We start from the raw sequence: 72,089 nt of genomic DNA, 5'->3' as shown, positions 1-72,089 counted from the left end.
ATCATCTATGTCAGTGTGGAATTGTCCCCTGAACCTTGCATTGCTCTTGGTTTTGCCTCTCGAATGTGCCAATGATGCTTTATGTCCTTTTAACATTTATGCGTTACAAGCATTAGGTCAATGACAGTGGGTTGGCAGGTTGTTCTTTCATGCTTATTATAAATTCCCCTGAGGTGATAACTACTTGAGTGTATTGCTGCTTATTTCTTTTATTCACCCAAGAAATGGAAAAATGCATGCCCATCATACCCATAATATTTGCATGTATTCCACAGATGTTACTACAAATACTTGGCTTACAGTGAAAGTTTTGGAAATCAGTTCTAAATGATAGGGTAGGGTCTAAAGAAGTTTCACAATGAAGGCATTTTAAAATAAAAATGTAGATGAATGTATGAATATGCCTCAGACTGAGGCATGTAACCTTTCCAAAATGAATGGCAAAAATAAGGACTGAAATAATTTCTCAGGCTCTTACTGGTAAATTATAGTGAAGTGAAAGCATTTAGATGGGGGGAGGTTATGGGCATCACATCGTTAATTACAGTGGCTGCCTTTGCCTTTGTTTCTGTGCATTGTAATTAATGAAGATCTACAGCTCTATGCTTTGTCTTGGGAAACACACACTGTTTTCATAGGCATCAAGATAGTTCTGCTATTCTTCACTTATTTCCCATGAGTGACTCTTGGTAGCACAGGGGAGCCTATTGTTGAGGAAACAACGTGAAAATCACTGCAAGATCTGAGCTTTGGTGGATCAGAGAGCAACCGGCTCTATTCATGTGCCCTAACCTTGTCTTGACATCCCACAAACGTAGGCTATAATGACATATGGGACATTGTTTAGACTAGCCCAGTAATGACTGAATAATCATAGACTTGAAAAACAGTTTCAAGCTCCCAAAATGACTTCAGGGTACAAGCGAGGAAAAGTAATAGCAATGGGCATACATTAAAATGTATATCCAAGACCTAAATCTTGGTGTGGCATCTGTGATTATATAGGCTTGCCAATTTGAGTTGAAGAATATAGAAAAGTTTGGAGGGAAGGGAAGGGGAAAGTGGGTAACAAACAGGACCCCCCAACCTTAGACACATCAATGTCTTGTGTGCAGTGAAATGGGGAAGCAACAATAAGAGAGGTGGGGGTTCGATCGCCAGTGCCTGGTGGATGCGTTCTATAAATGTAAAATGTCACCAGGAAGACCATTTCTGTATTTTCCCTTCTGTCTGATTCTGTGTGCTAAAATCCTTTCTCCAAAGGGCGTTAGTGCTAAGAGAAGAGGTGATGATGATTGAACTTGTGGCCCAGGGGAAGCCTGCCAGTTATCTGTCTCCTTGTGGAATTCATGGACATCAGGGGCTTTGCACGGCTGATCTTTTTAAATACTCAGTGTGCACACAAGATTGAACATACAAATTGTGCTGTGTGATCTTTCCTTTCTGCTCTGCAGGGACCAACAGGGTATCCTGTGGAGAAATGGATGGGAGAAAACTCTTCCTTCTCGCCTTTCCAAATTTCCTGCTGGAGCCGGCATCTAGCCTGGTGGGTGTTGGGATTGTTGACTAGTGGCCAGAGCCTTTTTACAGGGAGATAAGCTGAGGTGTGATGCCTGGGTGGTACTTTACACCTTGGAGATTCCCAAGGATGCAGATGATGGGCCCCATGGGCTACCAGTGGCAGAAAAATGGGCAGCTCCTTCAGCACAAGGGGGAAGCTGAGTCCTCTTTGCCTTAGGAAGGCAGAGCCAATTTTACTCTCTTGGAAAAATCCATAGAGAGCTGCAAGCGATGAGCTTCTGAGAGTTTCATTTCCTTTCTAAGTGTTGAAAAATTGGGCTGATTTTGATATTTTGAAAAGGAGTTTTAGAATTTTGTTATAAGTACCACTCAGGGTTTTTTTTTAAGAAGCACTTTCCTGTTTATAGAGGAAAACACTCTGAACATCATATGAAGAAAAAAATCTCTCAAATCTGGAAACAGTTAATTGACTTTCGATTGTCTTATCAGAATATGAGCTAGTATCATAGGACTCCAGCAGCTTTATCCACTACAGATCTTTTACTTTAATTTATTGGTTACTTCACAGAATTGCCAAGCACATTATGGTCCTGTGTGTAGTGGGGAAGCACTATCGTCCAACTCTCGAGCAGATGTGCTACAAGAGTCTTTTCATTTCCTTTCTTCAACCCAAAGAATAATGGCACTGCAATATCATGTTGTGAAAAGAGCAATAATTTGATAAACATTGTCTTTCCATTAGATTAGAGCAATTAATCTGATTCTAATTTGGCTGAAACATTATCCTACTGGAGTCCCCAGAGCCCTGTGAATAATCTCTAAACACATTGGCAACGCAGTAGACAAACATTATCTCTGCTCGCACTGTTCTTCCATATGGTCTCTTCCCATGGTGATGGAGAGCACCCTGCTGTTTCAATCAAATAAATGTCAATTATCTGAGATAGATTTTTTTGTTCTCAAGCCCGGGCTTGCAGTGCAGCCAGAGTGACTTCGTAGACTAGTCTGCAGCTCTCTTCTGCAAATGTAGCTTGCGTTTTAGAAAGGAGTCACATCTCACCACATCGTGCAGCAAGCACTCCAGGGACGATAAAGAAAATGGTCCGTCTCAGAAGCGCGCTGGTATGCGTGAGCGTGCAAGTGTGTATATGTGTGTGTGTGCGTATGCATGGGTGAGAGAGAGTCAGAGATAATGACAGAGACATAGAGAGACAAAGCGAGGGAGACAGAAAGACTGTTTACTTTCTATTTTCGAATATTTTTATTTTGCTTGTTCTGGCAGTGAGTAATAAAAAAAATATAAATAGGGAGGGATATTTCTTTACCGCTATGGTCTAAGCTAGGTTACTATTCAGACTATTCCCTTGCCCCTGTGACCTCATGGGCACTTCTCAATTTGCAGCATCCTTCTTTGTTCCTGGGGACAAGTTGGAGACGCATGCCAAAGCCAAGAGCTGCACCTGCTTGTTGGCTTATCTCACAGGCCTTTCCCTAGGCCTTTGGGAGGAAGCTGTGCAGGTATGGGGCTGGTTAGTGACAGCTCTGGACTCCAGAAGGAAGTCTAGGAAGGAGAAAAGGGCACATTTTCTTCATGGCTGGGACAGGACCCTGCTAGGTGCCAGAGAAAACACAGACTTAAAAAAAATGTATATGAGAGAGCACTTGGTAGGAAGCAGGTAAAGCGGACAGGGTGAGATGCCTTCGCTTCCCATCCCTCTGCAGTGCTCTGTATCTTTAGGGTGTCAATTACAGGGTGTTGGTTTTGTTATCAGACAGACCCTTGTCTCAAAAGCTTGTAAATTTGCCCAGAGCCCCAAGGGCCTCTGATGACTGTATGTCTAGACTAAAAGTACTGGGTCACCCTCCTTGCTGCTGCTACAGTGACAAGCTGGCTCAGAAAGAAAGGCAGTCCATGGGGATCTGGACTAATTCACTGTGGCAATCTAGCAAATGTTGTCAGAAAGGATTTCAGCTTCCGCACTGGCTCTGATCCTGAATCAAGGAGGGAAGCCATGAATGCTCAGGGCAAAAAAACTGCAGTGGCCTCAAACTCCGTCTGTTTCTGACATGGCTTAATTGGAGACTGTCAGCCACTGACTTCAAATGTCAAGCCCTGGGTCACCTACTGCATTTAGAGGGCAGGAAGTTCCTGGCTCCAGGGGTGGCCTCTGTGTGCCTGCCTTTTCAGTTGGGAAATGAGGATGGGTATTTTGGAATAGGTGGATCACCTGCTGAAGAGAGGGAACAAGCATTATTTCAGGTGGACATGAGATGAGATGCATGAAGACAAGAAGTACACTGAGGTAACAGGAAACTTAATATTCAGCTTAGGAGGGAGGTGGCTTGGGTTCAAATCCAAACACCACTTAGTGTATGATGGTGGGTAAATTACTTACTTTATAAAATTCTAAGTCTCTTTATCTACAAGCTGAGGATTCATAATAGCTCTTATACCCTGTGTTTGCTGTGGAGACTTAATAACGTAGCCTAATGCTGGCAGGTAGTATATGCTCAGTAAACGTTTGCTTCTACAAGAGTGAAGGAGTCAATTGAGTTGTCTTTGAATTGGGTGGCTTCCGTTTGTTTTTGAGTAGGAGAACGTGTCTTACATGATGCATGTTTCACATGGTTGTTTTGAGGCTCAAGCAAAAAAAAAACTGTGATATTATAATGAGGACACACCAAAATGTTTGTGATATGTGTTGCAGAAATAGCTATATGTCCCTATTGTGCATACCAGGCATGGGCCCTCTTCAGTGTCCTACCTAGAAGCCCCATTTTGAGTTAATTATCTCTTAAGACCTAATTTCCAAGTAAAGAAGAGAGTGAATTTGTACCCTAAGGAGGATTTGGGGGAATTACACTGAAATGTCTTTTTTAAAAAACTCATTTTCTTTGATGTCTTTTTTCACACTTATTTATTTATGGTGGTGGTAGTGTGTGTGTGTGTGTGTGTGTGTGTGTGTGTGTGTGTGTGTTTATGTATGTTGGTGTATGTATACGTTTATATATGTTGGTATATGTATATCATACACGTACATACAGAGGTCAAAAGACAACTTGCGAGGGTCAGTTCTTTCTTTCCACCGTGTAAGTCAAGTCACCGGGCTTGGTGGCAAGTGCCTTTATCAGCTGAGCCACCTCACGGGCCCTGATGTATTTTATTTATTTATTTTTTGCCTGCAATGAGAGGGATGCTACATTATTGTCTCTGCTATGTGCATGGTTTTTTTTTTTCATGCAAAATGACATTTCTTACTTTTGGAAATTACTGATTAAATTCTGTATTATATAACACTAGCTAATAGAACAAATGAGCCCCCTCACCCCAGTTCAGGATTATCACATCATACAACCTTCCTTTTCAGATCAAGTCTCAAGCCTCTTGTGTAGGTATGTCTGACCAGTGAAGAACCTTTGGTCAGAGGTGAATGAAGAATCCTGAGCTGAGGCTTCCTCAGTCCTTTGGCCTTGCCATTCATGTTAGCTCCACAAAGCTGTTGTGGAAAAGTACCCCAGGCTTGGCTGGTAAACAGAAGTGCTTTGCTTTGTAGTTCCAGGGGCCAGAAGTCAGAGATGAGGGTGTCAGCAGGGTTTGGATGGTCCTGAGGGTCCAGGAGGGAAGGGTCTGCTCTAGCCTTCCTTCCTAGATCTCTTTGCTCTGTCATCTTCTGCTTTTGTCTTGGTCTGCTTCCTCTTAATTTAACATGAGCCATAGTAGATGAAGGACTCACTTGATTCCAATATGACTTCATCTAAACTAACTATATCCATGAAAATCCTATTTTCAAACAAGGTCACATTCTGAGATCTTGTGGATTAGAATTTAGACATATCTAAAAGAATTTAGACTTCTGTACTTTATGTGTGTTAAGGTTTTGCCCATAGAAGTCAGATGAGAACTTTGGATCCCCTGGAACTGGAGTTATGGATGGTTGTGAGCCACTGTGTATGTGCTGGGAGTTGAACCTGGGTCCTCTGGAAGATCAGCAAGTACTTTTATCCATTTAGCAACATCTCCAGCCTTCGTCATACTAAGTTTTTAGGTGATACTTGGCCCATAAGTTTGATAACTGGATTGTATTGAAATAGGGATACTCTCAGCTCTGTATGATTTGAACAGCAATAAGGTAGGGGAAAGAGTACTGAATCAGGTGCCTTTGGACCTGGTAAGCATTCACACACATGGATTGAATGACCATGTGTTCCATGGTTCTCAACCTGTGGGTTGTGACCCTCTTGAGGGGGGTCAAATGACCCTTTCATGAGGGTCACATATCAGATATCTTGCATATCAGATATTTACATTGTGATTCATAACAGTAGCAAAATTACAATTAGGAAGTAGCAATGAGGATAATTTTATGGTTGGGGTCAGCACAACCCAAGGAACTGTAATAAAAGGTCGCTTCATTAGGAAGGTTGAGAAGCACTGACCTAGACAATGTCTCCATTTCTTTTCAATGTCTTCTTTCTAATGTTCATTCTAGCATTACCATCTTCAAATGTCTTAAATGCTATCTACCCATCTGATCCTCTCTCTATCCTATCATCCATCCATCCACCATCCATCCATTTTTCAACCCACCTATTTTCTCATTCAGTCAATAAGTGTTTGTTGAGTATCTATATCATTTCGAGCACAAAGCCAATGTCTGAGAATACAATGATGGATGAGACACAGTCCTTCCCCCAGGGCACTTACTAGTCTAATGGAAGAGGCAGACAAGTAGCAAGCATGCAGACTGCTTTCCCTTCTGCAGGACAACTCCAATATGTGAGGAAAGCTCACTCTTTCCATTTGTACTTTTTAGCATCTTCTTTTTAGATTCAGCATGCTCTGATTTTCAAAAAACTTCTTCTTACTCCCTTTTCATTGTTGTTAAATTAATTTTTGTGGTATTTTCTAACTGTCATTCTTTAAACAATTAATGGGTAAAGAAGAACTGTGTGACCATTAGGAAGCAGACTACCATGAGATTTTGCTGGGCCTGGGACTCCACTCTGATTTAATTTGGATCAAGATAGGATGTTAGAAATCATGCTGGCATCTGGGATTACATTTAGCTCCCATTTTTATTTTCAAGTTACTCAAGCACATGTACTGAACTCTCATTTATCCTGAGCATTGTGTTGGCAAGGTTACCAGATACCTTTTAGCCAAATGCAAAAATGAAGAGCAGACTCTCCCGCACCCAGCCAATAGTCACGTGCTAGGCACTTAGTGAACTTATCTCATTTGGTGATTATACAAACATTCTGAGCCATTCAGCATTTTGTGCTTGGGATGCTGAGTGCTGGAGGTCACAGGACTCATCTGGGGTCACACAGATGGTAGGGGAGCCAGGATTTGTTCTGGATCTCTTTGATTCTAAAGTTCTGCCTTATATTTTCCATGCATCAGGGTCTCTTTCAAGGCCCTTTCTTCAAATGAAAGAACAGGGATTGTGAGAGATTTTGCATTAGGCTGCTTCTGCATCAGCGTTCCATTGAGGGGAAATCAGCTGGCAGATCTGGGACGGCCCCGTGGGGAGTGTACCTTGATGGAGATGTTATAGTCCTGTCTAGGCCCCAGCTTTTCCCTTTCACCATCTCACTTTTATTATTTTGTCAAGGCAAACAGGCTTTGAAGGATAGAATCTCTCTAACAAAATACAAAAGAGAATGATTTATAAACCACAGCACCATTTTACCATGGGAAATAGAACAGATTTTTAAATCAGGAGCCTTTCTTCAACCAGGCATTCCCTTGCTGTGGGGTCAGTCATTCAGAAGAACAAATAATAATTCAGAAGGTTGCTTGGTGAGCATAGAATTTACAACAAAGAGATTAGGTGTTGCCCAAGGGAAGTCTCCTCAGGCTAATATACCATGGACTTAATCCTTCTCTGCCCTACAGTTATTTCTGCCTAAATTACTGGAATCCATCTTCTGGAATCACAATGTAATTTTCCTTGGTCACTGCTACACTCAGCCACACCGACAGTCTGACCTCCCAATTCTCTTTGGGCAATATTTATCTTTTGGAAGTATCTATTATCTAGCATCCCTTGTGACATTGTTTCATGCGGTAACATCCTAAATTATTGTTTATCTTTATTAGTTCACCCTGTAGGTTGCCTGCTCCTTAATGAAGCTTGGACTTTACCTTGTAGCCCACACAGAGGCTTGAGTCACCCATGTCAGAGGAGCAGCTGCATGTTTGGAGCCTTGGCCTCAGCTGGAAGGATGGACTCTAATTTAAAATTTCTCAGTAAAGTCTCATTCATAAGCCAGTTCCAGGCTCTGATTTTGGGAACCAGGCCTGAATTGTCACTCCATTTCTATAACTAGAGAGATTAATCCTGAAATCTGCTCAATTCTGATCTGAATAAATGAGACCTGGAGGCAAATTTAGAAGAGAACACTTGTGGTGTGTGTGTGTGTGTGTGTGTGTGTGTGTGTGTGTGTGTGTGTGTGTGTACACATTTGTGTACATGCACACAGAAGCTGGTGGCTCATGTTGGTGTCTTCCTCAACTGCTTTACATCTTGTTTTTTAAAACAAGGGCTTTCTTTTTCTTTTTTTTTTTCATTTTTCTTTATTAAGAAATTTTCTACTCACTCTACATACCACCCACAGATCCCCTTCCTCCCTTCTCCCACCCTCTAGCCCTCCCTCCCAAGCCACTCCACATCCCCCAAATCAAGGTCTCCCATGGGGAGTCAGCAGAGTCTGGAACCCCGAGCCTACGCAGGTCCACGGCCCTCTCTACTGCACCAAGGCTGCGCAAGGCGTCACACCACAGGCACCAGGCTCCCAGAAGCCTGCCCATGCACCAGGGATGGATCCTGATCCCCCTGCCTGGGTGCCCCCCAAACAGTTCAAGCCAAACAACTGTCTTCCATATCCCAAGAGCCTAGTCCAGTCCCATAGGGGCTCCACAGCCACTAGTCTACAGTTCATGTCCACTAGTATGGCCGGTCATCTCTGCATGTCTACCCATCATGATCTTGATGTCCCCCACCTGTAGAATCCCCTCCTCTCTCTCATCAATTGGATTTCCAGAGCTCAACCTGGTGCCTGGCCATGGATCTCTGCATCTGCCTCCATCAGTCACTGGATAAGGGCTCTATGATGATGGTTCGGGTGTTCACTAGACTGGTCATCAGAGTAGACCAGTCCAGGCACCCTCTAGACCACTGCCAGCACTCCAAGGGGGGGGGTGTCATCCTTGTGGATTCCTGGCACCCTGCCTCTTCCTATTCCCATGATGTTCTCATCTATCATGGTATCTCCCTTCCTGCCCTCCCACTCTCCCCCAGAAACAGGGGCTTTCAATGAACCTCGAGCTCACCAATTCAGCTAGACTGGCTGGCTAGTGAGTCCTAGGAATCCTCCTGTCTCTGCCTCTTCAGGACAGAGATTAGAGATACATACCACCATTCCTTTTTACATGAGTGCTGTGCATAGAACTCAGGTCCTCACGCTTGTGTGGCAAGCACTTTACCAACTGAGCCATGTACCAAGCCCCCAAACATCTGCTTTTAAGAGGGAGACATGGAAAGAGTAGAGAACCAAATACAGAAGTTTTGGAGGAACTATTCTTCCACTGTGAGGCTACATCCCATGACCAATGGAAGAATCAGTAGAGATGCATGGACTGGAATCACTCACTGTACTAGGCCAAAACCCATCCTACCTTTAGACTTTAACTTATGCAGCAAAATGAAGTCCTTTGTTCAGTCCAATTAAATTTGGCCTTCTAATATAAGTACATGAAAAAATACAAACCAAAGGTTGACTTCTCAAATTAATTTCATATTCAGAACCTATCAGAAAAGTTCTTTAGATAGTCAAGTATATCTATTATATCTATTTTTTGATATTCAATGTGATGGTTTGAATAGGAATGACTCCCATAGACTCATGTGTTTGGCCCATAGGGAGTGACAATATTAGGAGGTGTGGCCTTGTTGGAATAGGTGTGGTCTTGTTGGAGGAAGTGTGTTACTGTGCCAGTGGGCTTTGAGATCTCATATATGCTCAAGCCAGGCCCAGTATGGCAGTCCTGCAGATCAAGATGTAGAACTCTCAGCTCCTTTTCCAGCACCATGTCTGCCAGTGTGCTGCCATGTTTCTTGCCATGATTATAATGGACTAAACCTCTGAACTGCAAGCCAGCTTCAATTAAATGTTTTCCTTTATAAGAGTTGCTGTGGTTGTGGTGTCTCTTCACAGCAATAGAAACCCTCATTAAGACACTCATTTTAGTGAGTGAGATTTTTCCTTTATTCATTTTATTTATTCTCTCATACAATAATCCTGACCACAGTTTCCCCCTCCCTCTACTTCTCCTAGTTTCTCTACTTACCTCTACTCTCCCCATATCAACTCTTCCTCTATTTTCCTTCAGAAAATAGCAGGTTTCCCAGGGATATCAACATAACACAGCATAACAAGATGCAATAAGACTAGATGCAACAATTTATTTATCCATTTTTCAGTTGAAGGGCATCTAGGTTGTTTCCAGGTTTTGGCTATTACAAACAATGTTGATATGAACATAGCTGAGCAAGTGCTCTTGTGGTATGATTAAGCATTTCTTGGGTATATGCCCAGGAGTGGTATAGCTGGATCTTGGGGGAGATTGATTCCCAATTTTCTAAGAAAGCGCCATATTGATTTCCAAAGTTGTTGTACAAGCTTGCATTCCTACCAGCAGTGGAGGAGAGTTCCCCTAGTTCCACATCCTCTCCAGCATAAAGTGTCTTCAGTGTTTTTGATCTTAGCCATTCTGACAGGTGTAAGGTGGTATCTCAGAGTTGTTTTGATTTGCATTTCCCTGATGATTAGGGATGTTGAGCAATTCCTTAAATGTCTTTCAGCCATTTGAGTTTCCTCTGTTGAGAATTCTCTGTTTAGTTCTAAAGCCCATTTCTCAATTGGACTGTTGGTCATATACACAATGGAATACTACTCAGCAAAGAAAAACAATGACATCATGAGGTTTGCAGGCAAATGGATGGATCTAGAAAAAGTCATCCTGAGTGAGGTAACCCAGACTCAGAAAGACAAATATGGTATGTTCTCACTCATAGGAGGATGCTAGATGTGGAATAAGGATGACTGGACTGCTACTCACATCACCAGTGAGGCTACCTGGAAAACAGGACCCCAAGAAAGACATGGAGAAATGGATGAGATCTACATGAACAGCCTGGACATGAGTGGGAACAATGAAGGGTGAGGGTCGAGGGAAAGAGAGCGGGAGATCCTAGCTGGATCAAGAAAAGAGAGGGAGAACAAGGAATAGGAGACGATGGTAAATGAAGACCACATGAGAAAAGGAAGAAACAAAGAGCTAAAGAGGCCCACAGAAATCCACAAAGATACCCCCACAAAAGACTGCTGGCAATGGTCGAGAGACAGCCGGGACTGACCTACTCTGGTGATGGGATGGCCAAACACCCTAATAGTTGTGCCATAAACCCCATCCAAGGACTGAGGAATCTGGATGCAGACATCCATGGCTAGGCCCCTGGTGGAGCACTGGGAGTCTAATTAGTGAGAAAGAGGAGGGTTTATATGAGCGAGAATTTTTGAAACCAAGGTTGGATAAAGCACAGGGACAAATAACCAAATGAATGGAAACACATGAACTATGAGCCAAAGGCTGAGGGGCCCCCAACTGGATCAGGCCCTCTGAATAGGTGAGACAGTCGATTGGCTTGATCTGTTTGGGAGGCATCTAGGCAGTGGTACCAGGTCCTGGGCTCGTTGCATGAGTTAGCTGTTTGAAACCTGGGACTTATGCAGGGACGCTTGGCTCAATCTGGGAGGAGGGGACTGGACCTGCCTGGACTGAGTCTATCAGGTCGAGCCCAGTCCTTGGGGGAGACCTTGATCTGGAGGAGGTGGGAACGGGGGGTGGGGTGGGCTGGGGGGAAGGGGAGGGGGTAGGAAGGGAGAGAACAAGGGAATCTGTGGCTATTATGTAGAACTGAATAGTATTGTAAAATAAAAAAAATATATAAAAAAAAAGACTAGATGCAAAATCCTTCTATTGAGGCAGGACGAGGCAACTCAGTAGGGGAAAAGGGTCTAGAGAGCAGACAAAAGAGTCAGAGACACCCCTACAGTGAGTGAGACTTTTTAAAACAGCCATTAGATGGTGAGGCCCAATTAACCTTCCATGAAATCACTGCAGTTACCATTAATCCAATCTTTGGTCCCAGAAATACCAGCATAGCCATTTCTCGGAGTTTAAGGCCGGGACTGACCTGCATGCACGTCGATGTATCAGTGAAATGCATCATCCCCCAAATTCATCAGTTTATAAGCTCCAAAGATGAACCTAGACCTCATTCTGGCATTAATAGCATCCTCAGCCCAACCAGACTCCCATACACTCTCAAAGTATTGGTTTGTAATGAAGTGTAGAGGTCATGCCAAAATGCATTAACATACTGCATCTTTCATAGAAACAATAATGAAAAGGCTCTACTAAACAGTATCCTTTGTGACCTAATTAAGTTTTTGGAGCAAGCTTCTTGTGTTGCTGACTCAGGGCACTGGGGATGGAACCTGGGGCCTGTACAAGTTAGCCAAGCACTCTTCACCAAGCTACAACTCAGCCTTTCTCATCTTGCTGTAGATAAAATATTTATCCACTGGTTATCTGATATTTAGGCTTCACCTTGGCTTCTTAAAAATTAATATTTTAAAATAGGATACAAAGCAATGGGGTTCATTATGCTATTTTCATAATAACCCATTTTTCTTCATTTTCTCGGCTTTCCTTTGAATATAGGCTTCAGTTCAGGTAGCAATGAACACACTTCTAAAAGGTTCTTTTACTCATTGATTGAATATTTGCCAAATTAATGTAGAAGTAAAGCAGGTATACATTTGTAAGTTATTTAAGACATCTACTTTACTCTTTGTATTTAATCAGATCTCAAACTTTTCTTTAAATTCCCATGCTATCAAAAATTTTAATAGAGAAATCTCATAACTTAATGACACACCTGAAAGCTCTAGAAAAATAGGAAGAAATAACACCCCCAAAGAGCAAATGGCAAGAAAGAATCAAACTCATGGCTGAAATCAATGAAACAAAAACAAACAAATACAAAGATCAATGAAACAAAGATTCAACCAAAAGTTAAATCAAGATAAAAAAAGCAATTCAAACAGACCTATAACTCTAATGAAATAGAAGCAGTACTTGAAAGTCTCCAAGCAAACAATGCCCAGAGCCAGATGGATTCAGTGTATAATTCTACAAGACCTTTAAACAAGAATTAGCACTAATACTCCTCAAATTATTCCACGAAATGGAAATTAAAGGAATAAAATTATTTTTAGGAGGCTACTATTACCTTGGTATGAAAATCACACAAATACCCAACAAAAAGAAAATTATAGAACAATATTCCTTATGAACATAGATGCAAACATTATCAATAAAATACTTGCAAACCAAATCTAAGAATATACCATAAATGTTTTCCACCATGATAGTGTTGGCTTCTTCCTGGGGATACAGAGGTGATTCAACACAAATAAATCAATAAATGTAATCCACCACATAAAGAGACTGAAAGACAAAAACCACACAATCATTTCATTAGGTGCAGAAAAGGCCTTTGATGAAATCCAACACCCCTTTGTGATAAAAAAAAAATCCTGGAAAAATTAGGGATACAGGGGATATGACAACATAATAAAGGAAATTTACAGTAAGCCTACAACCAGCATCAATGTAAATGGAGATAAACATAAGCAATTCCATAAAATTCAGGAACAACACAAGGTTCTACATTCTCTCCATACTTATTCAGTATAGCACTTAAAATCATATCTAGAGCATAAGACAGCTGAATACTCATAAAAATCAGTAGCCCTCCTATACAAATGACAAACATATGGAGAAAGAAATCAGTTAAATAGTGCCTTTCACAATACTGTCAAAAAACATCAAATATCTTGGGATAATTCTAACTAAGCAAGTGAGAGACTTTTATAACAAAAACTTTAACACAATGAAGAAAAATATTGAAGAAATCACCAGATATGGAACGATCTACCAATGCTCATGGATCAGTAGGATCAATATAGTGAAAATGGCCACCTTACCAAAAGCAATTTACAGACTCAGTGCAATCACTATCAAAATTCCAACAAAAATCACAGATATTGAAAAAAAAAAATTTCAACTTCAAACAGAAACAAACAAGCAAAACCCCAAGATTAGCTAAAACAATCTTTAATAATAAAAGACCTGGTGGAGGTATCAACATTGGAGATTTTAAGTTGTACTGTACTACAGAGCTATACAAACAGCACACGATATTGGCATTAAGAATAGACAAATTGATCAATGGAATCAAATTGAAACCAGCCATAATTTTACACAACTATAGATACCTGGTTTTCGACAAAGAAGCCAAAAATACACACTGGGGAGTAGACTGCAACTTTAAAAAATAGTTCTGGTAAAACTGGATGTCTGCATGTAGATGAATACAAATAGCTTCATATTTATCACCCTGAATAAAACTCAACTCCAAATAGATCAGGAACATCAATATAAGATCAGACACACTGAATCTGATAGAGAAAGTGGGGAATAGGCTTGAACTCATTGGCACAGGAAAGCACTTACTGAACTAGACACCGATAGAGCAGTCATTAAGACCAACAATTAATAAATGGAACTTTATGAAATTGAAAAGCTGCTGTCTCTGAGACGGCACCATCATTTAGGATAGAATATAGCCTACAGATTGGGGAAAGTTCTTTACCGTGTGTGTGTGTGTGTGTGTGTGTGTGTGTGTGTGTGTGTGTGATTGAGGGTTGGTTTCTGTTTTAGTTAGGGTTTCTATTGCTGTGAAGAGACATCATGACCACGACAACTCTTATAAAGGAAAACATTTAACTGGGGTTGGCTTACAGTTTCAGAAGTTTAGTCCATTATCATCACAGCAGGAAACATAGCAGCATGCAGGCAGACATGGTACTGGAGGAGGAGCTGAGAGTCCTACATCTTGACTTGAAGACAGCAGAAGTAAATGCCACACTAGGCTTGGTTTGAGCATTTGAGATCTCAAAGCCCACCTTAAGAATGACACACTTCCTCCAACAAGGCCACACCTACTCCAACAAGGCCACATCTCCTAATAGTGACATTCCCTATGGGCCAAACATTTAAACACATGAGTCTATGGGGGCCACTCCTATTCAAACCACCACAGTACCTAAAACATTTAAAGAACTAAAAAAAATTGAACATCAAGAAAAAAAAATAACCCAATTAAAAATGGAGTGTAGAACTAAGCAGACAGTTCTCAAAAGAGGAAGCACAAATGCCTACGATATACTTAAAGAAATGTTCAATATCTTTAGCCATCAGGCAAATGCAAATTAAAACTTCTTTGAGATTTCATCTTGCCCAAGTCAGAATAGCCAAGATCAATAAAACAATGACAGCATATGCTGGTGACACTGCTTAAGTGTCCAAGAACTGGAAACTAGGTAGGTCATGGACTTAGTGGAAAACCTAATACTGTTATTTTGATGAAGGAACATAACAATAAAATGACTCCTAACAACATTCTGCTTTGCCTGTAGGTCAGTGCCTAGCTTAGACCTCATCAGAGAAACCTCCTCTTGTAGTAAAAGGGTCCTAACACAGAGACCTACAAGTGGACAATGTGCAAAGAGTGTGGGACTTTGGAGCACTGTCCCAAATGGGATGCCTTCATCCCTCCCCTCAATGCCCAGGGATATATGCAGAAGAAGAGGTGAGAAGATTGAAAGAGCTAGAGGGGATGGATGATTCGAAGGAAACAGTGTCTTTCCGACACAACAGAGTTGGCACACAGATGAACTCACAAAGACCGTGCAACATGCACAAGTCCTGTGCAGGTTCAAGCCAGACAGTGCCTCAACACTGAGATGGGGAGGTAGACAGGGGCCTCTCACCCCTACCCAAGAAGCTATCTGCAATTGGTACCTGGTGGCAAAGAAAAAATTAGTTTTCTTCAACGGAGTCGCATTTGGTATATCAACCACACTTCAGGTCAGGCCCCATACTCAAATATAGTTGGCTAACATAAAACAAACTAGTGTACTTTTGTAGACTTTTTAATCTCATTTTTTGTTTGAGCGTTGTTGTCTTACTGATATTTTGATGCATATTTTAATTTCTTTTTTTGTTGTTTGTTTTTGTGTATGTGTTTCCTTTTTGTTTTTAAAGAGTGGGAAAGAAAATGAACATAAAATTTGGTGGGTAGTGAGGTGATGAGAATTTGGAGAAATTAGGGGAAGGAAATAATGATCAAATACAATGAATGAAAAAAAATTTAATAAAATGTTTTTATTTATTCTTTGAGAATTTCATATATTTTGATCATATTCATTTCTTCTGCTCCAACTTCTCCATAATCCTCACTTCTGTACCCACCCAACTTTATGCTCTTGGTTTCCCTCTATCAAAATAAAACCCGTGGAGTCCAGTTTGTGTTAGCTGGAGTGCTCAGCACTACATGAGATGCCTCTATATTACATCCCTCCCATCAAGGCTCAGGGTTTTATGTAAAAAAGGAGCCAAAAGATTAGAACAGCCAGAGATGGTGGATGACTCCAAGGAAACAGTGTTTCCCAGACACAACAGGGCAGATGCACTCATGGACTCCCAGAGAACGCACCTGCTGCCACTAGCCTTATTTGGGTTTTGCTTTCTTTCAGAAGTGCTGTCCCATTTGTCCTCTGTAGGTCAGAACATGCTATTAAAACAAATATTTCCATTTTCTAGATATTTCTACCTTGGTGTCAAGAGAAGTTACTTATGGTAGGTATCTACCATATCATGCTAGTGCCTGATGGCATGAATGCTCTTATATAATGAGACTTCTACTATGATGTCTTGAGATGAATGTGTTCTTCAATTTGTAGCTTTCTTGGAAGTGTCCATTTATGATATTATGTACTGGAGAATATTTTGGATTTATAATCAGTGTAAAGGACAATGCTCATCCTGTGTGTGGCAGAGACAAAAGGGGATACTTGTTGGATGTTATAATCTGAATTATGTAGTAGTTTAAGCACTTTAGGAAGTGATTTGGATAAATACGCCAAAAAGTATTGTGAGTAGATGTTATCTGAAATCCCAAAGGGTACCATAGTTATTGTAACTCATAAGGACAGCTGACTCCTGTATAAATGGTAGTGGAGTTGCCAGGCTTTAATTTCAGGTGCTTTGCTGGGAAAGAAGCACAGTGGTGTGCTTGTGGGAACCTTTAACTTCATCTCTCTCAAAATGTGCTTTACTAACTCCTGAATTGAAGAACTGAAACTTTACTTTGTCATTTTACACAAACATCACTGAAATTTATTGCATTATTTTGTTTCTGGTAGTATTGCTAATCACACTTCTCACAGTGGCTTTTTATTCATCATTATGTATGTTAAGTATATCTCATTTTTCTCTCAGGTAGAAATAAAATTTTTGGTAGTTAAGTTAGTTGGTAGTGTTTCAGCTCTACATAATCTTTACTTATGAAACTGGCTTATACAAGTTTAGATCAGCAAGAATACTGGAAGGAGATTGTCCCTACAAGTGCTTTAAGTGCTACATTTAAAAATATTGTTTATTTTTATGTTTATTGATCAATTCTGTTCTTTGACAACTTATTAAAATAACAATATATTATTAAATTATTTAATATTATTAAAATATATAATAATATCTTATACACAGATAATATATTCTGATTAGACTCTCTCACACTCTGTTATCCCCCATCTCATCTCTTTGGCTTCCCCTATTCCTAACAGTTTCTTTCTAAGATTCATGACTTTGGTTTGATTTGGTTTTAGCTTAGCCAGTGCTATCTTTGTGGCCACTGGATTGGAATTGTTCACTGGAGCCTGGTAGGGTCACTTGTGGCTACACTACTGAAGATCACAGTTCCTCTCCCTGAATCTATTAGTAGCGAATAGTTAGCAGTGAGAGGCCTCCGGAACTCCTTGTCCATCTATGGCTGACTGTTGGCAGGGCTGTTCTTGTACAGACTCAGTACAGACATCTGCAGCTAGAGTGAGATTTTGATCACCATGGCTATGTCTTGTTCAGATGTTAGCATTTCATGGCCCTACTCTCCATTTTCTAGGTCTTACAGTCTTTATACTCTCTCTTCTAAAATGCTCTCTGTGCCTTGGATGGTATAAATAAATATCTTGTTTAAGGCTGAGCATGCACCCCTCCCCTATTCTCAGCACTTTGTATAGTCAAAAGTCTTCATGTATTTACCACCATTCACTACAAGGAGAGCATCTCTGGTTAAGGCTGACAGTAACATTTTTCCATGGATATAAATAAATATTTGAAGGCAATTTAATACTAAAGAACTATATCATGTTTTTTATCTTTTCCTCTAGCAATTTCAAAAGTCTTGATCCATTTTGAGGTAATTTTTGTGCAGAACGAGAAATACAGATCAAATTTCATTTTTTTACATGTGGTTAATCAGATAGCCTGCCTTTTTTCCAACGTATGTTTTTGACACTTTTTTAAAAAAATCAGTAAGTCATAACTGTGTCTATTTATTGCTCTTATCTTCCATTCCATTGGGCTGCCTCTTTATGTTTGATTATGCTGTTTTGGAGTATATTTTATCGTCTAGACACCACTGGTGTTACTCTTTCTGCTTGAGGTTACTTTGACTATTCTTGGGCTTTTGTGCTTCCTTATAAACATTAGGAATTTTTCTCTAGTGATGGAAAATGACATTGGAGTTTTGATGGGAGAAATATTTAAAATATAGACACAGGCAAAGACTTTTAAAGAAAGAATATGAACCCCAGAAAACGATAGCAAGAATTGGCAAATGGCATTGCTTGAATTTAAAAGCATCTGATGATCAGGGGAAACAATGAATGAAATAAAGAGGCAGCCACAAAATGAGAGAAAACTCCTTGCCAGCCATACATCTGTCAGGAGATTAATAACCTTAACAAACAACTCAAAAACTCATAAATACCAAAATACCACAAGTCCCCCAACCAAAAATTGATCAAGGTAAGTGGAGAGTTTTTAAAGATGATGCACAAATAAATATATGAAAAATGTTCAATATCCTTAGCCATTAGAGAAATGCAAATCAGAAGAGTATTGAGATTCTGTCTCACCCCAGGCAGAATGGCTATTATGAAAAGAGCAACATGAACAATCGCCACCACCCACGGCTGCTGAGAAGGACCTGGGAAACAGAATTATTATACAATGCTGGTAAGAACGTAATATAGTACAGCCACTATGGAAATCAGTATGGAAGTGCCTCAAAAAGGTAAAAGTAAAACTACTGGGTGATTAACTAGACAACTCCTGGTATATACCCAAAGGAATGAAAGTCAGCATTCCACAGAGATACAAGAACATTCACTTTTGTGGTATTATTTACAATAGCCTAGATGGAGAACCAGTCTAGGGGACCACCAACAGATATATTGATATATATGCACAATGGGATTTTATTCAGCCATAAAATGGAATGAAATCATGTTATTTTCAGGAAAATGAATGGGATTGGAGATGAACATATTAAGAGAACCAAGCCACATTCAGTAAGGCAAATATTGTTTTTTTCCCTATTGTATGTAGATCATATGTATGTGTGCATCTCTCTCTCTCTCTCTCTCTCTCTCTCTCTCTCTCTCTCTCTCTCTGATAATATAGATGGGAAAACTTAGAGAAAAGTTCAGGAGAGGGTAATGAGGAGTGAACATGGTCAAAGTATATGATCTACTTGAATGGAAAATGTCCTTATGGATCCCATCATGATGTATGATATAATGAATATACATTAATAAAAATCTATAGCACTCAAAATGTTTTTATGATATAGAAATTGAGTATATACTCCAATCATTTATTTTACTGTAGCTAAGTATTTGATTACTTAAATGATTACTTCTAGGGACTTCAAATTCGTCAGGAAAAGACAAATTATTCTTAAATGATGCTGGAAAATTGTCTAGTCTGTAATAGACTCCCACACAGATTTAAAGTGCTAGGAGATGAATATTTATATGATACTGAGATGGCAAAGGCTTTTGAATAAACATATTATAGAAGTAAAGATAAAGATTGATGATATACATAAATGTTTTTCAGGCTTTGAATTTTATACATACTCCAACCCCATAATATAAAAGACAAATGAAATCTTAGTCATTAGGATGGCTGCTATTTTTTTAAAGGGCAAAAAAAAAGTGTTGTTGAAGATGTAAGTGTAGAAGTTGGAACCCTTGTGCCCTCTTTGTAGGAATGTAGAATGTTATAACCACTGTAGAAAACAGTGGAGGCTCCTTAGAACATGAAAATAAGACCTTCCATATGATGCAACAGTTCCTCCCATTCTGGGTATATATGCAGAAGGACTGAAAGCAAAGACTTGAAGTGGCATCTGTAAACTACATTCTTAGTAACATTATGTATGATAGCTATGGGCTGAGCAACCCAAATGTCTATCAACAAATGACCAAACAAACTAGGTGTGGTGTATAAGTGCCATGGACAATGAACAAAAGAAACTCTGACATATGCTACATCATGGAAAAACACTTAGGATACCATAGTAGGTGAAATAAACCAGTTGTAAAATGCATACTTTAGAGGAGGTATGTAGTGTACTAAAATTTATAGAGGCAAATGATAGAATGGTGATCGCTAGGGGCTGAGAGAAAGGGAAATGGGCAGTGATTCTCAATAAACACTGAGTTTCAATTTAGCAAGATGAAAAGAGATTTATGGTGGAGATGCCTGCACTATAATGTGAGTGTGCTTAATGCTGTTAACCTGTTTAACTGTACATTTAAAGATGATGTGATGGTTAGTTTTAATTGTCAACTTGATCTGATCTAGAATCACCTGGGAACCAGGGTGGGTGGGGGTCTCAATGAAGGATTGTCCGCATTAGATTGGCCTATAGGAGATTATTTTGATCAATTGAGATAGGAAGAACTGTCTACTGTGGGTGGCACCATTCCTTAGAAAGGAGATTCTGACATGCAGAAGAATAGAGAAATCTAACTGAGCACAAGTACACATGCACTAATTCGTTGCTCTCTACTCTTGACTGTGGATGTGAGGTGACCAGTTTCTTCAAGTTCCTGGCACTTTGACTTCTCCATAATGAGGAACTGCAATCTGGAATTGTGATCCAATAAGCCTCTTCAACCCTACATTGCATTTGTCAAGGTATTTTATCACAAAAACTGGAAAGAGAACTAACAGTTAAGATGACAACTGTTGTATTTTGTGTCTTACAATAATCACAAAATAATAACAAAAGAATAGGGTGCTTGTAGTCAAGAACACTATCCAGAGCCAGACTCACTGGAGTTATGCCCACTTCTCCATTGCTATTTGCTAAATGAACTTTGGCAAATTTGTTTAGGTATCTTTAGTTGGAAGTTTCTCTCCTGCCTGCCTGTTCTCAAATACCTGGCAGCTGCTTCTTAAATAATTGACTCTGAGGCTTAATATTACTTATAAATGTCCAGCTGGTAGCTCTGGCTTATTACTAACTAGCTCTTACACTTAAATTAACCCATAATTCTTATTTACATTTAGTCACATGGCTTGGTACCTTGGTAGATACTGGGAATTGAACCTGGAGCCCCATGCCTCAGCTTTCTTAATGCTCAGATTACAGGCATACTCCACAATACCTCACTTAAAATCTTGTCCTTATTTTTTTGTTATTTATAGTGTATTCTTATATCCAGGTTGCAGGGATGGAAATTAGGGCCTTGCTCAGGTTAGGAAAGTGCTCTACCACTGAGCCTACCCTACCAGCTACGCTAAATATTTCTAATTTCTAAAGGGGAAGACGTTTGGGAGACAGCTTGAACCACTGAAGAATTTTTGAAAGGTAAATTAAAGAAGTAAGTTCTTAGGGAAGCTAAGAGCTGAGAGGATGGAGCCTCGGGAAGGCTCGCAGTAGCCTCTCCATGTCAGCCTCCTTTATTAATGTGACCGTCTCTTCTTGTTTAGTATCCTTCTCATTTCTTCACATCTGATAACTCACTGCCCCTTTCCTTAACTTGTTTTATCTACATTACAGCTTTTTCTAACTCCAGGTTTGTGCTTCCTTGTAGTGGCAGTGTGCCCATCACTACAGTTTGCTGTAGGGCCTAATGAATCGTACTCAGAATCTCTCGGATTCGGTTTTCACATATGACTGTCTGCTTTTTCTTCGTTTACCCAAATCAGATTATTAAAGGTAGACTCTGATGGGAACTTACCTATTTCTTGGCAAGAATTGCATTTGTCTTTGTGTTTAGTAGAGCTTTTGGTGTTTACCATCTCGATGCTCATAGGTCATGTGTTTTTTGTCATGTGACAGCTGCATGCCAATTAACTGTGACATGGGTGTTATTTTCTGGGTGATACAAAATAGGATTACCTGGGGCTCCCTCTTTATAGGGTCTGTTTGTACTTTTAGAATATTCATTATTAATCACCACTGTAATCGCCCAATTATTGTGTTTTTCCCATTAAAGGTCTGTTAATACTACCTTTTAGATCTGCTTTGCATAGTTCATTCCTAACTCTTCATATTACTTTGTTCACCAACTGCTAATCACTTATTGGGCTTTAGTCTGTAAAACAGCATAAGATAAAGGTCTAAGGAGATGTTAAGTAGAAAACACAGTAGAAAACCACACTACCAACCTTGATTGACAGAAGGTTGGTGAGCTCTGCAGTGAGGTAACCTGGTGTTTTTTTGTCCAACTTTTTAATGAAATATATGGTCTTAGCTCGGAGGCTGTTGGAGTATCTATGTTTGTGTCTGAATTCTAAGGTGAGGTGGCTGAGTCCCACGTCAGGTAGAGTCAGTCTCTTGCTCATCTGAGCCCCTGCAGCAACTTCGTTGACAGTCTGTCATACTGCTTTATGTATCACTGCCCCCCCCACCCCCGTGCCTTCCCCTGTAATGTTTCTTTTCCAGTAGAAAAATAAACCGCGTTTGCTTGTTATCTTTTGGCTAACACGGGGCCATCTTTCAGGGAAAACAATTAAAAGCAGAATAAAGCCACAGCGTCGAAGTAAGATGATCTTTTTATGCAAATAACTACTTTGCAGTTTTTAGCCATCTGCTTTTAATTGAGCTTGTAGGCTATTAGCCTCATTGTCTCAGAGAAGACTGGTTAGGTACCTGCCAGAGAGCTCAAAAAAGCGGGGATCGACACCATGTATGTCAAAAGAAATTACTCCTATGAAAAATTGTACTCCAGCTTTTGCATGCAAGATGAGACCCAAATCAAAAGCAGCTGCTGGCGGCTTCAGCGGCAGTGAATGGCGAAGCCACAGGTGTTCACGCAGGAAGGCATGGTGCTTTCACACCAACGTGCTGTTTCTGCTAATCCTTACTTATCGTGAATTGAACTTTGATGAAAGACCACACAAAAGATCAATAAAGTATTCTTCATCTCACCTTTTTTTCCGGGGGAAGCCATGACTTGCAAAGGAGGATTCTTCCTGAGAATGTCTTGAATGAGTTTTGGATTTCATATGCTGGCCCATGGTGAGAGGCTGGGACAAGGCAGCATTCAGAAAAGCAAGGGCAGAGTCGGGAAGAGACTGTGGTACTAGGTGCTGCTTGGGCCCTGTGACTTACGCACAGCCTGACAGTTGCACAGGTTGATGGAAGTGGGGCTATTGGTCTGGTTGCAGAGAAGCAGCATGGATGAATCTCTGTCCAAGTGGGAATTTGTTCCGCTAAGTTCTCTCCTCTCTGCCCACCACAAACAACATGAGACCCAGAGAGCTGGAAGGACTTGGAAAGCACAAGGTCTGCGTTTTAGAAAGGAACAGGTGGCACTCAGAGAGATGAACACGTTCACTGAGGCAGCCATCGAGTGGGTGGTCAGCTAAGGACCAGAAACCACACCTCATTTCATTGCACTGCTCCAAGCTATTCATACGAAGTAGCTGTCAAGCTAGAACTTATTTTTACAGTGCGTTACTGAAATAACTCTTTCAAAATTTGTTACTATTTTTCAAGATAAAATAAGTGGTTTATTTTTAAAATCTGTCTTTCCTTTCTTTCCCCTCCTTTTCTCTCTTAGTCAGACGTGATGGTTCGTTTCATACATGGGCATAGGATTCTGAGAGAGCCTGTACATTCTGTAAATTGGCCAGAGGTTATATACAGCCCTGTTGTTGGACTAGAGACTTCCTTGTGTCGGGTGAAAAGAAATGTGATTTTGTATTCGTTGTGTATTAATGACCCAAAGCTGTGACTAAAACATCTGGACTATGGTCCCACTTCTGTATTAATTAGCGCTGTGCTCTGGGTCTTAATCTTCTCATCAGACCAAAGTAAGTTTCGGTTAAATAATCTCTAAGGTCCCCACAAGTTTAAATATTATCATATTCTAGATCAAAAAAAGTTATAAAAACTTTGTACTCATTACAAGGCTGTAATGGGCTTTTTATTTTTTATTTTTTAATACTTGTCTACTTTGCCACAACTCACAAAGCAAGTATTTGATTCTTTATTTCATACGGCTTTTATGTTTTATTTGAACTGTCAACAGGAAGGAGGACACTGAGGCTGGGGAAATGGCTCAATCATAAAGTACCTGCTGTGCAAGCATGGGGGTCTGAGTCTGGTTCCCCAGAACTCATGTAAAACCCAGGCTAGGTGGCCATAACCCAAGATGTAGCTGGGCTCAGGTATCTGGAGCTCACTGGCCAGCAAGTCTAGCCAAGCCGAGTCAGTGAGCTCCAGGTTGAGTGAGAAGACTTAGCTCAAAAACTAAAGTGAATGGGCTTGGGGAGAAGGCTCAATGATTAAAAGCACTGAGTGCTCTTCTAGAAGACCCAGGTTCAAATCCCAGCACCTCATAGTGGCTTAGGACTATCTGTAATTCCAGTACTAGAGGATCTGATACCCTCTTCTTCTGAGGGCACTGCACACCCATGGCACAGGAAGTAGAATAGAGCTAAGTGCTGTGTTCAAGGATAAACAGATTAAGAAATGGGATAAACAAAATGGTGACCTCAGAAAACCCAGCTAAGTTTCCCACTTGTGAAAAGGAATTAAAAAAAAGCTTAGAGCCAGGTGTGGTGGCGTGCACCTTTAATCCCAGCACTCAGAAGGCAGAGGCTGGTGATATCTGAGTTTGAGGCCAGCCTGGTCTACAGGGCAAGTTCCAGGACAGCCCAGCTCAGGCAGTGAAAGAAACCATGGAAAACAGAAAGCTGGTGAAAATGTAACTGAAACATCTCTGAGTTCAAGGCCAGCCTGGTCTATAGATCCATTTTCAGGACAGCCAAGCTTAGGCAGTGAAGAAAATCATCGAAAACAGAAAGCTAGTGAAGATGGAATTGAACAAAGGGGCCGTGTTCCAGCCTCTGTAAGTGGCAGAATTTACCAGCTTTGGCCATGTGGTCATTCTGGCTTTAGGGTCAAGAATAGAGGAAAGGTGTTGTGGAAATTTCCTCCTTGACTAAGGAAAGCATCTGAGCCAGGCATGTGTGAGGGTGTCCCTCAATGGAGGCCTAGAGAGGCCATTGTGTGAAGCTGTGAAGGTGAAGTCTACGTTGCACTGGAGACCCCAAGATGTTGGAGAGGCCAGAGTCGTGGGATACCTGCCCAGGAAAGCTGCTAATGGGGAGTGGAATCAGCCCAAAAGAAAGAAGTGTGTTACAGTCAGCAAAGTTGAACAGAACTGAAGATGTGGAGAGTGTTCTGACATCCTATGTGGAGATGCAGAGTTTGGAGTTCACTGAGATGGTATTCAGTCTTGCTTTGGTCCAGTATTTCCTCACTACGCTTGCTTCCCTACATTTTGGGAAGGTAATGTATATCCTGTGCCATTATATGTTAGAAGTATGAGATCTGCTTTTTGCTTTTGATTTTACAGGAAATTACAGTTAAGAGATTGCATGAATCTCAGAAGAGACTTCGAATTTTAGACATTTGAATAAGTTTGAGACTGTTATATGAGACTATGGGGACTTTTCAAGTTGGAATAAATGAATTTTTGTATTATGATATGGCTACAAGCCTTTGGGAGTCAGGGAGTGGAATGTGGTGGCTTGAAAGAAAATGGTTCCTAAAGGGAGTGGCACTATTAGGAGGTGAGGCCTTGTTGGAGGAAGTGTGTCCCTGTGGAGGCGGGCTTAGCGGTCTCATATATGCTCGCTCCAGCCACGCCCAGTGTCTCAGTTCACTTTCTGTTGCCTTTGGATTAAATGTAGAACTCTCCAGCATCATGTCTGCCTGCACAAAGCCATACTCTCAGCTGCCACGCTCCCCACCATACTAGTTGAAACCTCTGAATTGTAAGGCACCCCAATTAAATGGTTTCCTTTATAAGAGTTGCCGTGGTCATGGTGTCTCTTCACAGCAATAGAAACCCTAAGTAAGACAGTAAGTAAGTAAGTAAGTAAGGCAAAAATAACAATTGATATGAGAGGAAATCCCTGAACGCTCATGGAAGTCCAAGTGAACCGAACTTAGAATAGACGGCTCTCTCCCTATGCTCCCATAGTCCTTTGTTGCATACCCTTACCATTAAACCAACTACATTGTATCAAATAGAACCGTAGGTTTACATATCTACCTCTTTCTGTGATCTGTGTGGTCTAACACAGTAGCAACGAACAACATTGATAATGTAAGTAATTACAATAAAATGAATATTTGATTCTTCTTTCATAATATTCACATGCTAAGAGTTTAGAGGCTGAATGTTGTAAGTGGTCTCCTTATCAGGTAGCATGAATGATAGCATTTCTACCATTGCAGAGAGTTCCAGCAGCATTGCTCTGACTGAGAGCTCCCACTCTCCTCTTCATCCATAAGGTAGTGACTTTTACTATGCAACAGCTATGAGAACAGTCCTGCTGAAGCAGGGTCTGCTTTGGGGTTCAAGAATAGCCAGGGCAGTGTGTGAGAAGCCCTCATAGAAGTAAGGAGACAGAAACTGTAGGGGTGGAGCAGGGCCTTTGGTTTTTATTCTGAATGGCTAGGGAAAGTTGGAGTGTGATGAACAGAGGTGAGACTAAATATCAGTGTGGTGCTCTGTTGAGGACAGACTAAGGGAACCATGTGGGAGACCAGTTTCTGGGCTCACAGCAAATGAAAACCTTGACTGGAATGAATGGTATGGGGAAGTCTATGTATTTTGAATGCAATGTGAGGGAAAGAGGAGTCAAGAATGAGCCTGAGGATTCTGACCTGGGTAGATGGACGAACTGACTTCATGTCCAATGAAATGAGGAAGACACTGGATGCTGCAGATTGATGGGAAACTCGGGTGCTCTGACTATGCTCTGCTTCTCTGCTTGTTGAGAAGCTTGATGGCCAGCTGTGTGCAAGAGACAGATGTTTGTATGCTGTTAGGGAGACTTCTGGGAAGGACAACAACATCATCAAAATAACAGTTCTGGGGCTTCACAATGGCTCAGTGGTTAAGAGACCTTTCTGTTCTCATAGAGGCCTTGGGCTCCTTTCCCAGCACCCATGGCTCACAATCATCTGGAGTGCCAGTTGCAGGGGATCTGAAAACCTCTTCTGACCTCCTGGGGTACCAGGAGTACATAAGACACTCTCATACACATCAATGTTGGAGCCCACTCGGTTTCCTAGTGGCTGTACCCAGCAGGACTGCAGAAGAGGTTGATTGGACCATGGGCCTGGGTACCAGGTGACTGTACCTAGCAAGGTGGAGGTCTTTTGTTCTGCCCCTTGGCATTGTTACAAATAGACCTTTGCCATAAAGCTCTGGGCTGGTAGATAAGGATCCAGGCCCACCCGAGCTATCCTGTGTTTTCTCTCCACTCTCTACTTCTAACTAACTCTCTTATCCCTCATTCCTCGAGAGTTCCTGGGGTAAATAAGTGTGGGGGCTGGTCTCCTCTACATCAAAACAAACAATTACGTCTCATAAGCTAAGAGTGCTGACTTTGAGATTGCAGGATCTGGATCCATTGGGGTGAGTGATTTGTATATAGATAAGAGAAAAAATAAAGAAAGAAGAGGTCTGAGAATGGAAGTGGGCAAAAAGTGCATACGAACAAATAAGTTCAACTAGTTCACTCAAAAGTCATGTTAAAGAGAAATTTTAAGAAAAATGCCCCAGCAGTGGAAGGTGGAAGGTATATGAGTGTCCTAGGGTTTCTATGGCAGCTTACCACAACTAAGCATCTCGCAACAATTCAAATTTATTATGTATGTTTTCTATAGGTAAGAGACTGACTAGTCTTTCTAGGCTAAAATCAAGGTGTAGGCAGGCCCACATTTTCGGAAGGTGTAGGTAGCATCCTTTCTCTCTCATAGAATCCCTCAGTCTACCTCTCCAGGCAATCTCCTTGGTTCCGAATTAAATCGTGATTACTCCAGGCCCCAATGTCTGATCCAGGATAATCTCCCCATCTCAAGGTAGTTAGCTGATTAACAACTTGAATTCCAAGTTCATTCCTCTTTGTCATGTAGGGAAACGTGTGTACAAGTTCCAGGGATTAGCTGTGGATAGCTGTGTGTGTGTGGAATGTCTTGAATTTTTCATTCTTTTTGTGCCAAATGATCAATATACACTAATAAAAATGATTGAGAGGATGTCTAGAGTATACACAAATCCCAATTAGACATCCTCTCAATCACTTTTATTATTGTTTATTGATCGTCTGGAGCTAAAAGTAGAAAAAAGAAGGCTGAAAATGCTAAGCAGGAGAGGAACTTAGAAGATCCCACATTTATACAGAGTTGTGCACACATTCTGCTTTTAATTAACTTTCAGAATATTTATGGTTTGTATAAGAACAAACCCAGATTTAGAATATTGTGCTAGAAGGTGTGCACACATGAATGTGTATGTGTGTGGCTGTGTGATTGTTTCATATAAATTTTTATTGGTTATAAATCTTATATGAAAGTCACATAAAATGACTATTGGAATTCATTCTCCACTATTTTCAGGATTTATCTTTTGGTTTTTTATGTATATCTTGTATTTACAACTGCCATATTTTTTGAAGCTGCAGTGTGTAGAATGCAAATGCCCTGTGGGTCAGAGAACATTCAGAGTTGCCACCTTTTGGAGTGATGAGCAAATTTGCTTCATCCAGGAAGTGCTGAGTCTTGTTCTGTAGTTCCTCTTCCAGCTGTCCTTACCATCATTCTCATGAGCTCCTTGGCTAACTAGGACAAGCCTAGTGTTAACAGCTTCCTGATTGGCCTCACTGGCCACACTGGAGAGGCAGGAAAGCCTAGTGGTGACAGAACGGTCTTCGGGAATCAGCGTATTGGAATCCAGTCTTACATTGATCACTTACTAGACAGTGGCTGTTGGCACGTTATTCTCCCATGTAAGCCCCCGTTTTCTGTGAAATGGAGAAAACACCGGTTTCATAGCGCTGTTAAATGTTTATATTGAAGTAAGAAGTATGAACTCACTGTGTTTGAGGAACAGAAAGGCCAATGGCTGGAATAGGTCAGTGATAAACATAAGGCCTGCAAGGCTGACAGGAGCTGGGCCACAGAGGGCTCTGACAGCCTTGCTGACGAGTTTGGTCCAGAGGCAAGAAGAACACTGTTCAAGTGCAGGCTTTGGATATGAAAAGTGATCATGGGCTTTATAAAGAAATGATATATTTAAGATTTGATAATGGTTTTCTGATTTTGTTTTTATGTTGGGGAAAGGAAGTGAGGAGAGCGAATGAAGGCACAGGTTTAGGAAGTTTAGGGTGCTTTCATGTTTTTGACTTGGGAGCTGGAGAATGGCATTATCTGTGAGATTCAGAAAACAGAACGAGTGTGCTCAGGGGACAGACCAAGGTGTTGTTCTGGATAGGGCTTTAGGTTCCCGGAAGCTGCTCAATTGCCATCCACACATAAGGATGAGCATGCAGATCTGGGTCTTCACAGAGAGTCTTGGCTGAAGGTGTTGGCTTGAGAGTAACCAGAGGCTTGGGTGGACGACAGCGGCAGTAACCATTCAGTTATGATACAATAGTAGGCCAACCTGACATTTCCCTCTTCCTAGTCCCCCTTTTTTATTTCACTGCTAAAGTGCACTGGAAATGGCTACAGGAAACCAAACAAAGAGGCTAGGGTGCTGCCTGTGGTTTTGTGAGGAATACAATGTATTTTTGTGGAAATGAAAGCCACGCACCTTTGCTGTGTGCAAATTGCAGGGCCATACTCATTCTGCCTATATTGTTTGCGAATCCTAAGCCAATAGGAATTTAGAGATGATCAAAGAACCTCCCAAGATCTTGCAGAAGCAAATTAAAAACAAAACAAAACAAAACCCTTAATTTCAACCAAACTTTCTAAGAAAAATGAATCCTTCTTGAGTGGATGAATTAAACATTAAGAATTGACAGACCACAAGAGAAGATGCCCAACCACAAGAGAAGGTCAGCTGATCCAGGAACTTAATGATTCTGGGGTGCAACTTCACCCTTCTCCACCTTCACCTGAGTTCACAGAACTGGGCCTTTTGGCAGCTGATGCAATATTAACCATCACCCATAGAGGGTGCTAGAGGAGCCTTTCAGTGCTCAGTAGAGAAGCCTATTCCTCTTCCAGTGTTTGTTCTTCTTTTCTTCCTCCAGAACTCTGACAAGAACCAGGATGGGGCAAACCCATAAGCCTTGCACATATGGCATTGCGGCTTATGTCTTCAGATAGGTCTGGTGTTCAAAAGGTTCCACGATTTCACAAAGCAATGCCAGCAGTTGAGGATGAAGTGTTCAAGCACAGGAGTCCTGGGATATTACACATTCAAACCACAACGCTGTCACACACCCGTTACAGACTTGAGAGGTGGAGGCAGGTGTAGACAGTCAGGGCTGCTTAAGGAAGCTCTTTCTCTAAAAAATTGTTAGGCTATGCATCTAATGAGTCAACACTGTATGTTTACACTGTTTTAGATAATATCGGTTTTGTAAATGGAATCTTCTTTCCGGTCATAGTTCTATGACATTGTTAATATATGAATTATTTATTGACTCAGTTGTAAGTACTGAGGTGAGCATGTTTTCTCCACCCTGCCTCTGCCCCACAAGCAACTACAAACTCAAACCATGAGCCAACTAAACCCTTAAATGGCTTTTTGTCAGGAATTTAGTTACAGCAATGAAAAAATTAACCAAATACAGCACCACACCAGCCTTTAAAGCTAAGAACATTTTTAAAATGTCTAATTACATTTCTAATCATTATTGTTTGGTCATAGGCAGGTCAACATAACATGGAAAAACATAAGAATGAAAAATGCGCAAACACAGTAACTCACACAGACCATTTAATTACACTTGAAGCTCAAGAGAATACTTAACAACTAGTAGAAATTACCAGAGAGTTTATCAAGGCTGATGTGTAGTGGAAGTGGGCAAGTATTTGTTCTTGTATGCAACACATTGAATTTGAAATGTATCTAAAATATTTTGTTCTTCATAGCCATAAAGCTACCAAAGTATATGGGATTAAATTTAACATAATATATGAATTTTGAGAAAAAATAATGAAATTTAACATATTCAATGTCCTTAGTAAATGGGAAATTATGTCATAGAGTTGGGCACTATGATGGTAACATTCATTGTCCACTGACTGCACACAGAATCATGTTTGAGATGGACCTCTGTGTGCATCTGTGAGGGCCTTTCCAGAGAGCTTTTGTTAAAGTTGCAAGGGTTACCCTGAATTTAGGCAGCATCATTCCGTGTGTTCTGAACAGAATGGAAAGAGAGAAAAAAGAAAAAAAAAAAGAGCAACCTGGGTACCAGCATTCATCTCTCTGTGTTCTACTGCAGATGCAGAGTGACCAGCTGCTTCATGCACCTGCTTCATGCTCTCATGAACAACAGCAACAGCTGTTCCTACAACCATGCTCTCCCCACCACGATGGACTCAAACTGTGAGCCAAAATAGCTCCCAACTTCTTTAAGTTGATTTTAGCAGATAGTTGCTCACAGTGCAGCCAGAACTAATTAGTGCAGGCAGGTAGGCTCAGTATTAAAAAACAAAAAACAAAAAAAACCCCTACTTTTCTCAAAATAATTCATGAAATCAAAGGGAGGTCAATACAAACCTCAGGGTTTCTCAGAACTTGACAAGCAGTTTCCAAAATTAACACAAATGAATCCCATGCAAGGACCAGTAAAAGGAAAAAAAAACATTAAAAAAGAATAAACTTAGTCAATTATCAAAGCTTATTATAAAGTCATAATAATTAACTTGTGTTGTCAAAGCAATGCAGGTTGCAGTTTTGTTGAGGTAAAAGGTAATCAGTAATTTGTTTTAATTAAATTTCATAAAACTGTGCTATGTATGGGGTTGAAAAGAAGACAGCATTGAAGAGAATGTGTAGGCTTTGAAGTGTCTATTTTCCTTCATTTACTAACCTGCAGAGGTTAGTTGCCAAAGACCTTCAAGCTATGAAAGTTTCTTAAAGTTTTATTGGTTTATTGACTAATTGATTTGCTAGGGAACTTAAGAATGTGTTAAGTGCTGGGCGCTGGGCATAATGTAGAGGCATTATTTATGCTAGGTAAGTACTTTGCTACTGAGCTGTATTTCCAGCCCTAGCTGGTTTGTTTTTAATGTGACAAAATACTTGCAGTAATAAACTTGTAAGGAGGAAAAACTTTATCTTAGTTACTTTTCTGTTACTGTGACAAAATACCATGACTAAGAGTTTAATCGGGCTTACACTTTCAGAGGGTTAAAGTCCATGATGGCAAAGTGAAGGAGTATCTCAGAGCTTACATCTTGATCTGCAACCACAAGGTAGGGGAGAAGGGAAAGGGGGGTAGACACTGGGAATCGTGTGAGACTTTTGAAACCTGAACATCCACCCCCACTGACACACCTCCTCCAACAAGGCCACACCTCTTAATCCTTCCCCCAAAGTTCCACTCTCTAATGACTAATCTTTCAAACATATGGGTCTATGAGAGCCATTCTCATTCCATCTGCACTCTCCACAACCTGGCCCTCATAGGCTTATCTCCATAATATAGTACAAAATGCATTTAGCCCAATTTCAAAAGTCTCCACAATCCTTCATAGTCTCAAGAAAGTTTAAAGTCCAAAGCCAAAATATCACAAGAATGGTTTCTAGCACAGTTGCTAATATTGTTTCCCTCCTGAAATCTCTTGAGATGGGCCTCCATAATCCGTATTGGTCTCAACACTATTGTCTTCCAGGCTCCTACTAGGATGGCCCACTAAGCTCTGCTTACAGTGTTGGACCACTTTCTAAGTCCAAAGTCCTACACTTTCCCACATTCCTCCCAAAACCATGTGGTCATGCCTGTCACAGCAAGAGCCCTCTGTCTGATAGCAACTTCTTTCTTAGTTATTTTTCTATTGCTATGATAAAACACCATGGCCAGGGCAAGTTATAAAAGAGAGTGTTGAATTTGGCTTACAGTTTTAGAGGGTTAGAGTCCATGATGACAGTGAAGGAATACCTGAGAGCTTCCATCTTGATCCACAATCACAAGGGAGAGGAAGAAAGAGAGAGAGAGAGAGAGAGAGAGAGAGAGAGAGAGAGAGAGAGAGAGAGAGAGAGTTTGAGACATTAGCTACCTGGGAATGGCCTGGGATTTTGAAACCTTAAAGCTTGTCTTCAGTGACACTGACACCTTCTTTAACAAAGCCACAAATTCTAATCCTTCCCAAACATTTCTGCCGACTTGGGACCACGTATTCATATATATGAACTTTTGGGGTCAGTCTTATTCAAACTACCACAGGCTTGAATATGACTTATAGTTTCAGAGATTTCAGTTGATGAGCATTTGGTCCTGAGGTGTTTGTTGATCTTTAACAGCACAGTAAATGATAGAAGACCATAGTAGAGGAATCTATCTATCTATCTATCTATCTATCTATCTATCTATCTATCTATCTATCTATCTATTTTTACTTATTGTAGCTAGGAAGCAAAGGCTAGAGGAAGAGGAAGGGGCTAGGGTTCCTATATCCTCTACAAGGGCATATCCATGGTAACTCAACTCTTCCACTAGGCTCTGCTGTCTGCTAATAGTGTTAAAAACTAACAACAAAACCTCCAATAACTGGCCTTTTGGGGAACACTTACCTAAACCATAGCAAGCACGTGGAAGAAAAATTAATCAGGAAGAGAATGAGTTAGAGAGTAAAAGTTGTCAGAACTATGGAGATAATGCCATAACTCCTGGCTAACTGAGGCTAATCCTAGGAGTGGCCCAGTAATTTCCATGTAGTAGATCTGAAGTCACCATGGTTGTGTACAATGCTTAGAAAAGAAAGTTTTATGGTATTCATATTTCTTACCAAGGGAACTCGTGTGAATAGACATGAATGTGTATTTATTAACATAAATGTACACATTGGCATGTATGTTAATTTTAACAGATACCACAGTTTGAAAATGACAGTAAGAATATCCATGACATTTTCCATAGTTAATTGGAGTGATAATAGCAGATGTTTAATTAGAGATATTTATCTGTTTTGGGGTGCGTGTGTGTGTGTGCGTGTGTGTGTGTGTGTGTGTGTGTGTGTGTGTGTGTGTGTGTGTGGTACTATGCACTGAGGGCCTTGTACATTTTAGGCAAGCGCTCCACTATTGAGCTATGTCCCTACCCCTTGACTTTATCCCACTTTGTAGCTCAGCCTGCCCTTGAGCTTGCAACCTTTCTGCGCCAGACTACCAAGCACTGGGATTACAGATGTACGTACTATCATGTCTGGCTATATGTCATTTATCTGTGCTATCTCGGGTGGCCTCTGTAAGTGTAAACAGTGTATTGTTTATGAAAGGGTATGGCTGGTAAATATCTTCTCGTTTAAAACCATGCTTCCATATAGTCTCATCATTAAGGTTAAAAATCCAAAACTTTAGTTTTGTGTTTGTGGTTCTGTAGGGATTTGAATGATGAGGCGTGGCTAAAGGGCACTGCCCCATGATGCAGATGCCTGTGAAGGTACTTTCTGCAAATTAATTCTGATGGAAAAGTAAATTTTCAGTGGGGCTGGGGAGATGGCTCAGTGGATAAAAGCACTGGTTGCTCTTCCAGAGGACCCCCCCCCCACTACCTAAATGGCTGCTTTCAACCCTCTGAAACTCCGGTTCCAGGGGATCTGATGCCCTCTTCTGGTGTTCTCAGGCACTGCATACACACGTTATCCACACAGGCAAAATACCCAAAGACATATAAAACAAAATTAATTAATTAAACAAATACATACATAAATAAATCTTCAAGGAAGAAGTTGAATTGTTTCTAGAGTATGTTATCCCCTTGAACTCCACCATGCCTGTTTTTCCAAAGCAGCAATAGAAAGGAGGTCAGAGGCCAGAGGTCAGAGGCAGCTTGCATGAGGCAGAGTTGGTGATGACTAAGGTTGATTCTGGGAGCAGCCCAGCAGTTCCTGCCTGTTACACCAGCAGCAATCGTGGCTGCAGAAGATGCTTAGAGAAGCCTGTTCTACTGCACTCAGATTCGGTGACCGAGAACTCTAAGCACATCTGACTGCGTCGAACCATAGAATTTTAGAACCCTCTGCTCTTAAAGCTGGATGAAACCTCAGAAGTTTCCAGTTTAACCTTTCCATTTTTCATCTATGGCAGGGATACTTAAAGCTGTGTCTAAAGGGACAATTGGCTCAAATCTTTCCTAATTTATCCTGACAGTCATAACAGACAAACCAGTTGTGAGTAGAAAGACATGGAGACAATTTCAGACAGTGTATTAACCTCTTGATACATTATTTTAAATATCAGCCATAAAAAACAAAGTCTAGAGACCCAGATTATGTTTTATATCATCCTGAGTATTTTAAATGCCTTAGAATTGAATTTTAAATGCCAAATTTATGGGTATCACAGAGTGACAAATATGTCTTAAACACACAAGGACTATGCTATTTATAACCTACGGATACCATGAAAAACCTAATTTACTAACTGTAAAAGTGTGGCAGCCAGGATGAAAGACAGTGCCCTGCCTGATTTATAAACTTCAAAATATTAAAATAAGGCATCCCCAAGCAAGACCTGCCTCTGAGCACTTGATGAGTATTTATCTGACGCTGTGAACTTCCTCTGCATAAACTGCCTCCCATTATGATTAGACTCCTTTTTAAAGCACTCAGAAAATTGTCTGCAGCTATATCTGAACAGTTCACCAGGTGGGGAGATTTGCCAAGATGAAAATTTAAACTCTGTGTATTTTTCCTAGAAAAAGAAGTGGAGAGAAACTTCTGGAGATGGTGTACATAAAGTAAAGTAAGGCTTTCAGGGAACAGATGCTTCCAGGATTGTTGGCCAATTTTGCATTTTTTTGGGGGGGGGGGCGGTAACAGAGTCCAGTAGAACTGAACGTGTCAAGGTTCCTTAGGGGAGATTCTCATGAGAGAAAACGGAGAGGGAGTCTGATAGGGCTGGGAGAGTCATCAGGTGGTGAGGTAAGGTTGACAATGAGCGAAAGAGGGAGAACTTTCTCATGGCAGTATCCTGATCACCAGCCAAGCAGTTTAAGGGCGGGGGGGGGGGGGGGTTTGGCATTGGCTTTGAGTAGTGCTTTCCCCAACTAGGCAATGCAAGACTCCATGTCTCCCAAGAACATGGACCTATCTGCCTGAGTGTCCCTGCTGTCCTTGGTCCTGGGACGGTAGCTGACGTGGGAAGGGAGCCTTGGGATGAAGGCTGAGGATTTTGCTGAATAGCCGGGGCCTATATCAGTTTCATTCCCCGTCACAGGATGTCTGCAATGCGCATCCTCATGGTTGCCACTTCCAGCCATGGGCAGCATTAGGAAACAAAGGGTTCTGTCTGCATGTCCTTCATGTCTTACCACATCTCTTTTCTTTTCTTCAGTAGTTCTTTCCACCCCTGCTCTCTTTAGACATGTTCATAGAGAGGTTTAAGCACTTTTTACTCCCTTTAAAGTATTTGAAAATATTTTAGTTATGTTTTGTTTTAGAGGGGGGAGGGTATATAATATTGTAATGGTTAACACTGCTTTTCAACTTGACAGGATGTCCAATCGTTTGGGACACAAACGTTGGCAGGTCTCTGTGAGGGACTTTTAGACTGGATTAAGGTGTGAAGACCTACCCTAAATTTGGGAGCATTGTTCTATGGGCTGGGGTCTGGACTGAGAAAAAAGACAAAGGCGGTGAGTGAGGTGTCTAAGTGAGTAAAGGCACTTGCTGCCAAGCCTGCCGACCTGAGTTCGATCCCCAGAACCACACAATAGGAGGAGAGAACCGACTCCTACAAGTTGTCTGTCGCTCTTCACACATGTGCCACCCCAAATAATAAGTAAATAAGTAAGTAAATACATAAATAAAATAAAAATGAGGGGCTGGAGAGATGGCTCAGGGCTTAAGAGCATTGGCTGCTCTTCCAGAGGACCCAGGTTCAGTTCCCAGCAACCACATGGCAGCTCACAACTGTCTGTAACTCCAGGTCCAGGTGATCCAGCACTTTCACACAGACATGCATGCACACAAAACACCAATAAAACAAATAAATAATTTAAAAAAACTTAAAAGTTGAGAGAGAAAGGGAACTTTCATCACTCTCCCCTTTCCTAACTGAGACTGCACTATGACCAGCTGCCTCATGTCGCCATGATAGATTGTATCCTTTGTTAAACTGTGAGCCAAAGTAAGGCCCTTGTCCATCAAGTTACTTCTTGTCAGCTCTGGTTATAGCTGTGAGAAAAGGAATTACTATAGAAATTGGTATCAAGAGTGGGGTTGTTGCTGTGACAAAGTGTGTGTTTTCTAGGCCTTTGTAACTGATTTGAAGGAGGAATATGGAAGAGTTTTAGATTTCAGATTAGAATATCCTGGAATGTTGTAGGCAGAGTTTCAAGGCCATTCTCATGGCAGTTTGGAAGATGAGATTGTGGAGACAGAAACACTGAGAGTGGAGGCCTGGTTCATGAAGCTCAGTGGCTTTATAGAGAGCTTGATTTGAGGCCATTCCAGCTACATTTTGACAAAGAGTTTGCCTGAATTTTGCCCATGTCCTGAGAACTTGAATGAGACTAAATTTGAAAGTAATGGACTAGATTGTTTGATGGAAGGAATCTCACAGGAGGATGCTATTCATGCTGTGTCATGATTACAGCTCATTGATTGCTCTTACCCAAGTCTACATATTTTGCATTTAGCATTGCAATGGTCGAAGTTGACGATCAACTTGACATGATCTAAAATCACCTAGGAGACAAACTTCTGAGCATGTCTGTAGGGCATTTCTAGACTGGACGAGTTAAGGTGGGAAGATCCGCTGTACATGTGGGTGGCAGCATTGCTTGTGTTTGTGTTGCTGGAGTTATCTCCAGGCTCATGGCTTACCAGTATCTTACATCATGATTCTCATGGCAGTGGCCGGCAGCGTCTCCCTGCCTGTCTTCCACTTCACAGAATTCTCCTCCCTCCTTGTCCCGCCTATACTTCCTGCCTGGCTACTGGCCAACCAGCACTTTATTTATTAACCAATCAGAGCAACACATCCACAGCACAGAGAACATCCCACAGCAGGTTTGGGTCTGGTCTAAATAAAAAGGGAAAGGAGAGCAATTCAGCATTCATGTTTTCTGCTTCCTGCTGCAGTTGCAGTCTAGCCAGCTGCCTCACAGTCCTGCTGCTGTGCCTGCCTCACCGTGATAGATGGTACCCATGTTGAACTGGAAGCCAAAGTCAGCCTTTCTTCCTGTTAAGTTACTATGACCAGATATCTAGTCATAGCAATGTTAGGATGACTAATAGAAGCAGAATTCAATATATGTGTATAAAGTATAAGGATCAAATTAGGGTAATTTCCCACAATAACCCTTTCTTCTTTAAAAATTCTCAATTTTTTTAAGCTGTACATATTTAAGAGAGTACATTGCAATATTGCAATTTATGTTTACACTATTTCAATAAAATAGGATCATTAACATTTCTGTCTTGAAATGATTTAGTTCCGGAAAGAATCTGATATTCATAGTAGAATGAACTTCCATGGCTTTTACCTACTCTTTATTTGTATTTACTGAGAGGTTTTAGAAGACAGTATGTGCATTCATGAATATTTAGCTGGAGGGTAACTTGTATTTAGTGTTCTAAAGCTTATAAATCATGTGAAACATTACCTTTCATCCTAGCTCCCACACTTTGTACTCAGAAAAGTTTTATATGTTGTCCTATAGCTTGTAAATGGCATTATATAATATCTTGTACATTTGTAAATGTCTACTTAGGTCATATTTGGCAGTGATAACTAAGCCATTTGGCACTTAAATCTCAACTGTAGTGCATTTAAAAGATGTAGGATAACATAATTAAAGGTGATACACACATTATGAATTTTTATGTAAAGATCTACAGAATTTTCCCATAATTCTTCTGTGTATCTTGAGAGCAAAACTCTTTTCTAAGATTCAATCAAAAGGCAAATTTTTGTTGTTCACTGAACAGTGCCAGCCATTCAAGGCAGTGACATCTTTTGTGAGAAGGTCCATAGAGAAGACCTCCAGTGATGAGGGCCCAAGACAAGGCAGAGGAGCATCTGTGATTGGCGCTCACCACCTGTTGTTGTCCCACTTCTCCAACATTTACTACAGAGTGGTGATCCCCCCCCCCATGAGGGTTGAACAACCCCTTCACAGGAGATACCTAAGACAATCAGAAGACATGGATATTTGTAGTATGATTCATAACCATAGCAAAATTACAGTTTTGAAGTAGCAACAAAAAATAATTTTATAGTTGGGGTCACCATGACTTGAAGAACTATATTAAAGGGTCACAGCATTAGGAAGGCTGAGAACCACTTCTAAAAAGCCTTAGTAAGGATGGTGATGTAGAGGGATCCTCGGACTTTGTTCTTGGGATGCTGATGAGGAAGGTTACACCCAGCCAATCCCTATTCAATTGTTAAAACATAGTACAGTAAATGTTAAATATGAATTGACATAGAATTTACTCAGTTATCTTTCCTTCCAGTGTTCTGTGGTATCTGCTGAACTCTTCTAGAATCTCATGAAGTTATTTGTTGTAGATTGACTACACACCTTCAAATTCAGGCTCAGTTTTCACCCCAAGCAAGAACTGCTTCATTTGTGGTAACTGATGTTGTTTGCCTGTCCTTTATTGTGGCCCAGGGAAAAGTGAGTTGTTTGTTTATAATGTGTTCAAGGTTTCTTTAAAAAAAAAAAAGATGTGTTTATTTTGATTTTATGTGTATGAGTGTTTTACCTGCATGCATATCTGTGCACCGTATGTGTGCAGTGCCCATGAAGGCCAAAAGAGGGGGTCAGAGCTCCTGGAACTTCAGTTGCTTAGGGATGTGAGGTGCCATATGGGAACTGAACTTGGGTACTCTGCAAAGAAACCTGGTTTTCTTAACCACTGAGTCATTTATTCAGCCCTCAAAGCTTTTTTAATATTTTTTAGTAGAGAAATTAAGCAAAAAGCTTTTCTTAATTTTTACTAATAGAGCAGTGTATTACTACCTGTTGGAAATCTAAACTCCATGGCCCTTCGTGAACTTAATAGCAAGAGACATCTTAAGCACCACCTCTTCAGTTACTGTGTGCAAATCTTCACGAAGGTTTGTTCTGGCCGCTCTTTGCCCAGAATATCATTCTATCATTTTGCTTTTATCTGTGGCTCAAGGTTATTTTGGCATTTTCTTCTATTTTCAACAAACGCAGCATATTGCTATCACTAAGCTTATAGACTAAGCTTTTGTTTGGGAAAATGATCTGACTTTTCAATTGCGTGAGATTCAGTGCCACTAATATACTTTAAAATAACATTTTAAAATTGCCTTTTCTCCCTACTTAGACATTTAGTTGCTTTTCCAACATACAATTTTTATGGATGAGATTTCCATTTAACATCACAATTTAGATTAAATTACTTTCTTAAAGTCACATTGCCCCCACAGTCTACTTAGTTTCCTAATTCCCATACGTTCCACGGTTGCCGGAGAAACTTCGTCTCTGTAATGTGACTGAAGAGGCAGCCTTCATTCACAACACAGCACAATCTGCTAAAGCAGTAAATATTACCCATTTCTATTATTAGAGCTGAAATGGAATTTTCTCGTGCTGCATTTTCAAGATGGGACGTAATTAGACAGCAAGCATGGAAAAGTCAGCAACAGTGGAAGTCAAGTCAGAAATGGTAGCTGTGAACGATTGTCATCAGTAATAGTAAAGCTGGTGCAGTCTGCTTAGCCCGGCTCCTGACTGGCTCCCACAGAGCCCCAGGCCATCTCATTCTCTGTTTGAATTATAGGGTGCCATGTGAGCTTGCAGGCAGTGGGGTAAGAAAGTGTGAAGCAAGGGTTTCAATTCTATATTGGTTTTCTGGCTGAAGGAGAAAGGGGATTCTTGATTGATGTTTCAATTCTCCTCAGCCTCCTGCAGACACACCTTTCCAGATCTGAGAGCTAGCTGAATGGCTCTTCATGTTGTCAAGAGGGGCTTCTGCCTTCTTTCTTGGTTTAAATTAAAATTGTAAAAACAACAACGAAATATATTATGGGTGTGCATATGACTCTCATTGTTGCAAAAGTGCTATTGGAATTAATATTATGTGTGATTCTTGGCAGAAATGAGAGAGAGAGAGAGAGAGAGAGAGAGAGAGAGAGAGAGAGAGAGAGAGAGAGAGAGAGGTGTTTTGCCATGCTTGTGTGTGGTATGTGTACGGTGTGTGTGTGGTATGTATGTATGTATGTGAATGTGTATGGGTACATGTGAGTGTCTGTGTCATGTGTGGTGTGAGTACACTTACAAAAGTGGTTGGTGAAAGAACTGGCTAACTAAAGAAAGAAACCTCAAATAAGATTTTTTTAACTGTATATGTTTTTTTGTTTGTTTGGGTAGAAAATGTTGTCTTAGCTGTAAAGCTAAGAGTCAGATCAATTTTCACTGTCTGTTTGTACAAGGACACACTTTCCATCTTCAACGGTGCTGCTAATGTGGTTACCCAGTTAATACCTTTACAGAGGGCACGTGTGGAATTAAACTCACTTTCCCCATTCAAGTTGTGCATAATCACTGACGCTTCACAGCCTGGCTCTTCTCATCACTTAAGCAGCTTTCCACTCTCTTCTATTCATAGTAGGCCACAGCATGCTGAGGTTTCCAGAAAAAACTAACAGGGCAGCACGGTTTGCTCTGTTTTAATGAATACTGGGTAAACTGATGGTTTCCCTGAAGTATCCTGTCTTGCACCCAGTGGAAAGCATCCCTTTGTGTAATGGTCTTTTGATTGAAAGGGATCCTAACCTCTTGTCTTTATTGCAAGTCACATGTGGGTTGTGGAAGGGACTGGAGGGAGATCAGAGGGATGTCGAGGGAATGCTAAACCTCTCTGGAGTCCATTCCCTCATGTCTAACATTGTAAGGGGCTCATCTCTCCTTTTTATGATTTATGCATGTTGGGAAGCCTATGAGATCTAGATAAGAAACACTAGTGGAATGATTCTGTATGTTTTCTACTGGCCAGTGGATCTAAGCAAACTGTCTTGAGATCACACCTCTTAGACAGATGGGAAATGATTCTGTGAGAAGGGGAATGACTGAATGCAGGATTTCCTTGTTTGTAAGATACCTACAGTATACCAGCTAAAAGAAGACGGCTTTAGCTGACATGCCAGTAACTTTCAAGTGACCTCTTTCCCTTTGTTAACTGATTGTGATTCATGCACAGGCTTGACCTTTGGAGCAGCTGTCAGTAAAGAGACCTGACAACATCTTCCCAGATCTTGTGCTTAAAGGTGCATACCCTTGCTCTGCTCCAGAGCTCAGGGTAAACCAGCTCTGAGCACTTTATGTCTGACTGTAGGCTCTCACTTCGTCAAGTATTCGCTGACATCTGGGAATGCTTACATTGCTTCTTTGTAAATGATACTGTACTCTGAGCCTTCACCATACCAAAACATTTCAGAAATGTCCATTTATGTGCCGAGCATAAAGGCAGCCCAAAGTTGCAGTCTTGAATGTAACTGGTGTGTGACAGCTAACTGAGATTCACCGATGTCATACCGGGTATCATACATGATATGGTGTTATCTTCTATAGATGTTCCTCACTTGGCGTCTTGTACACAATTTTGTAAAGGAGGCAACTAGGCTGTTCATTTTGCAGATGATGTAACTGAGGCTCAAAGCAATGAAATGGCTTCTTCAACCCCAGCGTAATAGGCATTATTGAGAGGAGAACTCAAATCTTTCACCTTTACAATAAATCTTTGTTTTTACTGGTGTTATATATTTGTATCCAACTGGGTCATTTTATTTATTTATTTTGGTTTTTCGAGAAAGGGTTTCTCTGGGTAACAGTCCTAGCTGTCCTGGAACCCGATTTGTAGACCAGGCTGGCTTGGAACTCACAGAGATCCTTCTGCTTCTGCCTCCCAAGAGCTGGGATTAAAGGCGAGCACCACCACACCAGGCTGACTGAGTCATTTTTAATTTGCTCAGGAAGCAACTCCCACCTTCATCCATATACAACCATTGTTTTTGTGGCACTGTGGAGGGACAGCAAGGTCAAAGATGCTTTCTTTACCTGAGCACCTTTGGAAAGGAGAATGCTCCTGCCCTGTTGTTGCGCTCCAATGGAAAGCCAGCAGATGCTAGCAGGGAATTGGCAAGCACCGACTTACACGGGCAGCTTGTTATTTCCTAATTGTAAGGAGATCTTTCAAAGTGTAACTCAACCTCTTTCTTCCCATTGAAAATAAAAGTGCCTCTCAGCCCACACACAAGCAGACTATTTCCCCAACAGGACCTTTAATCTGGAGGTGCTTGAGAAATGAATGGAGATCAAAAGTGTTTTTGTAGACCACTTTACCCTCTGGGAGACATTTGAGCATGTTACAAATAAGCATCATTTCAAAGAATTAATCACACAAGTTGGATTTTACACATGTTAAAGTATTGGAACAAATATCATGCTATTTTGTGCTATTGCATTCTTTTAGAGATCCAAACGAATCATGTTTTCCTGTGTTCTAACCCATGCTGCTAGTACACTGGAAGGCTTCTGTAGTGTAGAACACCTGAATGTAACCAGAAAGATCTTTACCGTGTAACACATTTGTATGGTGCAGGATGCTCCCAGCAAAGGTATCTGTGTCCTTGCAGATAAGGAAGCTCCCATTTAGATAAACTGAAAGAAAAACAAGCCTGACAATGGATGGAGCCTTTAAAAAAAATCAACAATCTGATTTTCAAATAGCATTCTAAAGCCGCTGTGGGAACAGCTGTCATTCTGTCAAACTGAGGTGGCCTACTTTGCTTTGCACCATCGTAAATGACAAGGGCCAAGCGTGCATTTTAGAGTCTCTGTTGTGGTATCTTTTGGAGGCACACAGAGTGTTAAACTGAGTCGTTTCTTAAGGATGTGGGGTAGTACTGTCTGCCCAGTTTACTGGAATTTCTTCTCCAGTCCTTGACAAAACTTTGATGAAGGTAAGGTGGTGGGAGGCACCCCTCAACTTCCTTTTGGTACCCCCACCCCCACCCCTGCTGCTAGGTATATGTGTACTCAACTTCTAGTGGGGGTACCCTGGTACATTGCCAGTCCTCCTGGCTGCTAGCCCCAGGATACTGCCTAAGCATCACCCCTACCATCTCTGTTCTCACATGTTCTAGAACATTCCTTTCATCTAGGCCTTCATTAGTGCTGACTAGACCAACATTCTCCCAAGGTGACTGAGGTTAATGTGGTAAACTAATGACTGAGATGGGGTGAACAAAACAATAGCATTAAACATTTAAAAGAGGCCTGCTTAACTGGGAGAGGTCCTCAGAGGGAGCATGTTCAGACAAGATGACAAGACCACTGCAGAGATAGTTTTGTCAGATGGGGACTTGAGGCTGTGTGCCCCCTAGTTCCAGCCTTTCTCTCAGTCAGGATTTCTACTGTTCATGGCAGGTTCTCAGCAGCTTTCACAGGACTTTTGACATGAGTGCTTTGACCCAAGAACGTTTCCCCTGATCCTTGACAAGCCCTCATTCCCTTTGTCAGAGGGGCATGCTGTTCTCCAGACAGCTCAGAGAACCTCTTCAGCAGTTGGGAAGGAAACATCAAATCTGTAGAAAATGGACATTTCCCAAAGGCCCCAAATCCAGGGCCTCAGTTCTGCTCTACCGGCTCATTCAAAGAATCACAATGAGCAGCACCCAGACACCTGCACACAGAGGTCCAGAGACCTGCACACAGAGGGCCAGATGCACACAGAGGCCCAGAGATGTGCACACAGAGGGCCCAGAGACCTGTACATAGAGGCCCAGAGACCTGCACACAGAGGGCCAGAGACCTGCACACAGAGGCCCAGAGACCTGCACACAGAGGGCCAGAGACCTGCACACAGAGGGCCCAGAGACCTGCACACAGAGGGCCCAGAGACCTGTACATAGAGGCCCAGAGACCTGCACACAGAGGGCCAGAGACCTGCACACAGAGGGCCCAGAGACCTGCACACAGAGGGCCCAGAGACCTGTACATAGAGGCCCAGAGACCTGCACACAGAGGGCCAGAGACCTGCACACAGAGGCCCAGATGCACACAGAGGCCCAGAGATGTGCACACAAAGGGCCCAGAGACCTGTACATAGAGGCCCAGAGACCTGCACACAGAGGCCCAGAGACCTGCACACAGAGGGCCCAGAGATTTGCACACAGAGGGCCAGAGACCTGCACACAGAGGTCCAGAGACCTGCACACACAGGCCCAGATGCACACAGAGGGCCCAGAGACCTGCACACAGAGGGCCAGAGACCTGCACACAGAGGCCCAAAGACCTGCACACAGAGGCCCAGAGACCTGCATGCAGAGGCCCAGAGACCTGCATACAGAGGCCCAGATGCACACAGAGGGTCAGAGACCTGCACACAGAGGCCCTAGGACACTGGATTCCAGTTGGGGTCCTGAACAAGGTGGGTTTAATTCAGCCATTCAGACTGGTGTGTAAGGCTTCACTCTCCTGTGTTAAGTAAGAACCACGCAAGTGTTCTGGTGCAGGGCTCAACCCCTAAATCCCAGTCCTCTGCTTGCCCTGAAATGGGAGAAGAAAGGGCTGCTGCGTCAAGCTGAGGCTACAGCGGTGCTCTGGGGCCCTGGAGCAGTGTGACAGCAGCCTTGGCTCGAGGCTGGTCCAGCTATCTGTGTTAATACATTCAGTGTCCCTCCCGGTTCTGTAGATAAAGATGACGAGGGTGACATCTGCTCCAACGCTGCTTCACTGAGTGGTGATTCTGATGACTTAATGCCTTTTCAGACTTCTGCCACCACTGTTCGGTGGTCTTTGGTTTTGACTTGAAAGGAACTGAATGGAATCTCTAAGCCCTCCTGATGCCTGATTTTTTTTTTTATTCTGAAAAAAATAATTCAGAACTCGTCAAGGACAAGTGCTGTCATCTCAGAAACAAACAAACAAACAACAAAAACAAAACAAAACAAAAAAACCAACAACCCGCGATTATAAAGCAACCCCCAAAACGTTTTTTATGTCTTCGATTGTTGAAAGTAGCTGTGTGGAAACATGACGTCTGAGATGAGGGACAGTTTATAAACGAGCACAAAGGACGGAGTGCCGGGACAATGTGGTTTGTCGCTGGGATAGCCAGGGACTCTAGAAAAGTGAAGGGGGCCAGGAAAAGCTGATCAGAATTTGATGGCGGCCTCTGTGCAAACATCCGGGTGAGATCACAGCCGATTACTATGTACGGCTTATGCCTGCACCTCCTCACCCCAGCCTCCAAACTCTGTGGAGATTTAAATCTTTCATCCAGAACAAAGATTTGTAGGGTAATGACCTGATTTAGCTGTAAAGAAGAAATAAATCTGGCAGCTGGGACCAGAAGACATAATAATCTCCAAAGTTCACGCTAGCCTTTGTTTCCCTCTTTCATTAATTTTTTTTGAATGCAAGAGAAAAAAAAAGCAAGAGGAACTCTGTATTTCAACTCAAATTACATTGCTTGAGAGAGAAGGGCAGGGAGGAGGGCTGGAGGTGCTAGACAGAGTTGAAAGAAAGACTTTTCATAGTGAGACAGAAAGGAAGGAGAGAGAGAGAGAGAGAGAGAGAGAGAGAGAGAGAGAGAGAGAGAGAGAGAGAGAGAGAGAGAGAGAGAGAGAGAGAGAGAGCACACGCACGCACTGAGCTGGCCGCCCTACGGTCTGCCTTGGTGCAGGACCGCGCAGGAAGGAGAAGGGTAGACTGAACAGAAAGGGTACCTGGGGCATCTGAAGATGGCTTCTGATCTCCCAGGCGTAACTCATTCCAACAATTCACAACGCGGTTTTGGACACCAAGTGGATAATTATTCTGCTTTTCAGTTTCAGGTTTGATCCCGGCACATCCTGACCTCAAGTGAAGATACACCTGACTGTGTAGTCCAGCAAAGGGAGGGATCTAATCCAAATCCTCTGAAGCAGCCTGAAGTCTGGATATGTGACCTCTTCAATTAGGTGTTTTTGTGTTTCATCGTGGATGGAGAGCTTTGGGCTCATTTTTCCCATCTGCCTTTGTTCAGTGTGAAAACACATTATAAACTATAATCATCAGAGTGTGGTTCTAACAGTCCTAACTGATTGCTGTTCTTTAACAGAAAAATAATATGGGTAAAAAAAAGCCCCTCAACTTTGAAAGTGAAATAAGTATAGTCTGATGCAAAAAAAATGTTGATTTAATGGTCGCACATAATCCTGTAAAATTAGTCCTGAAACAGACACTGATTTTAAAGAATAGTGCTACTATTAACATATATCTCTGCTCAGCTGCGTGGCAAACAGACTGGAGTCCCCGACAGGGAACTGAAAGGCCCATGTGTCTTTGCCAGTCCGAAGCTGCCGCCTGGGCTAGAGACAGTTTGAGTACTGATGGCTGTGGGATTGGATTCCTAAGCAAATGCTCTCAGCGGCCAACGAACTAAGCGATAAAAATCGCCTGTCTGTGTTCTTTGTTACTTCCTTTGGATCTCACCGAGCCAAGAGTCAGCTCCACCATGAGCGAATGTGTTGAGCGTTGTCAGGGAGCTGTGTTAATGGACAAAGGCCTACTTTAAAGGTCATAAAGTATTTCTCTCACATGGGGGCGGATAGCAGTTTGGAATTTCCTTGGCTCTGCTTTGCCGTGTGCTGTCAGGGCGCCGTGTTTGTCAGAGACAGCCTCTCTTGGCTCCTTGGACTAAATGAAAGGCAAAGAATGGAGCTTGCTGCTAAGTCAGGGTCTTATAGATGAGTTGTGAAGTTTTCTCCAAATGTTCTTTAACATTAGAATCTAGCTACTAGTTCTAACTGGTTTTCAAGGCGAGCTGGCATTGAACCCAGTGAAACCAACAGTTTTCTTTCCAGGTTTTTTTTTTTTTTTTTTTTTTGGTGTGTGTGTGTGTGTGTGTGTGTGTGTCTGTGTGTTTGTCTTGGGCCTGAACTAGGGAGCCCTGCAAGGGAAGCAAGCATTCTTCCCCTGAGCTATAGTCCCAAGCCCAAGCCCAAACAGGTTTTGTTGTTGTTGGGTTAGTGATTTTGTTTTTGACTTGATAGTTTTATTAAGGACTTGTGTGACAAAATAGGGAAACACACTCCTGGGGCTAACGTCTGTCCTCAGACATGTAGGCAGCAGCAGTGAAAATACACACTATCAGGATTTTAAAACCACATTGATGAACTGTGAAAGTGGAAAACAGAAAAATGAAGTCAGGTGAAGACAAGTCATTCTACCTTTCCACAGAACACAATCCGTGCGAAGATCAGGTAGGAGCTGATGGCTGGGATCCATTTCCATCAGGAAGCATGATCTGGGTCTGTATCTAATTCTATCCTGTTGTTCTGCTGTTCCACAGCACAGCCTGCTGTCTGCTGAGCCTCCTTCTGGTGTGGAGACACCGTCAGCAGGCAGCCTATATTTTAAGGCCTTGCTTATTTTCTCACCTCTACCACTGGCAGAAGCAAGGGTGGTTTGAAGGTATGGCTGTGTGAGATTCTACATACTGAAAACCGACAGCGGGCTGAGGCTATGGAGTCCACCGTTAGGAGACAGCTGGGGCCATTTAGTGCAGGGGCAAACAGGATGCATATCAAATGCCCATGGGGTTCCTAGTATATTAAAGCTTAGCACAAGGATGTGTTATTCTTATAACGCTAACATAGGAATCATGGGAATGTTAAATGTTTAGCAAACCTTTGGGTTCCTAAAGAAGCAAATGTAACCTAGAGGAATTTCCTGCTTTCTAATGACAGTGGATAAATTTATTGACCTTTCCTACTGTTACTACACACACACACACACACACACACACACACACACACACACACACACACATTTATTTAAGACATAGCACCAAAGTAAATGTCAGTGTGGCTCTGTGTAGTCACACAGTCTGAAGTAGTTGGGACTAAATCTGTAGTTAGACAAAGGTATGATTTTGAAAGCAAAAATAAATGACGTTAGACATCTTAATTGCTTCCTGATTGCATCTACGTCCATCTTTACCCAAGACATAGCTTATAAGAATTGAAGGCCTGCACAGGAAATAAGAGGAAAACAATAATCCTGTGTATGGTACAGTGGGCAAGAGCTTGTGTTACCAATCTAAGAAGTAGAAAAAGGCGGGTTTTTCTTAGCTGATTATAAATGATTTCCTACTTGGGTCACCTTTGAAAGAGAAATTTTACTTCAGAATCTCATTTGAAAACAAGGATTACAAGCAACACAGAAAGAAATCAAAATGCCCAAACCTAAGCAACTTCCTACGGTGTATTTTAAAGACACCGTTTTCTATGATAAGCCCTTAAAGTAACTCCTCACGGCCAGGAAAACAACCAGTCAAACACATTGGTTAATAGTGCCTAGGGCAAGTGCCAGTGACTAGGCATGGTCAGAGCCTCAAGGACTTCCTAGGTACTCTGGTGCTATCTACGCAAATACAGTTTGCCAGATTAAGACAGAATGTGCTGGTGACATGGGTCAAGGGATATGGGATATATGTCCCAACATAAGGGGCCTCTTTGGTGCCACTGCAGAGAGAAAGCACTTTTTCCTGGCCTGGTCATGAACTTATCTTGACCAAATTACCAAAAGAACATCAAATCTCAACTCAGTCACAGCCAAGGAAATCAAAGGGCTTGGTTGCCCCACACTGGGCTGCTGGCTTCGTCCACAACTGCAGCACAGATCGTAGGTTTATGAATAAAAAGCCTGTTTTGCTCTGAACCAAAACCATCTTGGAATTGTGTGCTGGATCAGAAATGTAGGCCGTGTCCATCCGTCCACTTTTGGTCCAGTTGGATCTTTGCTAATGAGTGTTCCTGGGGCAGCGAGTGATCCTTCTTTCTGGTCTGTTACTAAATGCATCTTCAAAGCCGTAGGTTGTGAAAATCTGCTGGAAAGGAGCACAGAGTGGCCGCACTGTCTGATTGCTGCATGTTCTCCTCGGGAACCAGTTCTTTATGAGTAGTCAACAAACACTGAATAATTAGGGATGTGGCGCAGCCAGAGGCTAAGTGGCATTTTCAAGGTTTTAAATGCATGAGGAGGGAATCTGGAATTGAAATTTAGAGTGCTCAGCTCCTCCCTGCCACTCTGTTTCCTTAATCACGAAAAGCCAGTGGTTCTTGACTGACCCCTAACCTATTGCTCCACCAGGCAACATTTGGAACCCCCCAGGCAATGACCTGCTTTTCGATGGGAGAACGTATTTACTTCCAGCTGGAACGCATCAAGAAAAGCCATTTCTCTGATAGCCTCTTTCTTGCCAAAAGACTGGAAAATAACTTATTAGAGAGCTGAACATCTCAGGAGCCACAACAGCTGCACTGAATAGAAAGCCCGCAGAATGACCGGACACTGTGAAACTGGATTGACTGACGGAAACCGATGCAGTCTTAATTTCAGGCCCCACTTTGATCTTTCTAACAGAGGTCATCAGAGGGGAACGTGAATGCCTACATGATCGGGCTGACTTAGCTTGTCTGCTCATGGGTAAATTGTCTTTGTAGTCTTTGTGTATGTGGTACTGGAGGTCACAGTTAAATTAATAATAGGGGCTTGTGGCTGAATGTTATTTTTAGAATCTCTTTATAGTTCACATTGCAAGATTCTTAATTAGGCCATGTAACCTATTGGGGAGATAAACCCAGTTAAAAATATATGTGTATATTTATGAAATGATGCTATTCTATAAAAGTTAAAGGGTGCTAGATTCAAATAATGCAGTATTTGCAATATGCATTTCCATCACACCACAGAATAGTTTGTAATATAATGAATCCAGTAACTTAGAAATGGCAATATTTGCCAAATACATGAATTTAATAATTATTGTTTGTGCACAGTGATAGTTGTCCTTCAGCAGGCTGGCAATAGCATTAATGGAAAATTTCCTTTGTACCAGAGATTTAAAAAAGGTACAGCATTTTTAAATGAAGAGAGAAAAATCCAATCCTTTAGTGTTTCTGCTTCTTTATAAATTCATTCTTAGGACTGGAGGATGACAAAGTGGGTAAGAGCCCTCATGAGTAAGTACAAACATACTAAGCAAGGTTGGAAGGTATGCTGTTTAATACTCACTTGCCTGAAAGATGGGTGGGAGGAGGAGGTAGAGAAACCATATGGACACGAGCCTATGCGTAGTTTGAGTCTTAAAAGTGCATGGATACTGGGGTCGGGGCACTTGGTTATTAACTTGTTTTAATAAAGCATGCAGTGTGGAGTTCTAGCAGCATTTTCACTGAAGAGAGAATTTCTATCATCTCTCTATCATCCAATTTTCTATCTATCTGTCTGTCTATCTATCTCTATCTATCTATCTATCTATCTATCTATCTATCTATCTATCTATCTATCTATCTATCTATCTATCTCCTGCCAATCTATCTCTTATAGAAATACCTTACAATTTAAAAGACTGGCAGTAGGTAGGTAAACTGGTTTTTCAACACTCTGCACAACACAGGGGATCTCGTGAAAGAAATGTGAAGCCATGCTTGGTAACTCTAAATAATTATATTTATTTTACCAGTGGTGACTAGAGCATGGCCTGGAAATTGAAGCTTTCTTTTTTTTTTTCCTTTACTAGATTTAATGATAATTTATTGTATTGAATGTTAGAGAGGTCCAGACAGATGGACATGCTAGATCTGGCAGGCTTTCCAGTCCTTAAAAGCTAAAAGACATCTCAGAGACACCACAACAGTGTTAAAATCCCTGTACCAGCAACAACGCACATGTACCCAGTACAATGGCATTTTTTATATTCTTGAGTTAGTATCTTATTTTGGTGTCTACGTCTGAATATCGAGGCTTCCTAATGTTTGTGAAGCACAGAAGAGTGATTCTAGATTATGAAATGAAATTTTTGGCTTTATACTTTAACTCCACCCCAAACCGATATTCAGCACTTTCTGAAACCCTGACAGTGAGATCCACAGAATGTATATTAAATTGTACCTAATGTCAATTAGTTTTCTTTTGAATATACTCCAAGTAGTTTAGATTCTTATAGTTGCTTTTGTTTTATTTACTCAATGCATTTAATCAGTTGGTAGGAAGTACACGTGCTCTTGTGGTCTCATCAAAAACATTCCTTAGTTTCTCCACCACTTTTTTATTCCTACTTTTTTTTTTTATATATACCAACCAAAGTTTCCCTTCTCTCCCCTCTTCGCAGTTCCTGTCCTCCCACCCCCACTGCTCCATCCACTCCTCCTCCACTGTTTCTCTTCAGATGTAGGTGGACATCCCATGGTTATCAGGCAGTCCTGGCATATCAAGCTGCAGTGAGACTAGGCGCCTCCTCTTCCATTAGGGCTGGATGAGGCCATCTGGTAGGAGAAACAGGAGGAAGCTTTCTTTTTAATAGATGAAATTCCTTGGTGGTGTGATAGAGTCATGCAAGGATATGAGGTCGGTTGTGATTCTATTAACCACCTCTTCATGGACAGCTGGGTCTGGAGTAGTACTGCGCTGGGAAGGGATCTGAGGTTGGAAGGTTATATCTGACTTAGGAGAAGGTTGTGATGCCTGGGTGGTGGTGCCTCCCACAGGTGAGTGGGCCTCACAAGCTTTACTCTGCCTGACAAGCACGTTGGCTTTTTCTTGTCCGTTTATTGTGTTCTCTTTAGGTGGGACACCACTAAGCAGACATACAATGGTTTTTGAGATTCATAGGGTGACCCGCTGTTCTGGTTTGACAGGCTATGAGGGATTTCCAGGGCATAGGCATTTCAGGACTAAAATTAGTAGAATCATGGACAATTGGCCATCATATTTTAAAATTTTAATTTTGAAGTAATTATATTCTCTGTATTTTATTAATTCTTTGAGAATTTAACACAATTTATTTTGATCCTAGTCATTCCCCACTCTCCCCCCAGCTCCAGATACACCCTCCAGCTCCCCACCAGCTCTCAACTTTGTGTCTTCTTCCTTTTTTTTTTTTAAATAACTCATAGAGTCCAATTTGTGCGACCTATATCTCTGTGAATGTGGGGTCATTAATTGATGTGCTTAACCTATGAGGGACAAATCCTTAAAGAAAACTGACTTCCCTCTCCCAGAAATCACTGACTATGCATCGCTCCTCAGCTATAGGTTGGGGCTGGGAGCCCCTCCCAACTCCCTGACACAATGTTGGCTGGCTAGATCTAGTTCAGGTCTTCTGCTGGGAAGCTCTGCTGCTCTGACTTAAGGAGTTCAGTGACCCCATCATGTCCAGAAGACACTGTTTTGCTACGGTCCTCCTGAACCTGTCTTTTATAATTGAAATAGTTATATCTTCACAAGGAGTTGCAAAACAAATAAAAAAAAAAAAACTATAGATTGGCACACATCCTTCCCTGCTCTAGAGGGTGACAGTTATATAATGTAGTGTGACAACCTTTGTCAGCCTCACGGTCAAATGCCTGCATAAGCATTCAATAGAAGTTGTTGGGTGAATGAAGAGGTGGACCAATGTTTAAGTGTGCTTTTCCACTGCTGTGATAAAACACTCTCCAAAAGCATGGTGAGTGAGGAAAGGCTTTGCTTGGCTTACAGGGTACAACAGTCCATCATCCAGGGAAACCAAGTAGGAGCTCAGGGGACCCAGAGGCAGGGACTGAAGTAGAGGTCCAGGAGCATCGCTGCTTTCTTTTCTGCTTCCCTAGCTTACTCAACTACTCTTCTTTTGGAGCTCAGGTCCATCTGCCCAGGGATGACTCTGCATACAGTAGGGTGGGCCCTCCTATGTCAATTAGCAATCAAGAAAATGCCCCACAGACATGCCTACAGGGCAATCTGATGAAGACAACACTTCCCCTGAGATTCCCTCTTCACAGACATGTCTAGATTTGTGTCAAGCTCATAAAACTTAACCAGCACAACCTGAGAATACTGATGTCAGCGGAGATACACTTGTCTATGATTTTATACCCTTCCCACAATGAAAACAAAACATTCAAAGCTTAAGTAATTATATAAAAACCACACAAGGAGTACTTCATGTAGACTCAGGAAAATGGAGGAAAGTATTGAATCCTTTTAAATTGGCCTGTGCATTAAATAAGCTGGGGTTATAAAATGGACATATGTGTATAGCAGTTTCCTCCAAGATTGAAATATTCCTTCCTGCAGGGGGAGCTCATTAAGACAGGATGTAAGCAACTCAGCTTCAGGAAGTCACTGAAACTGACCAGATTCACTAGGTCCCTCCCTCCCCAAGAGTGTAAAAGCAGTCAAGACTGCCAAAGGTCATTCTCAGACAAGACAAGCTGCTTGGAAAAAGCATAATGGAGCCCAGAAATCTGAAGGAAGCAGGGACCAATCATGCAGTTTAGAAGAAAAAGAACAAGCTGAGTTACCAGAAACAGGCTCAGACCAAGCTTGGTACCTGGACAAAACACTCTCCAGGCTGAGTGTGCAGTGTGTTCCCAGTTCCCAGCTACTGTGGGCTGTCACTCATGCTTGGCTGGGCTGTGGTGACACAGCTGTCTTTGAGTCATTTCTGCTCCTGTAAGTGACCCCTCATTTGTATTTCTGTAAGAAACCTCAGCAAAACTCATTGGTTCATCAAGTTGGTATTGTTTGGGGGTAACTACTTTGGTCTGTCATCAGTTCTCTGTCTAGGGTGAGGCGATGTTTGTTCATGACTCCCCAGGAATAGATGAAAGGAAAAGTGTTGGCTCAGGACCCCCAAGGCCAAGTTCTCAGCACAAGGGAGATTTATTTGCCCCAGAGGGACTGAGGGCAGGGGATAAGAGACAAAGACAGGAGATAGAGGATGAGGGAGAAGAGGAAGGGGACCAGAGGAAGGGGGCAGGGGAATTTGTCCTGGAGGGGACAAAGGACTGCATCAGGATGGAGAGGAACGGATGTGGTACGTAGGGAAATGACAGTTTATAAAGGTACAAGGGGAAACCCCGGGTTTGGATGAAGCGTTTAATTTTGATTGGGCGTGTTAATGAGGCGAGTGAGCCAAAGGGGGCTTCTGATTGCTGGACTCACTACTTTGATAGCTGGACGTTGGTGGCCAGCCTCAGGAGGAGGGATTGTCCAAATAAGGGAATAGACCTTGGTGGCCAGCTTTAGGAATGGAATCCTAACAGTTTTTAGCAAGGCAGAGGGAATGGGGGAGAAGGCAAGGCCTGCCAGAGCCACGTGCTCGAGGGGGCTGGTGTCCCTTCAATAGTGTTTCACAACAAATGTCTAATTGTGACCCTTAAAAGAAAGGTGTGCCCTAGAGCTATTTTGAACAATGGTTAAGGTCTGAAGTCAAATGTTCAAATGTGACTTTTCTTCAATTCCTAAGCAGTTGAAAAGATTAATTCTAGGAGACTGAATATGAAACCAGGGAAGCTAGACGGTGCTAGTGAGCTGTTCCTGAATCATCAGGTCTCAGGGTGGAGTGGACCAGCAGAGCAGAATGTTCTTTTCTTGGTAGCTGATGACCAGGCTGAAAGTGATCCAGGATACCCCCACCTCACCCCAATACAGATATGTGTTTGTTTTGGTCTGCAGAAAATGATCGGTTTGGAAGCTATTCATGTACCAATGGCATGAATCAATGATTCAAATTTAAGGAAAAACAGTTTTATCTCTCCTAAGCTACCATCTCTCTCTCTCTCTCTCTCTCTCTCTCTCTCTCTCTCTCTCTCTCTCTCTCACACACACACACACACACACACACATATACACACTCACAGACTCAGAGACACAGACATACAGAGACACCTATACACACACACACACACACACACAGACTCAGAGACACAGACATACAGAGACATCTATACACACACACACACACAGACACATACACAGACACACACATAAAGAGATACAAAGACACAGACACACATGCAGACACACACATATAGAGGTAGGGACACACACACACACATGCAGACACACACACACACATGCAGACACACACACACACACCACCACCACCACCACCACCTAGCAGGCTATCAAAGTTTGCTTAGCATTTAGACAGTGCCTGTGTGAATGAGTTACCTAAAGAAAAATGGCTATTTTCCCCCCTATTTCTCTTGTTTCTCAATATTGAGCTTCTTCACCTGATTTCAGGTTCACCGTGGAAGGAATTTAAAACAAAATCTCAGTTACTGAAGATCTTGAAACACATTCTATCTTGCCTTCGACTTCATATTCAACACTCACCCCACAACGATCCATGTCACCTGGCCTTCCCCCCTGCCTTTGCCTTTGTGGCTTTTCGTCTCCCCGTCATTGCAGCAGGGAGGACCCACCTGCCTCACTTCTGTTATAAGCCTTCTCTTCGGTTTTTGATTAAACCTTTCTTTGAAGTCTGTGAAATTGGATACTAAATGACCTGTAAGAAATTAAAAGCAACTGCATTCCATTATACTGTTGCCCTAAACGATACTCCTTTTTAAACCAATTAGGGGAAAATTTACCTCCCACTAACAGACTCAACAACGCGTTTTCTCTGTGCTCCTTGTAAATAGGTTAACAGAACGTCTTTCTTCCTAGAATCTGATCGATGATCTATCTACCTTGCCACATCGCGGGCTTGATGTGTGTATGGGAAGGGTGCAAGTGGGGCAGTATCAATCCTCCCTCCCTCCAGACAACTTCAGCTAGCACACCGACATTATGTGCTGGGCATTGTGTCTCAGAGAAGAACAAAGTCATAAGAAAGCACAGCACCTCACCCTAGCTGGCACACTTCTCCAGCCAAGGGCCAGATCTTCACTAGGAAGCCAGGAGCATGCTCGCACTCTCTGCACATGCGCCACAGTGAGCCCAGTTAATGGAAAACCAAACCAAATAGAGTTAAGACATGAGCTTCAATGCTGAACGATTGTCTGTGGCTAATGGTTTCACCTCTGTGGTTCCATTTCTGTGAGGCACAGTTGTGCTTCAAAGGTTTAAGCAGCTGTTATTGTTCAGTCCCGTGTTTTCCCACCTCTTAGGACCCTGATGACATCGCTGTCCTCGGTGATTAATGGCACCCCACGCCCTGCACCTGGGGGTGGCCCACCTGGAGGGAGATTGCTGGATCAGGGGGACACACAGGCGGCTTGTCTCCTTCTATACTCCGAGAGGGTTGGGACTCCCAACTTCCTTTGCAAAGTGAAAGAATTGAGTTGATTTACAGGACAAATAAAATATCAGAGGAAGTGGGGCTAAGCTGTTACTTATGGCTAAGAGAGATTTATGAGATTACATAGTAACTGAACCTACACTTTAAGCTGTAGACATTATGGTCTAAAGTTCCATACCTCATTAGAGGGAAGTAAGTCTGGAGAACAGTCAGTCCTCCTGTTGAAAACGTGTCTGGTTTTGGTGCAGATGAGATCTGTAATCAAAGGAATGCTCCACATCTCTTATAGCATCTTCCCAAAGCAGGCTTCACTGGAGACTACAAATCTTAACAGAGTTGAGTGGAAAATCCTATTTCATGTTTGGAGAGACTGAGGCTTAGGACATTCTGCATGCTAAGGGGCATAAAAGAAGCAAATGGCTGAGACAATAACACCTGGGAGTTTTATTTCCAGTCTTTTTTTTTTTAATTCTCAAAAAACCTTCAGTGACTAATGAGAGAGAAGGAGAAGAGGGGAAGCCTTACTGCTTCACTGACACACCCCACTGCTCCCCATATTCAATTCCATTTCAAAAGCATTTCCCTCTACAGCGGTGATAGAGTCCATAGTCTTGAAGCTAGTTAGGAGACTGAGGGGTGCTTGTGGGTGAAGTGAGCTATTTTGAGTGTGTTTTGTGCAAATCGAAATTACAGGAGCCAAGTCTGTGAAGGCTCAATCCTATTCGTAGTCCACAAAGAGAAGGGCCCACATAAATCCGCAGGTATGTACCTCGAGATGGGGGCTTAGTTAAGAGGCCTTTCTGCATGCCATCACCGTCTTGACTGCTAAAGCTTCTTCTATCTACCTGCAGCATCAGCACCACCTGGCTGATGACTAGAGATGCATGAGGAATGCAAGTCTGTCCCAGACATACCTAACCTCAGAATGTCTTTTAACACAATCCTGGGGATTTACATACATGTCAAAGTTGCGTGATCATTGTGTAGGCACACAGGAGGGGGCCAGGCCTGAGTTCCATGGGTAGAATTCCTCCTCTGGAAGGCAGTTTGCTATGGCCTGGAGACTGACACGTGGAACAGGCAGATTGATCCTACAAAGGGTGTTTCCATTTGTATGCAGTAGGAATTTCCCTTAGAGAAGATGAATACTTGGTTTGGCCTTTAATGCTATTTTTCCCTGTGTTGAGGATGGGATCCAGAACTTACTGAATGAGGCAAATTCTACATCCTGTCCAACACTGGTGCCCGTAGTCCATGCAAATGTCTTTGTTTTCGTTGTCTCCATTCCATTTAGCATAGACAGGGAGCGAATAGTAGTGTTCTTGTGTGTGCAGCTGTTGGGTCTCATGAGAATGAATGTTTGAAATGATCTTTGAGAAATACATAGTAAACAAGTTTTAATAAAGTACAGCGTTTAAGGCCCTGACGTTGTCTAGCTCCTGACATTGTGCCCACTAAAATTATGAATATTAATTTATAAGGCAGACTTTGTTTCAAAAGGATTAGCATTTTTGATTTTGGGCATACTTAATTGCCACCTTCTTACACCCAGAGTGGGATTATTCATATTTTTAATTATAAGTGAAGATTTAATCCTAACCCTACATCTGGCACTTCATTTTATGCAATTGCATTCAATTTCAGGGAGAGAAATTGTGTGTGCTGAGCATGATCTCACTTTACACAATGTTTTCTAAGCATCCTTGTCTCGAAATACAGAGCAATTTGGCCATGGATGACAGCAAGTCAACAGACTGAGGTAACACATCTGTCTGGAGGATGAAGAAATGTGAAGTTCCTCCAGAGATTGGATGATTTTAATGAGATAAGTTCAGAGTAAGTTTTATTCCTTTATTTTCCTTATAAATACATCATTTAAGGACAAATAAAGGCCATGATTCTGTCCATGTATCTCTAGCTAATGAACACAGGACATGACATTGTGTTCGGTGCTCTCTGCCTCCCAAATAGCAACCTTTCTAGATGAGGAAATTCTCAAGGTTTTGTAAGCAGGACTATGATTAACACTGAAATTGTAACAAAAGCCTTCAAAAGAAAGGGTTCAGTGAGGCTTCAAGTGATGGAGGGCAGGGAAACAACCCTATGGAGCACTACATTCTCCAATAAAAACATCAGAGGTGTTGTGAGTATGGGACGAGCAATGATTGCCCATATAATGAAGACCCGAGTCTAGGTGGTCTTGATTCTCCCTAGATTCCCATAGGAGAAGACATGGCTCATGAGGGGTAGGACTGCAAATGAAGGCTTGGTCGCACATATATACCTCAGAAAGACCTAATTAATTTAATGGGTTCTTCTCATGTCTATAAAAAGGAAAGACAGTAGTCGACAGTGTAGGAAAAACTGATAAAACTCAACGAAGAGAATTATTGCCCAGGATGAGTTTTTTTTTCCCTGTTGGTTATGACTATAGCTTAGACATTCTTCCCCTTAGCTCGTTTAGGAAAGGTGAGAATAGTGAACAATTGTATTTGCTGTGTTTCAGTTGCTGCCATTACTACACCCTAAGCACTGTGCTTAACCCTTGCATGCACACAGTCCTGTCAAGATACCCTAAGCACCATGGCAAGCAATTTGCATGCAGTTATTATAAGAACTTTACACCATTGGTCTCATTAGTCTCATGCTCATCTTAGAGCTGAACAAATAGTCTTGGACACATGTAACTTTTCTGAGGCAAACAACTTGTAAGTGACAGAGCCGGGACCCAAACACTGCCTTGCTGGGGACAAGAGACCGTACTTCAAATACCTGGATTAGTCCATGAACCACAGAACAGAGAAGAACAGAAATGGAGTTCTCAGCACATGCCCCACACTGGCAAGCCATTTCCCATAGTTCTCTCTCCACAAGTTAAGTGGTCCCTCTTTGTCCACCAGGTTTCGTGGTGCTGTAGCTCTGCTTATGCTCCCTTGTGGTGAGTAAATTGTCCACCCACATAGTCTACTAAAGAATCTCCCCTGAAGGTCGAATGTTTCTCTTCTTTTATTCTTTTACTCTGGCCTCCCTTCATTTTCCCACATCAAACTAGACACTTATTTAGAGGCTACATGTGAAAGCATTTTGGAAAGTCAGAAGCAAATCAAACATACAATATCATGATTGTTTCAGAAACAGCCTTCTACATCTGTGTGATGAAACCATTCTCTTTCCAATCAAGACACTTAGCAAAATTCCTTCTGGAAATTCCAGAGGACAGGAAAGCCAGGAATCAGTCATATGAGCTGCCAAGGAGTCCCAAGTGTCAAGTTGCATTATGTGTGTCAGTAAGCCTTAAACCCAGTGAAGGCCAGCTTCCAGGTTCAGGGTCATGGGGAAATTTTGGAGGAGTGCATTATATGGTACCACTCATCAGCTATTCCAGGACCAAGAGGTTAAATAGTTCTCCTGTCAAGACAAATGAATGGACTGAGAATGAGAGCAATGGAGACTGGATAAAATTAGGTGAACGAGAAAAGAAAGTGATACAAAGTACAGAAAACAGTCAGGAATTCTGTTTTAATGGAAGCAGTGTCTACAGTGAAAAATTTAAAGCTTTAGAAAAATTAGTTGTTAAACTAAGGCTTTCTCTTAGTGTGCATAACTGACACCAAGAGTCTTTTGGAAATAATATAGGAGTTATAAATGACTGAAGATTAACTAAATGCTTATAGTGAGTGGCTGTGAAATTTCAAATTGGCCACAATTTCTGATTTATCTTCCTAAAATGTTATGCCCAGATGGGTTCCCTGTGAGTCACACCAAGCAGATCATCATCTAGCTATTCTCAGATTTCCACTGCAGCCCGGCCCACAGTCTTGTTGTTACTTCTGGAGTTAAATTTTGGTTCTGTTCATGGGATGACTGAACAACTGCACATCAGCAGAGGCCTTCAGTGGTTAGCACTGCTTAGCGCTGTGCCTCAGGTGAGGCTCTCCTCTGCCAGGCCCGGAAACTCCCAGAGTCCCTGCTTCTTTGTCTCAGCTGTTACGAGATCAGGAAGGTCTTGGCCAGTGAAATATTCCAAATGGCAGGGAGCAATTGATTTCATGAGATCTCAAATTGACTTGTGATGAGTTTACTTTTGAAAAATGGTTTACAGAAGACTTAAAAAATAGGCACCTAGTTATGAGGAGTGAAGAAATTGAAGCTTCTGACTGGTTTGTGAAAGGGAGTCCTGTTCCCGTGTCAAGTAGAACGTGAAGTGGTTGCTATGGATGCTCTGTTCTGCCAGCCCGTCTTTCTAATTCCCTTCCCTCTGTCCTGATGCCCTAGTTTTCCAGAATCCTCATGGTGGATTTAGGAGAACATTAGCAGGCATATGTGTTGGTATCTGCTGGCTGCATTATGAAGATGATTAGATCAATTATAACCAATGAGATAATTTAACTTACATAAACCTTGATGAATATGTAACGTTCTGTATCATGAAGGAAATTTAAGCTAAGGGAAAGCTGGGAACAGTGATGCTTGTACATATGAATGAATCTGAAAATGTGATGGCGAGGACAAGTGCTTGTTTAAGCTAGTCTTGAATCAAATTTCCATTCCTAATCTTGTCTTTGGGTTAGGAGTACCTGAAAATAATCTGAAGAGAAGGATGTTTCAGAAGTGCTAATATTCTGAAAACTTTTTTTTTAAAAGAAGAGATATGATCCAGAGACAACAGGCTGCAGAGAACTTGTGGAAAGTGTGTGGCTGCCTTAGCACAAGATCCCTAGAGAGCAGAGATGAGGCAACTCTCTAGTGCTTTTGTTGGGGGAAGAGTGTGAGGATGCGGCTGCAGAGGGGGAGGGGAAGGAGGCAGAGGATGAGGCTCCCTGAGGAAAGCTGGCTCAGAGCTGGGTCACTGAAAGAACCTTGCTTGGGAAGTCAGTTTGCTTGGGACAATCTTGCTGAACAACGTATATATTTCCCCTTCCTGCCTGCCTGCTGTGCACACTGGCTCACATTTATTCCAAGGTGTACCAGCCTTCCCACATTGTTACCAGGGAGGCAGAGATAGACCACGAGATGCTTCCACTAACAAGAGACTGAGGCCCTGGTTGTGGGGAGGGAGGGAGGGTGCTCATGTATGGCTAAGTATATCTGAGGGACTGTTAGTGACCTCAGACAGTGGCTGTTGGTGCTAACCGCCCCAGGTAGAATGGTGCTGGTGGCAGGGGAAGAGCAAAACTGTAGAAACAGTGCTTAGGTGACCCAAACACAGAACAGGTGGGAACGTGAAAGCAAATTGGGGAGCCATGGACAACTCTTTAAGTAGGCTAGGTGCTGGGTGACCAGAGAGAAGAGAGGGACATGCAGGGGAGCAGAGGTGTGGCTGTTCTCTATCAGCAGTCAGAGGTGCTATGTGCCTTGGCTTGAGACTAAGGCCATTCTGGACAGGTCTAGTTCTTTGTAGTTCTGCAACTTCAGGCATTTAGTGGACCAGTCCATGTATCTCTTAGTTTAAAAACAAGTCTTACCTTGGCAAATGACCACAAAGGCTTTGCTTGTCAGTGCGTGGACTTTTTAGAGATTGAAACCTTCCTTTAAACAGTCAAGAAACCATGTTTCTTGGAAGATGGGATAGTGTAAGAGTTAGAATCAGACTTGGATTTGGATCCTGGATCTGTCACTCCCTTCCAATGTCATTGCGTATGCCAAGAATGCCTGTCTGTGGGGCTGCTGCTTCAGGGTAGGCTGTCATACTGTAGAAAGACAATCGCTTAGCTTCATTACCCGAGATTGCATGCTCTTCATCCCATGGACACCACCAAAAGGATGGCTTATGCCTTGCCTGGTAAATAGTTAAAGGTATATTAATATTTATATACTTCTCCAAAAGAGAGTGAGGCTGTAAAAAGCACTGGGCTGGTAAGCCCTGGGAAATTACTTTCAAAGCTGTTTCAAGTTTCAGTGTTACATAAAATAAGAAATTCTAATGAGTTAAGTGGTTTCTTTTTAGGAGATTGCTAGCTGTTCTTATGACTTACTAAGTTAAATCGAAAGGAGACAATTGTATGAATGTGAGCATTAATTTGAAAAATTTCCTGTTTTGGGTGTTCCCTTTATTACTGTCTTCCATTAACAAACACAAACACACTGACCATAAGTGGTTACTCTCTAAATCATGGTCTTCTGGCTTTTATGGTCATCTCTTCAAAACACACATGGTAAGAGTTTTTGTTTTGTTTTGTTTTTTTTTTTCCTACCAGTAGCTGTTTTCACTATAATTTCATGGGAAAAAAAATGTCACACAGTGACTATTCAAAACCCACGTGGGAGTGCCAGCCTCTGCACGATCCACAGAGTGCAGCAGAGTCTCAGCCTCGGCTGGCGCCCATTTGAAGCAGAAATGTAGACATACTGTACTAATTTGTTCTACTGTTCACAGTTACTCTTGAGGCAAATTATTATTTTTGATTTAGTTAAGATTTGTGCCCTCACAGAGATGAGGCCACAGAGCAATCCTTCCTCAATCTGGCTTCTGATTGCAAAGCAGAAATCTGTTGAAAGTGAAAATCGGAGAGGAGAAAGAAAACAGAAGGGCGCATAGCAACTTCAGTGTATTGGTGTGTTTGCGATCGAGGCCCTAGCTCTTCATTAAATCAATAAGGCTTTAGTTCTTGAAATGAAGTTAAAAACGGTCAGAGGTCACAAATGTGTGCTCCGTTGAGTAGTATAGTTTAATGAGTTCCAACTGGCTCTTGGGTTTATCAGCTGTGGAAATGGGCTAGTTAGCAAATCTTTACCAATGATAAGAAAAAGTAGAAAGACCAATAATCATATGTTTGTCCTGCTTTCCTCTCTGTTGATGGGACCAGACACGCGGAGCAAAAGGAATTTAGTGGAGAAAAGGGTTTATGTGGCTCCCAGTTCCAGGCTACAGTTCATAATTGCAGAGAAGTCATTGAAACCGGAGATCAGGAGACAGCCAATCATATCATATGAATCGCCAAGAATAGAGAGACTCGATGAACTCAGCTGCCTGCTGCTGCTCCTACTCAGCTTGCTTCCTTTATTCTTCTGCAGGTCAGGCTCCAACTGTGAAACGGGAAACTGTGAAACATTTAGGGTGGGTCTCCCCAGCTCAATTAACAGTCAAGACATTCCCCTGCTGACACGCCTACAGGCCAACCTGATCTAGATAATTCCTCATTAAGATTCTTTTCCTAGGTCAGCTTAGGTTGTGTCAAGTTGACAGCTAATATTAACCAGCACAATGTTATTCTGAGAATAACGTACAGAATGGAGTGTGTTGGAAAATAAGAATTTAGAAAGTATAAGCTATGCGCTGTGTTCTTGCCTGTGAAGAATACTGTTATCATACAAAACACACTATGTAAGAACGACTCCTTTCTTCTGTGTGTTTATTTGCCGATTCAACTGTGTATATTTTATCAAGCATAGAATTCAGTATTAATTGCATTTTGATTGAAGGATCGTGGAATGATCTAGGTATCCCTCACCCTGACACTCTCATTTATTATCCTAAACATTGCCTGGGGACTTACATCTGCTGTAAATTTCTAGGAAAAATGTAACACTAAGAGAAATTTTCTTCAGACTATTGAGCACAGGGTACAGCCAGGGAAATTAATGTAAAAAGATTATGCAACTGGGATTTCTTTTTTGTTGATTAGTAATTTGTACTTTGCAGTGAGTTAAAGAGAAAGTGATCTAGTTTAAGGCCTCAGCTCTGGGGATTTGGTAGCAGAGAAAAATTCTCAGCTCCATTATGTTGCTGACCTTCTGAAATTAAGAAATAAAGAAGTTATGGGATTTGAAATACATAGCAGAGATTGCACTACAATAACTTGATAAATAACTATGAAAAGTTTATTAACTCACTTATTAAAAAATGACCCTCTCTCCCACGTACACCACAGTAGTGATAAAAATGAACAATATCAGAGTCCTGCTTTACTCCCTTGAATAAACTGCTCCTTGACTTGCACGTGAAGGTGAGCAGTTATTTCTACTGCTGCCTTTACACACTATTGTCACTTTATGTTCCTCAGGTATTTGAAATTCTAATCACAAGTGTTATGTGTCACAATTATCTAATTAAAGAAACGTAAAACTATCAATTGGTACAGATGTACTTAAAAATGGATGCATTTAGCACAGGAAAAATACACTTCACATTCCTCAGTGACTTATTTGTGCAAACAATTTCTGATGGAGGGGAAACTATCCAATCATTGGCTTGTGGAAGAGGAGGAATCAGGTTATTGGCTACTAACTGGAGCAGCCCAAGACCATCCCTGTGCACCGCTTTTCATTGTGGTGCCTTTGGCGAAACTGCTCAACCTCTCTCCAAACTGACCCCAGCATCACCGTAGTCTGACGTTTCCAGACCCTAACCAGGTGCTTACATCAATGGACTCTGTTCAGTCTTTGGAAATCACTGTCTAATCAGTGATCTCTTTCTGATGAAAAGTTAGGAAAAGTTTGGAAAATCTGTAATCATGATATGATTTAATAAAATCATGGATATTTGCTTGGGAAATATGTAGCATTCTTGTTGCTTGGAAATACAGAGAGAGAGAGAGAGAGAGAGAGAGAGAGAGAGAGAGAGAGAGAGAGAGAGAGAGAGAGAGAGAGAAGAGAGAGAGAGAGAGAGAGATTGGGGCTGGAGAGATGGCTCAGCAGTTAAGAGGACTGAATGCTCTTCTGGAGGTCCTGAGTTTAATTCCCAGCAACCACATGGTGGCTCACAACCATCTCTAGTGGGATCTGATGCCCTCTTCTGGCATAAAGGTGTATGTGCAAATAGAGTATCCATATACATAAAATAAACAAATCTTTTTTAAAAAGCTAAAATGTTCTTCACCTCAATATGTTCCTTCCTTGAAAATTCAGAGTAAGGGTATATGATCAAATTATTGTTGATGCTTTATCATCAAGCTGGCTAGTATTTCCAATTTCCAAGGTAGGTTTTGAAATGATGAGCATGCCCTGGGAAATGTTTTAATGTTACATGTTTTTTAGACTGGTGTCCTAGAAAATACAGCTCTTGGACAAAAAGTGTATGTGGAAATTTTGGATGGGTTCCACAGCCACACTAATTGGCAACTCCTGAACACCACCCAGCAGGGCTTGAGGGATCTCATAATAGCAAAATCCACCACATTAAAAACTCAAATAAAAATGAATGTTGCTGTCATCTTTGGCTTATTTTTTTGAGCCAACTCTCAATGTTCAGAATATGGGAAGTAGTGAAGGGATGTATGAATCACTATTGTTGACTTGGTGGCAAGCAACCAAAACTGTTAGCACAGTTCTGTGGAAATTGTAACCATTTTAAATATGGCATGTATACACTTTTGATATAACCTTATGTTTTTCCACCACAACTATATATGTTGAAAGATAGTATAAGAACACAGAGTAACGTTTGTAAGAAAATTGAAATAGAAGTTTCTTTAACTGTTGGGATTTGACTACTTCCCTGTTGAATTGTTTTGAGCTTAGAGATATTAAAAGACCAAACACCATAAAGCAATTCTTGCATTTCCATGCCAAGGAGCAAGATTTTGAAAATCTAGGATCCTATGGCAGGATCCTGTGGCCCTTAGTTTTTGTCCTAGATCAAAACTTGGTTTTCTAAGGTCTTCAATGACAAGCTGGGCAAGGAGCAAACAACAACTTGGACCCAGAACAGAGGTCCAGGAAGGATGTTCCTGAGCTTTTGTCACTAGTCAATAGTATGATGGCCGTCTTGCTTGTCTTCACTATGGGCGTTGACTTAGCCATCTCCCAGCTAGGACTCAGGTCTCAGGATATGCCAGTCATAATAGATAATATATGAAGGAGAAGCCATCTTCCATAATGCTTACAAACCAACATTCAGTTCTTTATTGTAGTGCACATATGAGGTCAGTGTTCTAGGTGCACAGTTGTGAGCAACAATGCATGCTTAGTTAATCTTCACTCTGAGGCAAGAAATGTGCAGGGTGCAGGTGGGAGCCAATTTGTTCCTATTGAGTAATAGAAACTAGTAGAGAGGCAAGGGTGCTTTTGAGAGAAGGCGGGAGGTAGAATAGTATAGGTTGGAAGCAGAGTGAATAGGATGATAGGAAACCACCATGACAGGTCAGAGTCTGTCTAGGCCTGCAGCAGGAAACAGGATGGGAAGGTGGCATGGAAGTCATATTATCAAGAAACTTCAAGGCTGATACAAGTCCCTGTGATTTTGTTGGCAACTGTAAGACATGGAACACTTTGAAACAGAGTGGTCAATAACACCAAAGCCTGATTTAGCAACAGTTTGTAGGATAGATAGATTGGCATGCGATAGAGCGGGGGTCAGCAAGGAGGGTTTTGCAGTCACTTACTGTAAAGCAAATGGCCTGGAAACAGATTGGTGGCAACTGGGGCTTATAATTTAGAGAGATTATAAAACCCAGAGACGGAACTGGGGAGCTGCTGGGGTGGGTGACAGGACTGGAGGGAGAGGTGAATGATTGTACCAGGTCTGTCTAAGTCAATATTATAAAGAGGGAACAGGCAAGTGAAAAACAGAAGATGGGTTTGGTAAAATGGGAGACCCGCTTTTATCTATGTTTAATCTGAAACATGAGGCAACCAGTCAAAGGGATACCCCTGATGGTTCGCTGGAAGCTGTGTCTCAGACTGGTGCCAACATGTCCGTGTTTCTGACCTAATGATACTATTTGATAACACGAAAGTCAATGGCCTAGTGATCCTGCGTGTGTCCAAATCAGATGAATGCACTGCCTGATAGACATGTCTATGCCTTCATCTTCATGACAGTGATATTCGTCATAGCCAAGACACAGAAGCAACTGGAATGTTTGCTGATGATCGATAAAATCTGACATATACACACTCAGGACAGTGCTCATCTCTAAAGCTGAATAAGATTTTGCTATTTTCCATGATGATGAGCCTATTTTATGCTAAGCGAAACAAGCCAGATCCAGACAGATAGGTGCTGAGTGCTCTCACATATGTGTGGAGGAAGATAAAAATAAAATAAATTGAAACAGAGAACTGAACTGTGGTTACCAGGGGAAAGGGCTTGGGGACAAAGTCAGGAGGCATATGACAGAGGGCACAAAGTATCAGATATATAGAAAAAACAAGGCTGGAGTTGTAAGGAACAGTGTGGTAACTACAGGGAATCATTTATGTTGTACTCCCTTCCCTTCCCTCCTCTCCCCTGCCTTCCCTTCCCTTCCCTTTCCATTTCATTTTGCTATATCCCTGGTAGGCCTGGAATGTACTTTGTAGGCCAGGCTGTTTTTGATTTTGCAACCTTCTTGCCTCTACCTCCTGAATGCTAAGATTATAGACATGACTACCAAATATGGCTTGTATTTCAGATTCTTGCTAAATGGGTAGATTTTGTCAGCTTTTATTTTATACACATACACACACTCACTCACATAACTATGTGAAAAGATGGACATATTAATTTGACTTGTCATAGTGAGATTTTTCTATTGGTATATTCCATAGGAACATATAGAATGCTCACACACACACACAATCATACAATTTAGGTTTTAAAAAACCCAATGAGCTAATGAGCTAAGAAGTCAGATAAAATGTGCAATGAAATACAGAGTTATCAGACAACAAGAAATAACAGAATTCCACGTAAAAATAGTCAAGGACCAGTGAAAAAGCTCATTAGGTAAAGGAGCTTGTTGCCATGTCTAATTATTTGAGTTTGATTTAGAACTTATGTGGTGGAGGAGATAAATGGCTCCCACAAATTGTCCTCTGATCTCCATATATGAGCTATGGCACACTTGAGCACACACACACACACACACACACACACACACACACACACACACGGTCTATCAATTAAAGAGTCAAAAATTTCAATGTTGAAGAGAAGTCAGGGGGACAAGGAACCCAAAATGTGATAGTTGATTTATCAGATGGATATCGATTATATTTAAGAATTATTGTGGAGTAATGACTATATACAGAAACTACTATTCTTCCGAGTTAAGAAGGCAGTGTGTTGCTTTTTTGGAGATGTATTGCACCTGTGGCCATCAAATGCCGCCAACATCGTCCCCAACTCTGACAATGAAACACAGGGCGCAAGTGTTTTGGACACGTCTCTTGAGAAGGAAAATCACCTCCTGAAAGGCACTGTGATTCAGGGGTTCCTGCGATTTTGGTTTTCCAAGGTTTAGTTACTTTTCTGCCATTTTGGTAATTATGCTTCATGTTTTCTTGCAGAACCAGTTCCTTCTAATATCTTTACCTACTTGCTTCCAGTAGGGTGGGCTGTGGCCTGAGCAGTCCAGCTAGATGCAGTCCAAGTCTGGTTATTTTCCTACCTGTCTAGTTAATTGAGGGATGGGAGATGATCCAAGTCAGGGCAAGAAAGCTAATCCTAAATTCCACCCTTTTAATTGAATAGCCTGAAGCTCACTAGATTTTCCCAACATATGTGAATTTGGAAGGATGTAGACCTGAACTGTTGAGTACCACGTTGGTACACTTAAGGCCACCATAGCTTTAAGGTTATCAAGTTCTTCCACTTCAGTTATGTGAACCATTAAGGCAATTCTTTGCTTGTCACAACAGACATGTCTTTAACTGATAGTCAAGGAATTCCAGAATTTGGGGTTACAGGTGGATGATCCCAATGGATAGAACCAACAGGTTTTCTAGAGTTAAGTGGAGAACAGTAAAAACCATTTTTATCAGTTAAAAGAAAACCACACTTTTAAATATTGTTCTAGACTGTGTACATGGAAGGGTGCCAAACAAGAGTGTAGCAGATAATTAATATGCCACGTGAAGAGTCGTGATGCTCAGGTTCTGTGCTACGGAGGCTGTAGTGGGACACTAAAGCAGGAAGAGACTAGGGAGAAAAATAGAGAGATTCTGGATTCAGGGGACAACATGTTGTAACTTCCCAAATGTCCTACTACATGGAGAAAGCAGAGGTAGAAGAAAAATGCTCCTCTGCTAAATACCTTTCAAGCTTAGAAAATCCCAATTTTCTGTCCCAGAGTCAAGGTGGTCTGCCCAGACAGATCAGTGGGGAGCTAGTATAATGTGAGACCCATCCACAGGAAAGAATGTTTCTAAGTCTTCTCAAAAAACTTCTGTGATGCTTCCCTGCCAGAAAAAAGGCCAATTTCCCTGTCAGAGCTCAGAGGCTGCTTAGGGCACAGGAAAACTGGGTCTAGGGACACCCATTTTGACTTCTGCCATTGTTCTCAGGCAGAAGTCAAAATGGGTGTCCCTAGACTGAGCCTAGAGAGGGTGGCTGAGACCTGACTTGCAGAGGAAGGATAACATTCCTAGGCTCAGCCCTAGATTAAAAAAGCTATGTCTTAACTAGAGCTCTTGGAACTGGCTGCAATCAAATGACTAAAAACAGGAGTTTACAAAAATACTAATATCAGAGAAAACCCAATTCTAGGTAAGCAACATTGGCTACTTCAGACCCTCAAATCTCCATTAGCAGGTATACTCAAAAGGAATATTATGAATATGTATTTATTCACTCACTTATCAAATATTTATTTAGTAGGTGCCAAACGCCACCCAGACCCTGTGCTGCATGTGGTCACATTTTTTTTTTTAAAAGAGATATTCCCTCACATATGGAGCTGAAATTCAACAAAGGGAAGCCAGCCAATGTACAAGAAACCCAGAAAGAGTGAGATTCTTAGTGAAAAGAATATATATTCTTTTCATATATATATATTTCAAATATATATATTTCATATATATATGAGAGAGAGAGAGAGAGAGAGAGAGAGAGAGAGAGAGAGAGAGAGAGAGAGAGAGAGAGGAGTACAACAGAGATCTAATGAGAAGTGATGAAATGAAAATTTGGAAACTCTCTTTTCTTCTATAAAGTATTAACAGGCTATTTTGGCCTTTCTCCCAAAAAGCACTGAAGTGCTAAATTAGCTTTGGCTTTGACACTCTACTTATCTTCCTGAGAGGTACAGATCTTTAATATTCCTCAATTACATTTCCCACGCATAGGTAGTGGAGGATGGACTTCATCATCAGGATATTGGAGCAGATATGTGTGGAAGACCATCGTTGTCGGGCAGAGACAGCAAACTGAAGTGCAGACTGGATGGCATATTCCCAACCACCTAATGAATCTACTCCCTCCCAATTGGGATCTCTGGTGCATTTACTCATCTTCAACCAGTGTAATTAAAGATGAAAAGTGTAACACTGATGTATCCTTCTCTGGGGAGGGAGTTGTTTTAATTGTAGACCCATCAGTGGAAAATGAACTATGTTGGAGAAAGATCAGGCTTAATTACACACCTGTTGGTAGTATCAAGCGAAGCTGTTGCCTTGTGCTGTAATAACAGAAAACCATCTAGAAAAACTTGGCAATTTGGCAAAGCTCAAAATGTCACCTCATTAGAGCTTACAATTTCTGTCTTTTTCAATCATTGAGTCATCAAATTGTAGGTGAAAGGGCCACAAAGTTATTCATTAATTCACATAATTTATAAATGAGAGAAATACAGTCTGCAGACTTAAACAATTTGTCCAGATTATACAAGTAATTTGAGTGGCATTTATTAATCTTCTTTGCACATTGTCCTTGTCATCCAAATTCTATCTGCCTTGATTTGAAAGTAGATCAAGTAGGTCATAGAGGCCATTAAGATCTCAGATAAAGTTTAGATATCAGAATGAGAACAGTTATATTTTTTAGACAGCATTTCAACAAGTGTGAGATAGAGACAGACAGAGAGAGCTGGCAATGACCCTTCATGTTAACACCTACCTACTGGAGTTGTAAGCAACTGTTATAGGTTTCTACAAACTATAATACATTGTAAGAAGGATAGAGAGTTACCCATATATATCCACAGCGTATATACGTATATTATAGTTTTAGGTAGTATATAAAAGATATAGTTCTCTATCTTTATACAATATTATCAAATGTCATGTCAGATTTAGCATCAGATTTCCACTTGATTTATGTTATGGAGACTGTTCTGAAGTACA

This window comes from Peromyscus maniculatus, chromosome 2 (assembly GCF_049852395.1).
Source record: "Peromyscus maniculatus bairdii isolate BWxNUB_F1_BW_parent chromosome 2, HU_Pman_BW_mat_3.1, whole genome shotgun sequence".
Taxonomy (NCBI): Eukaryota; Metazoa; Chordata; class Mammalia; order Rodentia; family Cricetidae; genus Peromyscus; species Peromyscus maniculatus.
This window is presented reverse-complemented; position numbering follows the sequence as displayed.